The sequence below is a fragment of the Festucalex cinctus genome, chromosome 11, assembly GCF_051991245.1.
Source record: "Festucalex cinctus isolate MCC-2025b chromosome 11, RoL_Fcin_1.0, whole genome shotgun sequence".
Taxonomy (NCBI): Eukaryota; Metazoa; Chordata; class Actinopteri; order Syngnathiformes; family Syngnathidae; genus Festucalex; species Festucalex cinctus.
This window is the reverse complement of record NC_135421.1, coordinates 21166506-21238245: the sequence shown is the minus strand read 5'-3', so window position 1 is coordinate 21238245 and position 71740 is coordinate 21166506. Positions and strand designations below refer to the sequence as shown.

General features: G+C 38.8%; 6 protein-coding genes across 14 annotated transcripts in view; 3 read left to right on the top strand and 3 right to left on the bottom strand.

The window, feature by feature from the left end:
* LOC144030366 (frizzled-7-A-like) overlaps positions 1–603 on the bottom strand; it is a 3254-nt gene extending 2651 nt beyond the window's left edge. The window contains exon 1 of the mRNA XM_077536598.1: positions 1–603. This exon is cut by the window's left edge and continues 2651 nt beyond it. Within this exon, the coding sequence (XP_077392724.1) occupies positions 1–115 (115 nt within the window). The 5' untranslated portion in view covers positions 116–603.
* Positions 604–1515: 912 nt separating this feature from the next.
* Positions 1516–3125, bottom strand: LOC144030367 (frizzled-7-like). Its single transcript, XM_077536599.1, has one exon. The coding sequence runs from the start codon at positions 3040–3042 to the stop codon at positions 2605–2607; it is 438 nt and encodes a 145-aa protein (XP_077392725.1). The 5' UTR covers positions 3043–3125; the 3' UTR covers positions 1516–2604.
* A 14128-nt stretch (positions 3126–17253) lies between these two features.
* Positions 17254–42047, top strand: LOC144030843 (alsin-like). 6 transcript variants are annotated; one of them, XM_077537476.1, is made up of 41 exons: positions 17255–17498; positions 17919–18067; positions 18699–18859; positions 19142–19366; positions 19497–19687; positions 20306–20338; positions 20427–20600; positions 20683–20795; positions 20872–21107; positions 21221–21293; positions 21637–21794; positions 23517–23655; positions 23773–23869; positions 24050–24127; positions 25072–25299; positions 25593–25764; positions 26564–26759; positions 26835–26900; positions 27204–27363; positions 27549–27680; positions 28705–28833; positions 30218–30241; positions 30858–30928; positions 31120–31186; positions 31554–31732; positions 32486–32551; positions 32660–32758; positions 34092–34256; positions 34528–34639; positions 34716–34793; positions 34901–35037; positions 35800–35955; positions 36032–36146; positions 36224–36381; positions 36496–36594; positions 37724–37906; positions 39190–39235; positions 39390–39451; positions 39538–39687; positions 39800–39896; positions 40128–42047. In XM_077537476.1, the coding sequence occupies exons 2-41, from the start codon at positions 18033–18035 to the stop codon at positions 40164–40166; spliced, it is 4899 nt and encodes a 1632-aa protein (XP_077393602.1). In that variant the 5' UTR covers positions 17255–17498; positions 17919–18032; the 3' UTR covers positions 40167–42047. The 6 variants fall into 6 exon arrangements, with proteins under 6 accessions (XP_077393599.1, XP_077393602.1, XP_077393597.1 ...); XM_077537475.1 differs by having other exon boundaries at positions 17257–17498; positions 35797–35955; XM_077537473.1 differs by having other exon boundaries at positions 17254–17498; positions 39800–42047.
* Positions 42048–42139: 92 nt separating this feature from the next.
* On the bottom strand, positions 42140–56946 carry mrasa (muscle RAS oncogene homolog a). The gene is made up of 6 exons (XM_077537479.1): positions 56798–56946; positions 49122–49366; positions 48176–48329; positions 47606–47705; positions 47441–47520; positions 42140–47118 (listed from the first exon to the last, which is right to left on the bottom strand). Exons 2-6 carry the CDS (start codon positions 49312–49314, stop codon positions 47019–47021), a joined length of 627 nt encoding a protein of 208 aa, XP_077393605.1. The 5' UTR covers positions 49315–49366; positions 56798–56946; the 3' UTR covers positions 42140–47018.
* A 3010-nt stretch (positions 56947–59956) lies between these two features.
* On the top strand, positions 59957–63624 carry tmem177 (transmembrane protein 177). Of its 4 annotated transcripts, none has more exons than XM_077536662.1 (3): positions 59957–60090; positions 60670–60908; positions 61808–63624. In XM_077536662.1, the coding sequence occupies exons 2-3, from the start codon at positions 60708–60710 to the stop codon at positions 62540–62542; spliced, it is 936 nt and encodes a 311-aa protein (XP_077392788.1). In that variant the 5' UTR covers positions 59957–60090; positions 60670–60707; the 3' UTR covers positions 62543–63624. The 4 variants fall into 4 exon arrangements, with proteins under 4 accessions (XP_077392788.1, XP_077392786.1, XP_077392787.1 ...); XM_077536660.1 differs by having other exon boundaries at positions 60070–60150; XM_077536661.1 differs by lacking the exon at positions 59957–60090 and adding an exon at positions 60105–60244.
* Positions 63625–64890: 1266 nt separating this feature from the next.
* The window catches only part of ptpn4a (protein tyrosine phosphatase non-receptor type 4a), a 52430-nt gene continuing 45580 nt past the window's right edge, over positions 64891–71740 (top strand). The window contains exon 1 of the mRNA XM_077536367.1: positions 64891–65459. The gene's annotated coding sequence lies outside the window, so the exon portion shown is untranslated. The remainder of the gene's footprint in view (positions 65460–71740) is intronic.

Sequence of the window (71740 nt, the reverse complement as noted above, 5' to 3'; positions counted from 1 at the left end):
AGATTCCGCTCTCGCTGTTGTAATGTTGAGCAGAAGCGGGTGAGAAGGACGCTCCGCACAGCAGCCACATGATCCGCACAAGCACGGAGCCAGTGGTGGACCTGGCCGCCGCCATAGTTGAGGAGGAGGAGGGGGAGGGGGAGGGAAGGAAGGAAAAACTTTGATCCAAGTAGGGCGACTCAAAAAGGGTCCCAAAAAGCGTCGCAAATCTACATTTAACGTCCCCGCGAGTCGCTGCTAGTCCGTGGAACTCGAGCGGGTCCACCCACGATCGATTTCGGGTTTATTTCAAACAGTTTGATCCAAATAAATCCTCCGTCGTGTCATGACTTCTTGATGGTCTTTGTAAGTGACTCCAAGCAGCCCACTCTCACTTCTCCGGTGTGAGGAGGGGGCATACACGTCCAGCTCTTTTCAGGGGGGGTGGAAAAAGAACACGACGGGAATCTGTGATCGCCAGGTGTGCTCGGTGCTTCGGTGGAAAAACGCGGAAAAAAAAATCTTCCTAAATTACCATCTTTTGTGGCTCGACTAGTCCGAGTGTCGGCTTCTCCAGGCGGTTGGAAGTCCGCAGGCTCGCTCGTTCTCGTCACCGCGGTCGGTTTCAAGGCACCCCTCCATTCACAAGACCCCCCCTCCCCCTCTTCAGCAAGCCGCGGGGCGCCTGGAAACCGACTGCGGCGTCTCAGCCAATCGCGGCACTTGTTTTCCTACAGGACTCGTCGCTGATTGGCCGTTTACTCCCCGTTGGAGGAAAATATGCTACAGTAATTAAATTACACCAGAGATTTTTACTGAAATAATCACAATTACGACTCATACCAAGTTCTCAACAAAGTGACACAGAGTAGAGGCCAAAGTTTAGTTTTCTACTGAAACCAATGGGTTATCTATCTATCTATCTATCTATCTATCTATCTATCTATCTATCTATCTATCTATCTATCTATTTCGTTTTTAAGTCCCAGGCAACTGTGGTAAAGTGTCTCAAATATCTAAAGTTCTAAGCAAGCGGCCATTATCCCAACAGGCCGCTGCAAGACCTTCAGCAACAACCAATGTGGGAAAAAACACTAGATTGAATTTACAACACAATCGATTCGCGCACACACAGGCCACAAAGTGAGGGGTGGTGTAGGCGGTTCTTGTTGGCCTCTCCGCATTTGGTTTCTTGCCTGAGTGGGATGAAAGGATGTGGGGGTAGGTCGGCGTCGGGGGGAGGGGGACAGGAAAGGAAGAAGAGAAGAGGTCGGGGAGGCAGGGGGAGAAAAGAGTGGGAGATCTAGTTGGGGTGACGCTGAACCCCCCCAAAAAAGTCAGTGAAGTTCCCTGCTCTCAGTGAGCCTCCAAACAAGTCAATGTATGGAAATGCACTAAAAGGGTCCAGGGATTGGTAACCCGCAAAAGCAGTTTGTCAGAATCTGAAAGAGATTTATTCTGTGTATAAACAAGAAAACTTAGGTTGACTTGTGTTTTTCACTCTTCACTTGTAGTCAAGCCTCACGATTGGATTGGTTAAAGGGTCCAATTTTGGTGCTCAGTGCAAGTCTTGCAGGAGATCAGCGCAAAGTACATTAAAAAAACAAAAACAAAAAAAAAACTGCAAGAAGATCTCCACTTGCGGATGATGTAAACTCAGCAATTGTGGAATGGGCACTTGGGGACCACCTTCAACCCCGATTGTATGTCCATGTATCACATATGGCATACAAGTTTTTCCACAAATAGTTTTAGATTTTGTATGTACTACAAACGTGCTACTGCTAACCGCTACACAAACTTACAACACGGCCACATTTTGCAAAAAACATTGTTTTGGTCTTCAAAAGAAAATATTTTTAACATAAATGGGAGTGTGTGTGTGTGTGTCACAGCTAAAATTGGTGTGGAGCAAATAAAATGATAAAACACATGTCAAAGTGATTAACGTGACTCTTGCATAATAAGATAACAGGCAGTAAAAATAGTATCTCTAATAATAGAAACATCACATAACCAAAAGCTAAGAATGTCTCCAAAAAGCAAATCAAGAGGCTGTTTTCAACAGAAAAGGGCTCAAAACTGGGGCATTCATTTACATGATAATTTGTAAGCATATACATGTAACAATTAATACAAATGTGCTTTGCAGCATATGCACCCCCCCAAAAAAATGTTTTCTTAAAGCTGCTGAACGCAAAAAATTTAAATTCGAATCGCTATTGCCACCTGTGGCCAACAAATGAAACACACCTTCCTGCACGTACCCAATGCGCACATAACGTCACATCCACAAACATAGGGCGGGAAATCCCGAATCCAGCCTATTGGCCAGAGGCTTTCAGGAGTACTCATTGTGAACAGAAAAGGTGTTAATCGATTAATTAGAAGATCTTTCAGTCATAAATGGTCAAATAAAAAGGCTATTGTAGAGACATCTTTGGGCAATATTTTTCTACAAAGGGAAGACAGACTATGAGATTGAAGGAGTAATCTTACATGAAAATAAAGTCCAACATTATGAGATTAAAGTAATATTATGAGAGTAAAGTTGTATATTTTTGTTCATAAAAAGTTATTTGGACAAAGAAGCTGAAGCTGAAATAATAGAGTCCCCGGCGTATGTCAGACTGGGCCAACGTTGCCCACGCACAATCCGCCCACCGGGAACTTCTCGCAGCGAATCTTCTCCGGCCACTCGAAGCCTATCGCGGTGATATTGGCTTCGCATCCGCGGCGTGCATGCTCACACAGGGGCTGACAAGGGGGGATGGGTTCCTCCAGAACGGTGCACACTGGAACGTACACGCTGCACAGGAAGAACTTGAGATCCGCCGAGCACCCGGCCTGCAACAGGGGCTCGAAGCGGCGCATCGCCGCAGCCGCGTCTGCTTGGGCGGTGTGGCCCAGGAGGTTCGGCATGATGGTCTTGTTGTAGGGAATATCGGCGCACAGCGGGACGGAGATGGGCTGGCAAAAGTCGAGCTTTAGGTCGGCGTGTGAGGACAGCCCGCACAGCAACAGCACAAGCACGCAGCCTGCGGTCAGCCACGGCGCTCCCATCGTTGTTGACAGAAGATGAGGGGGGGGGATTGTCAAAATAACACCAAAGTTCTGCCGTTACACACAGCCAAAGTCAAAACTGGGTCGTGATATTTCCAAATTCTACAAAAATGTCCTCATTCCTCAAGCAGCCCGTCTCTACTGAGAGGGTGGAGATAAAAACACCCACTCTTTCACAACAATTGAATTTAGCCAAACTTTTTGTAGCTTCGGTTGGTGAAAGTACTCTCACCCTGTACTTATATAAAAGTATAGATATGTATTGTTTATAAATATATAGTGACAGTACATGGCTACATCATGCACCTATTCAGACTGTGTTTCTAATTCTTAAAATGTACAATGACTAGGATTGGGTTTAAAAAAAGAATAATCAGATCGATTTTCCTTTTCGAGCCCATTATTAATTCATAAAATCATGAATTGATTGTTTTAAAAGCTCTTTTTCCAATAAATTTATAAGAAAATAGAATTTTACCATTTTTACCGTATTTTACCGTTTCCCTGAAATTTACTGTTTACATGAAATTAAAAGCATTTTCTTACATTTATGAAAGACCAGATTTATTTGCACTTTAAGACAATTTAGAATCATTTTAATTCAGATTTACAATTGTTGAATTTGAATTATGAAAATATTTTCATCTCATTCTTGCTGAGTGGTTACACAAAACACGTTACTTTGATTAATAAACAAAATCATTTACCCAGATACTACCGCCGTAAAATGTTATTCAGAATTTAATGTTTTGTGGCATTTTTATCATGTCGATATTTAATAATTGGTGTTCCATAATTAATTAATATCAGATTGAATTGAAGTGAATCGAATCGTAAAAAATTGAAATCGAATCGAACACTTTTGAATCAAAATCAAATTGATTGAGGAAATAGAATGGATACCAGCCCTAGTCGTGACACAGTGTCATCACATTGACAGAAAAACAGATTGCATTGAAGAAAAGAAGACGCTTATTTATGCCTGTGAAACAATGAAATTGTCTCATGGTTAGCAAACAAGGCTTCTGCCATCCATCTGCCTCAAACTACATCGATGCGTGTAACAGATTAATTCAGCATGCAGACCATTTGTTGTCATTACTCGGGTCAAATGTCTGCAAACAGAGCTGTGTCATAATTAAAGACACAGGCCACTTAAGTTATTGATTAGGAATGTTAGCGCACTGTGATTTCCCTTGTGGGTCTTCGGACCGCTTCTGCTCAATAAACAAGTGAATGAAATGCAAGTATTAATGGCAGGATGTTTAATTTTGTCCAAATAGTCCATCAATTCTGTATGTAGCCTATACCAATTGACCACTTGTCCTTATTAGGGCTCCTTTTGTCCCGAGCAGATATGCCGCCTGCCCAGCAGAAAGCTCCATTGAAAAAGTCTGCTACGACCACAGATTCAGAAAAGTTCTTCATGAGTGTCACTTGAACACATAAGACACTAGCCTCCTTCACAGGAACTTTCGACCCTCAATAACTAGTGAATATTATTTGATCTAAAACAATCTATTTGCTATCTATCGTGTTAGGAAAACTGTTCATCTGTTAAATTGGGTCACAACCTTCCACTCATACAATGCAACCTATTCATTTTAAATGTTGGAGTCAGTCCAATCAGATTGCGAGATTAAACGTAGGTACGAATAGTGGAAAGGTATTCTATTGTTTAGTTCTTAAGTCACGGCGTAACATAAAACTTAAGCACCTGCGCATTCAAAACAGGTTGACATGGCTGTAAAAAAAATTCATGGAGTGCTTTAAGAAAAGTGAATATCAACATACAGTATCCTGTACAATATGATCATTTAACATTCTTTTCCTGTATCAAGGACAATATTTTAGACTTAAGTACTTGTGTCAAAAATTGTGAGTCATGTAGGGTGACCAATCGTCCTCTTTTGGGAGGACAGACCATTTTCTTTACGGGCGTCCGGGGTTTTTATAAATTCGTGAAAATGTCCGGTTGGCATTGTGTGACCAATAGGAGGCGACGTACACTGTGTATCTGCGATTGGTACCACAATTTCAAGGCCGGGGCAAATATCCTCTCTTTTTTTTCCTTTTTTTTTAATGGGAATATGTTCACCCTAGGGTCACGCAAATCTTCGAGTTTCATTGACGGTGCTGCAGGATGTCACAAGAGTGCTCAGTTCATTGTCTGTGCTGTGTGAAACCCCGCACTGCTGAAAAATGGAATGTTCCGCCATTTGTCCAGCAATTTTCTTATTCCTTCACCAAAAAGAAAGGCGCTAGCCAGCAGCTAGTTCACATGCTTAACAGAGTATGAACTCCCCTCGACCTGAAGACCGGTGGCGGCGAATTTAAATAACAAAACCAAGTTGTTCTGTGAAGTGTGACATCCAGAGAAGATGCATTTTCGGGGTGTAGGCAGAGCTAGCTAGCTCGCTAGCTAACTGTGCGTTGTGGCAGTATAAATGGGCCAAGTAATGATAGACTGAGTTACTGTTGACCGGCCAGAACCCTAAAAAGCACAAGTGCTGTAGACAATTTATGGATGGGTGGAGATCTTTGAAAAGTCATACATCATGATATAATCAGGAAAATCACATAAACGTACTCCTATAAAAATAGAATTCCCAAGTAAATGACTCAAGAATGATTTCAATGAAGTGTGACGACACACAGGACGCATTTCCAAGTAAGGCAAACAACATTGTGCCTCCCTGCCCGAGTGAATATCGTGCCGTGTAGTAGCCATGTCGGGTCAACTGGATACGCTCCGAGTTGTGTAACTACTGCTGTTTGCTTGTGTACGTCTGTGGCTCCGGGGTGGCATGTGCAGCAGCCACTGCAGATGGAGGTAGTCCAACAGGTTTCCAGACAGCTTGCTGGTGTTTGGACTGCTGCCTGTTGCAGCTGGAGATTTACTGGAGACCAATGTGAAATAAATAAAAGACGGAAGAGTCCGGTTTAGCTAGCGGTGGCACGGTATAATAATAGTCAGACATATGCGCGCCATGCCAAGTATTTGAGCGTCCAAGTGAAAAGCAGCCACATTAGTAATCTATACAGTCTAATATAGACTTGAGGTGAAAAGACACAAGGTTTCTACTTTTGTAAAGGAGGTCATTTAATTTTAACTCAATTTAACTTTGACCAACATGCTTGAGAGTTCTGTCTATGGTAATCTTTCACCCATGTCTTTGCGTGTGTCATGTTATTAAAAGTCAAATATAAATTCTGTTTAGAGACTACAGTCCGGATCAGGTGTAGTAACTTGTACTTTATTTGCATAATTACAGGGTAACACAGTGACGTTAGCAAACGCTGCTGTAGCTAACGCTAATCTGTTCAGCCAACATTGGTGCACACCATAATGCCTCTGTATGATGATCCACGTAGTGTTGTTGAGTCACTTGATTGTTTAATGTCACACTTAAATAATATACAAATAGTAATAATAATAATAATATTTTATTTTATTTTATTACATTTACTTTTTTAAAACTATTTTCCGCAATATTCCCCTAACGTCGCAGTGCAATGAGGCTGACTCCATCCATCCATTTGGCAGGAGGCAGTGATTTCACCCTAATGGCAATCATTCTGGCTACGTGAAACGAGTAACAACTACAACAAATGCACATAACACATTAGCGAATACTAAAGTACACTGAACAACCTGCTGCCTGACTACATCACAATGGAGTAATGGCTAAAGTCAAATGCACATGATGACCTGTGCTTGTTTATGCACTTTTTTTTTTTATCACAAGAGATCAATAGTCTTATTTTATCTTATTAGAAGCAGCATTTGGTATTTACATAACATGTTTTTAGGAGCTGATCCAGATGGGGGTGGCAAACGTTGGAGATAAAGGGCCACTTTTGGTTTTGAAAATGGACATTTTTAAAATGTAAATGTAAAACATGAAACAGTTCATTTAGATAAGACACAATAAATTCTTGGTTTGTGTTATTTGCAGTATATTAGTTGATTTATTGTTAATTAACCAATTGCGTATACATATAAATAAATACATGTACATGTTTTTTTGATTTAAAAAAAAATATATATATTTAATGTAGTTTATGTATCAGTCACCTCGTAATAAGTGAATAATCTTTTGCTTTAGTGTGCGATAAGAAAGCAGACCGTGTTCCCCCCTCTCTGATATTGTATTATCACTTTGCTGTGAGACAAAGCAAGACGTCTGTGGTTGGGGAAGGCGCCACTTGCATGAGACAGATGATAAATGCCTGTTCACATGTGTATATATGACCTTACCCAAGGAGAACTAGGCACACTTCTTAGACCTGCAGCCATCAGGTTGTATTTGGGCTGTAAAATCATGTTTCCCAACCCTGTTATAGATCTTTCCTGTACTGATTGATTGTAACTATCATAGTACTAATGGTATAGCGTGTTGTACAGTTACTTGAACAAGGGTAAGGAAAATTGAGCAAGGAATCAGGAGAGAGAAAGAGAGTGAGGAATGCAGGCAGCTGGTTAATGTCTGTCAGTGCAACACAGAGAGCCCACAGTACTGGACTACTCAACCCCCCTTTCTCTCATACACACAAACACATGCACAGCAGTACTGAAAGAAGTATTTATTTGGGCCAGCAGAGTGTGTGTTCCGCAGCGAGAGGCTCATTAGCCTCTTAAAAAGAATGGCTAATACTGTACTAGTACCCATCTCTCTTTCTGATCTGTCTATCAACTGCATCCATCCATTATTTCTCAGTGCTTATCAAGAACTGGGTCATGGTTGCACTAAACCGAGAATGGAAAAAAGAGGGAGTGTTCTCACGAATTCACTGCAGAACCACCCTAACACATAATTCTACTAGCGTTCTTTTTTTTTTCTTCTTTTTTTTTTTACACTCCACACAAGAACATCCAGGAGGTGTAATCAGATGCTTGGACAAACCTCAGCTAATCTCCCCAAGGAATTGCAACCCTTACTCCGTGCAGGATCTGCATATCCCAGTGAGGAGCAATGTGCGGAATGATAGTAATTGGTTGGGCCTCCCAAGAAAAAGATGGTCTTAAGCGCGCGTCTGCTTGAGAGAGATTAATGTAGCCTAAGGATTGGTCATTTGAGAGCGCAGGAGCCTTGCATGCTTCAGAGGCGAGCTCACAAGAGAGGGCTGGCACTACAGTATTAGTATGTTTTGGCCATTTGTATACGTGACAAGACTTTTGCAGGATGAAAACGGGTTTTGAATGCAAACATTGAAAATGGACATCTGCTTTGCTCCCAAAAACGTATAGAAACGTTTTATTTTAAATGTTGCCAGGGTACCAAAAAATTAGTTATTTATTTATTTTATTATTATTATTATTATTTTTATAGCATACAGAAGGCTTTAATGTGGCATCTGACCTGAAGAGGTCGCTTAAAGCAATGGTAGTTATTACAAAAAAATAGCAGGTGGCAGCAGAATATAAGATGTCATCCAGTCCCATGTTGCAACAAGCTTTTTTTCCAAGTGTTTTCAACAGGTTTGTGAATAATGATGAAAATTAGCTATATCCTAATACTAATTGCTGCAAAATGGAAACAGAGACAAATGTACTTTTATCCCAGATGAAAGAAGAGACTATAATATTTATTTTGGTAGGTTCCATGTTTTTATAGCAATAGACACAAATATTCTGTGGGCCTTGCAAAATCAGTCAAAATCCAGTGAAACAGCCAGGACCGAAGGGTGTTGCTTCAGTGGAAAATGGCTGAGAGTGAATGAGTTAAGTGTTCAGCATAGGAATGCACAAGTATGTCTCTACCAAACCCACAAGGGTGGACCACAGTACTTTTGTTGCAAAAGATCATGAAAATATATGATACGCGTAATTAAAAACAAATGACTTCTAGTGACATGGAATGACGCCTCTGTTATGGCTACTGCAGGAAATGGAAGTTTGCTTTAAATCAATATCGCAGAACAGTGGCGTAAAAGATGGGGGTAACAGGGCAACAGCCCCAGGCATCCACCTGAGGGTGGGTGGTGTGGGGGGTGGGGGGGATTCACAGTCAGCGCCACCCACAATGTGGGTAAATGAAAAATTCTGTGAGACATCCTTATTAAAAATGGGTCATACAGCATAACAGACGACAACTACCGTATCTATATTTTTTTTTCCCAGTGTTTCTTCAGTGGGAGCATTCTGCGGCGAGACCTGCGGTTGACTGTAGCCATGTTCCTGTCCCATGGGGTCCCGGATTGCTATGTGTGTAGGCTCTCTCTCCGATGGTCCTGTCCTGGCGCAGACGGCTCGTTTATTAAGTGGTACCGTCACTTGGATGCTTTATCTTTTTTTTTAGGACATTTTTGTATTATTTTTAGCCTGTGTGTGTGCGTCTGTATCCTTGTGGTCTAATAGTGGGAGATAGGGGGCCTTTGGGTAGCATTTTTTTTTTAACTCATATGAAGCTCTTGTTTTGTTAGCCATGGATTTAGCCACAACATGTAGCCACAACATGCTAGCTAGCCAAAGCGTTCTCATCAATCATCAACAATGATCAAACATGCTAGCTAGCCAAAGTGTTAACATCAACAATGACAAAAAAAAAAGGACAAATAAAACTAGCAAAAGCTGTAATTGTAAAATGATGCCAAATGATGTGATGACTGTGCATCCGTTAGCCATGTTAGCATGTTGCCCTGACTGGTTGATGTAGGCCAAATTAATGGTTTGGAACACGTGAGGTGAACTAATACGTAAAGTCCCAGGGCTGTTGTACTGTGTAATATATCACTGTTGTGCAATCAAATTGCTTGGAACTAACTGTTGTAATATCAGAATTGAGCAATTTGACCGGCAGTATAAATCCAGCCTACTGTTGCAATCGCTTCAGAACTGTGGCCATGTGTTTTAGAGGAGCAACTAATCACCACCTGTCAGTTGACCAAAGACCTGACAACAGTTCTTCAGTGTCTTTTGAGCCTTTTAAAACTGCCATGAAAAAAATTTGATAGTCTACTCCTGTGCCCATTGCATACTAGTTTCTTTGCAACTTGCTGAACATTTTTTCAGTTGCACCAGAACAGAAGGAGAGTGTTCCTCTATAAGATCATAATGCAGCCAACATTTCAGTGTGAGCTGAAGAGGTCATTAGCCCCAACTTAGGAATCTGACACTTTTGCCACTCATTAGATCTGTATGTGTGCAAGTGTGTGTGTGTGTGTGTGTGTGTTTATATAATGGGGGTTGTTCGTCTGACTGATGCTTCCACTGTGTGAGGTTGTCAGACACCAACTGTTTAGCACTTCCTGCACATAAGGGTTGTTTTGTCTCTACATGTGTTTTGACTTTGTAGTTACAAGAGGAGTAGGCGAGGTTTACAAACCAAGCACATCATCAGTCAAAATCGAAGACAAGACAGCACGGTCCAGTCCGAGTTGGGAGGGCAGTGAGAACGGTTAGGAGTTGCCAATTGCAGTCACTTGAGGTCAGTAAATCAGGACGTTAAAGCCCCAGCTGTAGACGAAGGTGACAAATCCCAGCGCCATGTCATCAGCAGTACCAGAGAGCAGACCGGGTTGCTAGTTTAACCTTTAAACATGGATTGCATGTTTGGTTTCATGTAGTCTGTAAAATCGTCCAGGAGACAATGGAACTTCAAAGGAGCCATTTACACAAAGATACAAAACTAGTTTTGGTTGCTCTGTTATAAAACAACAGCAATTAAGAGCCTCAAAGTGTAGCTTTTGAAACTACCCATAGTGACATTGTTTCAATGTTTTAATGAGGTAAGGTTTGAAAACAGTTCAGTCTGGGCATGTGCAACAATGTCACATTAACGCAGCTATTCCAAATTAGTGTGTCGTGACAGATCATCAGGAAATGAAAGGTAATCAAATTGCACTTAATTTCCCTAAAAATGATTGTTTGTCATTTTTCCACCAGTTTTCTGTGAACACATATTTCAATGGACTGGCATACAGATGATTAAATTGTGTTATCGTCTGGCGAAAGCATGAGATGTACAAGTCGAAAGATGTCTGTAAATTGGCCGATCGGGGAAGATGGGATGTCCAAACAGGTTTTTTTTTTTTTTTTGTTTTTTTCTTTTCTTTTTTTCTTTTTTTTTTGGGGGGGGGGGATGGGATGTCCAAACAGGTTACTATTGACTGGTCGACTTAAATTTTTAAACGCCGATGCAGAATCATAAAATTCGCACATTAACTAGTTGACTATCAGCTTAACCACTAATCTCTATTAAACTGACCTTTGTACGGAGGGGAAAGTGCCGCAAACAATTATTTGCTACTGTAACTACTCGCTAATATTACTTAAGAATGGAAATATTGTTACTATTTTAGTGACAAGGGTTTGTTTGAAAACGAGGAAGTGAGAAATGAGAATGTATTTGCTTTTTGTTCCCTCTCTTCTCTTACCTTGCCATTGAATGTAGAAAGGAAGTAGTACAATGCAAAGCAAATTGGGAATTTTAGCATGGGCCTCGGGCTGCTGAAAAAAAAAAATGGATGGTGGGTTGCAAATGGCTCATTGGACACCTTTGGTCTACCATCGTTTGAGCTCTGTTGTTGTTCACAGTTCTCTCCACCTTTTCCCAGGCTGACCCAGACGACAGATATGCGAAAAATGCAAGAAAACATCCATTTTCAAGATTACATCAATGCTGATTCTGGCCTTGACTCAATGATGACTCCACTCAAAAGATAATAGTATGATCATTCCTTGTTATTTAGTTAATACATCAGAGGTCCATGTGTTTAATATTATCTCAAATTCATTATTAATTCTTGTGTTTTTGATGGAGGATTTTGAAATAAAGACGCGTGGGGGAAGGGAACACTGAAGAATAGGAGCAGAGGGCCAAGGAGAAGGGACTGTGGAAAAGGAAGAGGATTAGGCGGGGCTGTGTTGGGAGAGGCCTCCTGCGGTTTTGAGGTCACACGCACAGCTGTGGTCATCACCTTTCACTGCAAGGGACTCACACACAGACACACACACATACACTCTCGGTGGGAGGTTGACCTGAGCCAGATGGCCGTCGCTCTCTTTTTATGACGCTGTTTTTTTTTTGTTTGTTTTTTTGTCCGCACCTAGCTTTTCAAGAATCCTCAACACGTTTCAAAACAGTGGTGTTACATTGTGGTGTGAATGAGCCAATCAATCAATAAATTTAAATGAATGATATATTAGTAAGATACACGTATAAAGATGACACTTTGGTGTCAACCTATAACCACAGCCTCTTAAGTACACAATGCCATCGCAGTTTTTTTTGTGTTAATACAGAATTGAATAGCATTTTTTACTATCTATCTATCTATCTATCTATCTATCTATCTATCTATCTATCTATCTATCTATCTATCTATCTATCTATCTATCTAGCTATCTAGCTGTTTCTAAGCTAGCTGTTTCTAACAAGCTAGCTTAGAAACAGTTGTCAGCTGTGCTAACAACTAGTGCAATGCACTGCTCACTTCTAACATTATGTGACAAAATAAAGATACTAAAAACTTCTAAATTGACACGTGCACACGTATAACAGGGTTTTTGTTAGTATCCAATTAAAAAAAACAGCTTTATCATCATATTTGTATCTTGTAGCCTCACAATTTCAGATGACTGAATTGGAATATTACGACTAGAAGTTTACATTTACTGGTGCACATTTTGTGCTATTTGCTATTTTCAATTTTATGACATTGCTACCACATTTCCATCATTAAAATATAGGGACTTGAGTTCACTTTACCAGGTTTGTACCTTGTGGACTGGCAGCCTTCCTGGCAGCCCGCTATTCTGAACCTTGCTCAGCTCAAGTCATAATTACAATTTACTTGACTTGGACTTGGTTCATAGGGTTCAAAAACAAAATTGTAAAAATTCAATGGTGACTGTTAAAATGAAAATAGTTTTTACTACAGCTGACCAGTGCGTTTTCACTATTCAATCACTGAAGCATCCATCCAAGTATTAATTTTCGACACCGGTCAAATTGCAGGGCACATAAAAATATTGACAATTATTCACACTCACATTAACCGTCATGGAACTGAACCCACGCTACCTACAGCATCAGTGACATTACTGTCGTAGTTAGTACTTAGGTAGGACAATTTCCTGCATCCATGTATCCATCATACACAATTCTAGCAGTGCCCGTATTCCACCCCACCCACCCAATTTCTCATGGCATGTGTTTTCAATATTCTTAAAAGGCATGCCTGCACACATGTGCTCAGCCTCCATTGCCAGAATGAAACTCTACTCCACCCCTACTGTCTCAAAAACAGTCTCATTTTCCATTTTTGGAGATCAAGCAAACGATAAGATGAGAAGAATAAATGAAAAAGATGTGTTCGTGGTTTTAAATAATTTATTATTTTAATGTTTTACTGGCTGCCAGCCAATCACAGGCCACATATTGACAAATAAACATTCACACTCAAATTCACACCTATGGAAAATTCAATTAACCCAAGAAAGCCCAAAATGCAAACGCTACAAAGGAGAGCCTAGCGGATGTTAGCATGATCTAGTTAATTTGTGATTCCCCTCATTAATAGCTGATTTTCATTTGTGTGCTGTGGACTCTTTAATTTGCAAATATTAAAACGTGCTTATTGTGGGTCTAAATGCTGTTCTAAAGGCATAGAGTATTGTATTAGGCGTACATCTGGAGTGTGTTTTTCTTTTGCCTTCTCCTCACGCTATAATGGTTGATCAAACCACACTCTTAGATCTGCTGTGTTCTGTGGCCTGGCTTTATGTCAGCATGGTTTTCCCCTCAACACACGCACACACTGGGTAGAACACAGTCTCCAAGTGCGCACTGTGATCTCCCTGGCCCGTACGTCATCCTTCTGGTCTGTTTGCAGTTCCTTATGAACTTTACTCAACACGCTTCGACCTCCTGCATGGACTCAAGTAAATAAGTTCCTCCTTGTCAAGGACTGTGCTTATTCTGGCGGCGGATCTAGTCAGCTGTGTTCACGCCCACAACGGTACAAACACATTTTTAAACTGCACCAAAACTGCGTTTTTTGCAAAAATACCAAAACAAAGCCTGTGCAGATTCACATCGCACTTCCAGCCAAACTCGCGCTGAACAAAAAAATAAATAAAGCCCTGAAGACTGTGTTTACTCCTACAAGGACGCAGAAAAAACATTTTTCTAAGTGTGTCTATAAAAATAACACGAGAAAGAAAGCTCCACTCGTGAGCACCATGCTTTTCACTAGGCTCAGTGTTTATGTTACAGTAATGGAAGTTTCCTATTCTGTGGTGTTCAACTCAAGCTGAAGCTTGTTTTGAGCTTTGCTGCTTGGATCAATTTTCACCCGCACGCCACAGCTCAAAGTACAGTATTGACTATTACGTGTTAGTCATAAACATTGGATTTTGTATATAAAAGTACCATGCGGGTTTGGGCTTTAACTTCAACTGTGTGCTGTTAAAAAGAAGAAGAAGAAAAAAAGATACACACAAAGGGAAACGTGGAGGAAAAAGTGAATCCAGGAAGAGAGAGTCTGGCCAGTATATTTGACTTTTGGGGTCTGAGCATAACTCATGAATCATGGCTGCTGCTAACTTCTGTGGTGCAAATTGTTCTCATTTGTTTTTCTCGAGAAGCAAGCCAATATTGTAGCTCTGGCCTGATTTTTCAGTATGTTTATTATAGTGGTTATAGTTACAGGAATGACACCTCGTTACATTGCGAGCTTTTAGTTACGAGACGTGTATATGCAGTGGAAATGAGAACACTGCTCATAAACATACAGTATTTTTAAATTAACACCTCTCACAATTGAGCTTTATTATATATATTGGATCGAATTAGATCATGCAGTAGTGAACGCCAAGAGAAGAGTAAAAACACATAAACACAATGAACACCATCACACAAGAGCTGCTCATAAACCAACTCACCCACATAACAGGCCACCTCACCAGGCCCCGCCTCTTAAAGGCACATGCATGTACAATTTATAACATTAATTATTATTAAAGGCTGTGTTTTAATATGTTTAGATCTCTTTACCATAAATATTTATTTATTTATTGTATATGGTCTTTATTTAGCACAGACTTTTGCCTGTTGTGGGTAGGCCTGGACTTTATTCTGTTCAATGTACTGTACTGTAAACCTAACAAATCACTGTCGTTTAACTACCAGCTAGAGCAATTGCTTTGTTATAGATCAGCAAAGAGGATTTATTCATTCAACTTTGAACAATTATGTTTGACACGCCACACTACGTATGCAGACAGCAAACAATACAAGCATCAATCCTACATGGCGCCTGTGTGTTCTGGTACAAAATAAAAACAAAGGATGAGTGAACAGGTGACGGGAAAGAGCAACACCTGAGACGAGGGAGTGGATGCAAACCTGCTCTTCCAGACTGTTGGCTCTGAGCGAACTGCCACTTCTTGATGGTGTCAACAGTTCTTTAGTTGACAGTGCGCTTCGGGTTATTGCAACTGCAGTTCTCATGCACGTACAATAACCAACCGCTGAGTCATATCTGTTGAGTGAGACACCTCAATTGGATGAGCTGTACCAAAGTAATCTGTTATGAGTTATAATTAACGTTTAAAGAATTCATGTAATGTATTGTTTTCACACTTTAAAATGGGCTTTGAGATTCTTCCTCAAACTACAAAAAAGATAAACACCAGAAGCACAGTGAACATTCTGTCTGGTTCCAATTGGTTCCAATGTACAACCATGTTATATACTATTTTTCGAAGGCTGAACTTTACCAGCTACAGGATGTGTTATTCCAATGTTGCCGAGTGTTCACTAGCATACTGCTAAAGTTGTTATCTTGAGTTGTTCATAAAAAACTTCAGACTTACTGTTCAATGTTGCTCCGCCCTCACTTCACCAGAACTATCAGTGAGGGCGTTGCAACAAAGCAAGCGGCTACTCATTTTGGCCAATTTAGAAATTATGTTACTATATTAAGCAACTATTACATTTTGTCAATTCATGTAGTGGCTCTGTACACACACATGACATTAAAACAGGTCCATTTAACCCATTGTTGAGCACCTACAGCCTGCTCTCTTCTTAAATCGTACAAGTACAAAAAACATTTATGATTCATTGACTTTTTCCATTCCAAAGAGATGCCGTTGTTTTCACGGAAAGAGGTGAGATGTCTGTTCACCGTGTCCATGACAATGCCCCTGCTCACATTACCTTGAGCACCTGACAGTTCCTGGCTGAGAAGAACATTGCCACGCTTGAGCAACCTCCCAATCTGGTTGTTAGGTAGTTATCAAGGAGACAGAAGAATCCTTTCAGGACTAGTCCATGAAGGGGTGGCAGAGAAGGCGGGGAAAAGAATGCCAGGGAGGTTTTTTCGAAAGGAAAAACTTGTTTGGATTTGAAATAGGCCTACTGTATACATTTTGTGACACCTGCTTCGGATTTTTCTGACACGTCTCATAATATTACATTCATTTAGTAGAGTAAAAGTATTTTTTCTCTTGCTTCCAGGTTGTGATTGTAAATGAGGAAATGTTCTCAACTGACAAGTCCGAACACTGTCACGCATTTCTGATTTTCCGCAATGCAAATGTTTCCTTTACACGATGAAAACAAACAGCGTATCGTATTGCTTTTGCCTGTGACTAGCGTGCAAACCACTACCAGGCTGATTGTCATAGTAGTCAAATGACATTTCATCACATTTTGAAACCAAAATAATAATCACAAATCAAATTACAATGATCCAAAGTCCAATGATTTTCAATGAGCAGAGAATAATATTTAAAAAAAACAACAAAAAAAACATCTTAATGAATAACTGATTAGTTTATTGAGTTTAAAACAGAAATAAAACTGAAATACAAAACATGAAATATATATATATATATATATATATATATATATATATATATATATATATATATATATATATATATATACACACATATATATATATATATATATACACACATATATATATATATATATATATATATATATATATATATATATATATATATATACACACACACACACACACACACACACACATATCTATATATAAATATAGATGAATTATTTTTATTTGGATGTCAACAACTTTATATATTTTTAAACACATTTACCTTTTAATTTTAAGATTTCAAATTCATTTACAAACGACCTGGTTCATCTGTTTGTTTTATAAAATCCCACATGTCCCTCCAGCAAACGTTGTTTACCTTTAAAGTAACCTAATTTATAAGTGGCGACAGTAAAGTTTGACCCTAGCGGGTCGCCGTAGTAGCCTGTTGCTCCCAACAACAACATTGCTGAACTCAGCTGTCACAACTTCTGCCTTCGACTTCGCTGCACTGATTGACATTTGAACAACTAACTCTCCTCACCGGTTTTACAACCGCAGACACACACGCAACTACGCGGAGTTTATTTGTTTGTTTGTTTTTTTCTCATTACAAACCGCTGCAACCTTGTACCGAGTTCACTTGACAGTTGGTAAGTTTTCACCGTAGTTAGCTTAGCCTTGGTAGCATTGTGCTAGTCAAGTGTCGATATAATACTGAGCGAAACAAGGCTTGGTCTATAATGCAAAAGAACACTTAAGTAGACCAGTTAGCCTCACTTGGAAGATGTCCGTGTATATTTCAGCAAACATTTTTGAGAGTGTTTTTTTTTTTCTTTTTTCTTTTAGTCTTGCGTGTCAAAAGTGAGCAATGCACAGCATTTGCACCAAACATGCAGCAACTTGATGCATATTGGTGATAGTCCTGACATGTCAGTAATGGTAGTAGTATCCGTCTTATATAAAACCCCATGTTATCACACATCTTGTTTCGTAATGTGTTGTTTTCTGGCCATTTAAATCATTTTCTGTATGACATTATCTTTAAAAGCTGTACTGTGTCATTCCCATAGGCAATATACAGCTTCACACTGGCTGGCCATGATGCTGTTAAGACATGAAAGAGGATTTCCAACTTAAAACCAAAGACACTGCATGAAAGATGTCTTCCCTGTCCTTTGGAGTGGATGAATACTGAAGTGATGGAGAACAAACAACAGAGGTATGTGTACACCAAATGTATTATTTACTTGCCAAAGTTTATAAAATAAATAATAATCAATAACATAGATGGATGCCAATGATATTGCAATTATGTGCAAGAGCTGTGTTTACTCTGTATATTTTTGGGTTGAGAATTTGAGTTATGGGAGGAATGCATCTCTGAGTCAATGTACGCACAGCTGGAGACCTTTTATCAGGCAACAGCCCTGTGTTCAAAGATTCATGAATGAATTTGCACATTCTTTCAGTATTTACACAGGAAAGATAATGCTGGCGTTTTTATAAGTTTGCATTTTTCCCTCCAAACAATACACTTTTAGTCAGCTTCAACAGCCCCTAACTGCTTTTCTTACATAACTTCTAGTGGTTCTTGTCTTCTACTCCTAACACCACTTGACCTAACGCTTCCGTGTTACATAAAAGCACATGGCCAGAGTTAATCCTTTGAACTAAGGTATGCTGAGTTTGGAAATCTTGCGTCGCTGTTGTGCATTATGTTATCCAGTTCTTGTTGTTGAGTCATTTGCAGGTGTTGGCCTAATCCAATTACAATTGGATCAAAACAATTTTGTTCCCAAGGCTACTACGGTTTGTCAGGCATAATATATTAATACTAATTACATTTGTAGCCTTGCAGAAGAGTGTGCCGGCGCCCCTCCAAAGCGAGGACTGCTCCACATTTGGCAGTCAGGGGGACCGAGTGAGCCGCTTAGCCCAGAAAGGGTGCTTCTGTCGCAGTGTGTTTTGCAGGTGGCCCTGGGAGAACATCATGGACTCTTGCTGGCACAGGGTAAGATTATGTTCCGATGAGCTAAATTAAAATATCATGGAAAACATTATTTCATCTATCATATAACTTATACAACGATATGCATTAATCACGTAGGAAAACACTTTGCAGAAGACCAATTCCTACACGATTTCTATGTTCAAAAAGCAATTTTATTGTTTATTTTGTAAAGGAAAACTGTAAATTGACTTCTGTTGATTGTGGATCTCTTTATTACAAATCACTCATTTAAACACACAAAAATACTTTTTTAGATAAACTCACTTCTTCTTCTCCTCCAAGGTGGTCTCGTGTATTCTTTTGGAGAGCTGCTGTGGAGGGGGCTCAGCGTCCCGCCATCAGCTCCATTGTTGGAGGTCTCCCTGCGAGGGACGGCCGTGATCCATGTGGCCTGTGGTGGTTTTCATTGCGGAGCATTGAGTGAGCAGGGAGCCGTGTACATGTGGGGGGAGAACACTGCAGGACAATGTGGGCCAACTGAAGGGGATTCGGACTCAAACGTGACTGGTTAGACATCACCTAATTTAACAATTTTTTATTTTATATATATATTTTTTTGGAAGCATCAATCCTCTTCGCTCAAACTGTCTCAAATAGCATATTTGAGGCTCTGCGTTTGACTCCCATTTTGTTTTAGTTTCAGAACCATACCCGCTGGCTGTGGTGGACAGCGAGGTGGTTCCTCCCGTGACAGTTCGGATCGTGGATCTGGCCTGCGGACGGGAACACAGTCTGGCGTTGTCAGCCCAGAACGAGTTGTGGGCCTGGGGCAGTGGGTGCCAACTCGGTCTTGTCACAAGCAACTTCCCCGTGTGGAAACCACAAAAGGTCACTTGATGCAACACTACATTACAGATAGAAGAAGGATTTAAGCTTTTAAAGTTTTCACGTGACATGTATTTTCAAATAGTGTCCTTTTATATACTTAAATTATAAATGATACTTTATATTAAAAAAAGATACAATAAGGACATAAGTAGTGTTAAAAAGGCCACCTGGGGGCTGTGTCAAGGCCAGGCAGCAGCTAATCATATTGCAGTGGGAGTGTCCTGCCTAGAACTCATGTGGGATTGATGTAGTCATTATTTGCTCTTTGCAGACGATAAAGAATATTGTACAGTATGTGACTGTCGACAGTACGTGTTCCTGCATCGCTTATGTTCATATATTGGTTGGTACACAGCCACATAGATGCTAATCATTGCCTATGTTAGCATTAGCCTTAAGCTAGTGGACTAAATGCCAGCTATGTGGTTGTTTTAAATATATTGTTTATATTATAATTGTATTTCAAGCACACAATAGGCCGAACAACAGCTTGTGTCATATTTAAAGGCAGAAAACCTGCGCTAGCACAGGGAGAACAAGCAAATGGCATATAGGAAGTAAATAATAAATGATTAATAATGACATCATTGATGAAGTACATTTGTGCCTTTGGTCCAGGTGGAACACTTGTCAGGCCGGCATGTGATTCAGGTACATTCTCTCTTCCCTATAGCGTCATCTAAACTTTCAAAAGGAATCTTCAGGATGTTTCCAGTATTCTGGTTGTTATGTCTACCAGGTGGCTTGTGGGGCCTACCACAGCTTGGCTCTGGTCCGTTGTTTACATCTACAAAACACCAATACTCCGAAAGCACGAGAGAGGCGGCCATCGAAGTGGGACGAGACTTTTGCTGTTGAAGATGTGCACTACTGTCCACTTGGGGTGGAGCTAACCGAAAGCATGAGAGCAGAGGTTGAAACTGATCAAACACTTTATCCAAAAACCAGACACATGCAGAAGCATTCTGTGTTTTTTTTATTTTTTTTATTCTTAGACTTCAGCCAGAAGACACTCCAGACTACAACAAAGATTCCGGCCAGCTGGCATTGGACATGAATCTCAAGCTGATCTATGTCCATACTCCTACAGCATATCTGACAATAAAGAGTAAAGTATTTCAAAATGTTGCATTCCTGCTTCTTTCTCTCACCTATTTTTTTTCCACTTTTATTCCGCACCTTAGGAATGTTCCTCTGACGTTTACGGAGACTGAGCCTGATGAACACGCTGACCCGCTAACCCAGACGGACAGCTGCACTACATCATACCCGCTGCCAGCCTTGACAGATAAAAAGAAACCTGCTTTGCCTAATGAGCAGGAGTTTCACAACCTCCTCCAGAAACTCTCCGGTCACTCATTAGAGATGCAACGTAGCAGAAGGCTCGGAGATGCCGACTCACTGAGCAGTCACACCTCCGGTGGGTGGATCATAAAATATCAAATATCATATGAGTGATCTTTTTGTTGTTTGTTCTTTCTGGTTTGCTAACCTTCCTTCCATGCTATCTTTTTTTTCTTTTTTTTAATCCAGATGATAGTAATGTTTCCTCAACTCCTTCCAATGATCTGCTACACACAAGTTGCGAAAATGATTTGACATTTAGGTAAGATGTGAACAAATATGTTGTCATTTCAAAATCCAATAACAGCAAATTCAAACACAAATTTTCTCCAAGATTAACAAGATTTTAATACGTTTTGTTGTAAAATTTAAAACTATTCAAGTGTCTTAATGGAATTTCTTTGACATGTTTTTGTTGAGCTTTGTACAATTGGTTGTAAAATCTCTGTGTGTGAATATGTTGTTTTTAATTTTTCAACATGAAGCCTGTTTAGTTTTCCCAAGACATGTAGTGACTCAGATAGGTAACATTTCGAATGATGTGAAATATTTTTTGGATTGTATTTGTATTGCACAACATTCTTAACCTTCTCCCACTCCAACAGTGAAGTGGTCCGGTCCTCCTCTCTTGTGGCCTTGGAAGAGGGCCCCCTGTGGAAGAAAAAAGTCATGCTGGAGCACAAGAGCTCCAGTCTAACAGACATTAACCAGAAAGGCCAAACAGGAAGCAGGAGATTCTCCCTACCTGGAACACCCACCCATGGTAGGTAATCGTAAGAGCAACGTGATTAACAATTGAAAATAGCCATAGTTGTTGTTTGTAAATATTGTTCTTATTGTGGTGAAGATAAAGAAATTGTCAAAAGTTTTGTATGTTTTATGTGGATAAAACATGCCAACCAACATTCTGTCACATTGAGACAGTTCTCATTTTGTGGATACCCACAATAGTTTTTCAGTTCCTTGGTCTTTATTTATTTCTATCTTCTCTAGCTGTGGCCCCGAATAGATTTTAGGACAGTTCGCAGCTGTTGTAGAGAAGCAATGTCCCCTCGTGCCTCTGCCTGCAAATTGACCGATCAGTAGCCCCTGCAGGGTCGTGTGATTTAGCTTAGATATGAAGGTGAAGAGTTCAAATATCTTTAGTGAGTCCAATGTAGAGCTGCTGACCTGGGGTGGACCGAGAACACGCTGCACGGATTATGTCACTGAGCCGTCATGGGAAGACTTTGGTCGAATTTTGACTCCCTATTACTTCTGTTATGTTGTCGCTGTCCTCACATTCTTCACTGTAGGATCTGCGACATTGAGTGTGTGTGGCTTTTAAAGACAGATTAAAGGCTTATACAACAAAATAAGAGTTACTAATAATGTACAAGACTGGAGCAGCTGCATTGGAATTAGCAGGATTATCATCATAAGGGACATAGTAACTGCATAGCGACTACAAAATAAGAGTGACTCCACCAGGGGGCTGCAACCTGCAGCTCTGGAGCCACACGTGGCTCTTTGGTCACTCTCCTGTGCCCCACTGTTGAGCTCTTTAAAAAAAAAAAAGTAGAAATTATTGTTGTTGTTGTTATTATTATTATTATTATTATTATTATTATTAATATTTATTTTACTTTTGTAAAAACAATATTCTTTAAATGAAATGAATTAATGATTTATATAAACAGCAAATAATTAAAAAAATTCCAAATTTTTAAGTTGTCAGAAAGAGAGACGAAAGGTATAAATATATATATATATTTTTTAATTACCATAAAATGTCCATGAAATTCACAAAAATTATAATTAAATAAAAAAGGAGAAAAAAAAGTGTTTAAAGTCACCATAAAATGTCAAAAAACAAAAGGCAAAAATTACCATGAAATATCTTTTGAATTGCAAAAAAGTCAGAAATTTTATTTTAAAAAAAATAGGTAGGAAAAAAAACATTCAAAAAATAACAATAAAATGTCCACAAACAAAAGAAATCCCACGAATTGCCATAAAATGTCCACAAAATTGCATGAGAGTGCAAAGAATGTCAGAAATGTGACAGAAAGGCAGAAAAGTCTAAACATATATGAAAAATGAAGTCTGAAAAATAACAGCACCCTCCCAAAATAAATTTAGAAATAAATGAAAATAAATAAATAAAAATTAAAAAATCTGAAGACCAAAGTTAGAAGAATGAATGCTGCTGTCATATTTTTGTTATGGTGCAGCTCGTTTTACACACTGTTTCCTTCATTACAGTCTTCAAATGTTTTGTGCTGCCAGACACATTTTTGCTTATTTATTTGGCCTAAATGGCTCTTTCGATAGGAAAGGTTGCTGACCCTTGGACTAGACAAACTAAGCTTTGAGATTTTGCTTCGGCTTTTTTTTTTTTTTTTTTTTGTAATAGAAATATTCAAGTTATTCAATTAATCATTTCGGCCATAATAGCTTCTATTCTCCATTGGCTCACATGCTTTTTTTCCGCCCCTCCCTCTAGCAACCACAAGGCGACAACAACATTGTGGAAGCAAGCCATCTTCTTTGTCGGAGGATGGGTTTCCGTCCTTGGAGACGGAGGTGTGGAGCTGGGGCAGAGGGTCGGAGGGCCAACTGGGCCATGGAGATCAGCTGGCCAGGTCTGAGTAGTTGCACAGGGATCCGATTCAGAGCTGTGTCGAACACATTTCCTTTCAAAAAATAGCGATTCTGTCTAAGATGTATTCATTTAGCATTGTGTGTGTGTTCGTTCCCAGACTCCAGCCTCTTTGTATTAAGTGTCTGACAGGCGAGGAAGTGATCAAAGTCGCCGCAGGATCACACCATTCACTGGCTCTCACCGCTCGGTGCCAGGTAAGTGTCACACTCGGAAGCTTAACTAATGCTTTCTCGTCACCCGAAACCTTAACCTTAGCTGTCACAACTTCTTCTTCTTTTCCCCCTCTCTCACTTACACACAAAAATAAATGTTAAAACTAAAACATTCTTACACATTCTGTACAACATTGCATACCAAGCAAACTTGTATTGCAGGTCTACTCATGGGGCAGCAACATGTGTGGACAACTCGGTCACGTCAACAGTCCTGTTACTGTCCCGCAGCAGACTAAGGTATAATCAATATTTTTGATTTATTAGTCATGTTTGACGTCGTTTTTATATGCTGTTCTATTGCTATACATTTTTATTCATATGTGTTAAATGCATTTTATGTCTTCATTAATTTGTTTGTCTGCCTTGTTTATGAATTAATATTATATAATAATTACTATTAAATTATGCTTATTGGTGCAGTTTGTTAAGGGGAAGTTGAACCAAAAATTTTCTTTACAATATGTTCTATGCAACCCAATAGTCTAAACACGGTATTCTGATTAATATTGGGTTTGTGGAATATGACTTAAGTAGCAAAGTCCACCCATTTTTATCCATCTCAGGGAGCGGCCATTTTGTCACTTCCTGTTGATTGTAAAAGACATCATCATTGCTCAGAGAATGGCCAGTCACATCTCAACTTGGTCATGTGACATTCATTCCTAATCGCAAGTTGAGCTGTGATTGGTTGTTACCTGAGCCCTGAGCAACTGTGATGCCATTTTCAGTCGACAGCAAGTGGCAAAATGGCCGCCCACTGAGATGCCGTGTTTACGCTTGTGGGGGTGCTTAATGTATATTATTGTAAAGATCATTTTTGTGTTGACTTCACCTTTAATTAAATTAATTAGAGGACAAGTTCTTACATTTCTTCAAAGACATAAAAACAAAATCTTAATCTAAAGAGAAAGGAATGTATTTTTATTTTTTTGCAGGTGTTTGAAAGTCTTTGTCTTGTGATGTTAATGTATAAAAAAGGGTGGAAAAATGCTGCTTTTAAAAGAGCTAACAGCCGATTTATTGGTTGGTGCCTTATCTAGAGCTATTAAATAGTTGCACTATGATAATGCGTGTCCTTTGTCACAAGGGTAAACAGCAAATGTCCAAAATATGGATTAAACATGGAAGATACTAAATATGCATTTTTCTGTACTTCTTTGCCCCCGGGGTGGCCTCCGTAGCTGCCCGACGGTCTTCGTGCATGGGATGTGTCGGCGGGCCAGAGCCACTCCCTCCTCTTGGCTGACGGCGACGATGTCCAGCCCGTGCTGTTGTACTGCGGGCAACGGCAAGAGCCGAGGTCGAAGCAGAGTGAGACAAGCAGCCGGAGGACCCGGTCATGCCAGCGGTCACCCAACAGGGCTGAAAGTTACACAGTCCGACCCACGTTGATGCCTTTTTGCATGGAGGTGTGTGTGGGCCGATGGAAATGTGTTGGCCTGGAATGTGTGGTTGTTGGCAGGAATGGGGACTTTCTTGGCAGTGTTGTGGATTTTGAATTAGTGTTTTTTGTTTTTGTTTTTGTTTTTTTAAAGAAAAGCTTTTTGAAAGCACAGAACACTTTAATGCAAGTGTATGTGCATGTAACATCCATGTTATTTTCTTATTACAAGTGCAAATGCGCATAAAAGTACACATAAAACAAATTCTCTACACCAATTACCTTCCAGTTTGTTAATTAAGTTGATGTCTGTGTGCATAGATTGGTTACATCAGCAGCGTGTGCAGTGGTGGTCACAAATGTGCGCTGCTGGCCAACCACAACATCTCGGGTCTTATCTTGGCCGTCCACGAGCTGGCTTCCGTTGAGAGGAAGTTTTACTGCTGGTTGAGCAGCGTCAGGGAACTGCTTCTTATGCCCGTTTTCAACAAAGGTGAGTGAGTATTTATCAAATAAATTTGACTCAATTAAAGTGCGATATCCTTGACAAGAGCAGGAATGTTATTGAGACATCTGGGAACTGTTACATATGGGGGACCAAAACTGCTAAAATTAAAAATAAACAATGACTTAATAAATAAAAGTGGAAATAAAAACAGATATGAAAAATATAATTCAAAAATACAATTAAATACAAAAAATAAATATGAATTGAAATAAAAACTATGCCAAGAATACATGATGAAATAAATGCGAAATTAAATATATAAATAAATTAAATATCAATCAATAAATATGATATGCTTAGGTGCACCCCCTCATTTGAATAACATTTTGACCTGCAGCATGAAATAAATCATTGTGAGAGCAGAACGTTTTTATTTTTATTTTTATTGATTGATATTTAATGGTATTTATACATTTTGTATTTATTTTGGCATTTATTTTACATTTATTTTTATTTTTAGAATCTCATTTTTTTGTTTTTGTATGTATTTTTACTTTTATTTATTTAGGTATGTATGTGTGTATATATATATATATATATATATATATATATATATATATATATATAATTCCATTTATATTTATTTTGTTGGATTTATTTTTTTAATTAGATTTTTTATATCCGTATTTATTTTCACCTTTATTTTTTCTATTTATTGAATAATTCTTTATTTTTTAATTTTTGCCAGCAGTTCTGGTCCTCCATAGTTACAAGCCTAATGATGCTAACATATATCTTTGAATGCTGATGCTGTTATCTAAAACGTGTTCATGTTTCCCTGCAGAAAATGCACGTCCATCCCTCAGTGAGCCTTGCACTCGTCTCTTCCTCACCCTCTACAAAACTTTTGTTCGTCTGAGCATCCTCATTGGTCAACACTCGACGTCGCTCACCCATTTCTTGCACAACGTGCTACGTCGAGATGTCGCTGCCCTTCACCTGCTCACGCACACTCAGCACTTCCTTGACATTTATACCGAGTAAGGTCCACTTCTAGATGCTTATTGCATTGTGGAGTTTTATTGACTATGCTAATTTTGTCTGTTTCCATGTAGGTATTGCAGCACTGTAGGGGACTTCCAGGTCATGGGTGGATTTCAGTTGCTTCATAAACTCTCACTGTAATTTTCTTTATTTGATTATGATTGGGGTGTCATATTTGTTAATATGTAGGGATGGTTGGTTGCATTTAATTTGGTGTATACATCTTAACGTCAAATTGCGACCCACGTGAGGATGGGCAGTTCAGATGATGGATGAATTTGAAATGTCCTAGAAGAGAATTTGGTGGGTTCAGTTAGACTGGATTTGATTTAAAAAAAAATCTTGATTTTTTGACACCTCTTGATTCTTTGTAATTATTAACAAATACACACATATTTGCCATAACACACTTTGTGTGTCTCTGTGTGTATGTTGTCCAGTGAGTGTTTAGGTTCTAAGCAGACCAAACTTGCCCAACTTTCTGAACTGGACCCATCAGTAAGTGGCGATGCCGATCTGGGTTCCTTGTTGTACTGGCCTACGCAGCAGCTCCTGCAGTACAGTCGAGTCCTGCTCACACTGGAATCCTGCTATGACGTGGTGAGGCCAACATTTTGCTGTCACACATCGATATCAAGTCAAATGTGTTGATGCCGGTTTGCTTGATAAACATGATCTTTCCTGTCTGATCAAGAATAACACGATTAACATCAGACTCACTTTTTCTATGGTACACATTTTGACATGTAAGCAACTATCAACTGTCTTTTTTTATTGCCCCCTAGCTTACAGCAGAGTATCAGTCCCTCCATCAGAGCGGTATGCAGTACGAGCAGCTCTCTGCGACACTACTGAGGAGGAAGAAGGAGGCTGAAGCCACTTTCCTCTTTTGGAAGACTCACTCTGGGAAAAACATGGTGAGTGCAACCTGTCATTGTTGTGACCTGTTGCAATTTGTCATTTTGAAATAATTGGTAGTGCGAGAAAACTTGATAATTTCATATACTTAGTGGTCGCTTGCATAAGATAATGCTCAGTTTTGACTGACAGCCAAAGATTAACTAGTTAATTACTATTGGAGAAGGGTGTTAATTTTATGGTGTCAGTTGCATCCTCCTTTAACTAGCAGTGTCTTAAAAGGGTGTGACTGTCAACCAGTTTTATTGCACTGGTGTCACATGTCTGAAGTGAAATGAACATTATTAACCTTTTCAAATCATTATTTTCACAAATGACACTAGAAAATGCAATTTCTGGAGAAATTGCATGTGAAAGCTGTATGGCTGATTGAAAACCTGTGGAACGATTAGGAATAATATTGAATGATATTGAATGACCTGGAATGCTATAAAATGACCTAGAATGATCTGAACATGCTACATTTGGAATGGTTTGAATTCATACAGAAATCTAGAAGCAGTTGAAGAAAGAAAAATAGCAAAAAAATAAATTAGAAAGAAAGAAACAAGTAAACAAGGAAGAAATCAAGTAAACAATGGAGGAAGGAGCAAGTAAGCAATAAAGTAAGGAGCGTAGAATCGAGTAGCAATGGCGTAAGGAATGACAAATTGAATAAGCAAGAGTATTAAAGCTTGAGGAATCGAGTAAGCATTGGAGTAAGGGTCACTCTGTTGAAAGCAAGTCACTTCCTGTTGAAATTTGGTCACTTCCTGTTGAAATTAGGTCACTTCGGGCTCACTTCCTGTTGATACGGGTCACTTTCTGTTGAAATCGGGTCATTCCTGTTGATTTTAGGTTACTTCCGGGTCACTTCCTGTTGAAATCAGGGCACTTCCTGTTGATTTTAGGCCACTTCCGGGTCACTTCCTGTTGAAAACAGGTCACTTCCTGTTGATATTAGATCACTTCTGTGATTGATGCTTAACGATGGCAGAGAAGTCAAGCTTTCAACAGTGAACATGAACACACATGTGATTTCAGGAGGTTCTGCGTCTCCCGCAGCGTCGCGTGTTATGTGAAAGCAGCAACCGAACTCTGACCCTGCAGGGCGCCGGGCGCTTCTCCAACCACTGGTTCATACTGTTCAACGATGCGCTGGTTCACATACAGGTATACATGCAAGCAAAAGTACGTGACATACCTGAGTAAGTCTTTGGCATACAGCCTAAACACCCTGCAGACTGAAATGTATCCTGAGAAAAACAGCCCTGTTCCAATTTCACAAAGGTGGGTGGCATTCCAAACATTCGCAAAAGTTAGAACCTGGCACGCAAGGGAAAGTGCACAGTGATTCTCACGGTGTATAGTGAAACAGTCACTGCCCAAATGTAATTTATTTGTTTCTAAGTTAAATTCAATACATTTGGATTTAATCTGTAGAAGTTGTTTTTTTTAAACGTTTTGTTTTAGATATCATTTTTCTTCACTTAAAGAACACTCGGGTCTATACAGTAGGTTTTACTTGGTGTCAAAAGTTTTTGTTTTGTTGGAAGGTTGCAATAGAACACATTGTCTTTAATAAAGTTATTCATATGAGGTATGCAGTACAATATAAAACACGATGCATTATGTCAAATATGTTAATAATTGAATTAGGTGTTGTTTTAAGTCTCGGAGTATCTGCATCATCTTCTGATGCTTAGCAGGGCTGTATGAAATTAAGAAATGAATTGAGATTGACTTCGAAATTCCAATTCAATTCTTGAATTGGAATTGAGGTGGCAAAGAGTAAGCAGAATTTCAAGGACATTGAATTGAAATTCTCCGAAATTTAAAGAAATTCATGATGCACAATTTTAAGTGAATTTAACAATTAAACTTTACAGTATTTTTACAACAAATTTCATAGACTTATAATACTTAAATATAGTAAATGGTCAAGTGTAGTAATTGATTTGTGTTAATAACATATTAATACCTACTCAGATAAAACAGATCATTAGAATTGTAAAAACTTTGACATTGTTTGGTATGATTCTAGAACAGCACTTCATTTCCCACAGTACCTTGCTTTAGCAAAGTCTTTAAAATGGCTGCCAGAACATTTTGTTTAGAGCACACTAGTGAAATACACTGTCATATTTTCGGATATGTGATGAGAATGAGTTTCTCAATTCAATTGCATTGAATTCAATCCAAATACAATTCAACATCCTGTCGGGTGGAGTTACTTCAAATTGGGAATATAGGGGGAACGTTACCATATTTCATTGAGTCTAACTTCTATACTACATTATGATAGAGACTCACCAAAAAAAATCACCATTGCAAGTCATTTGAATCTTACAGAAGTAATTAAGCTCAATATTTAGTGTATATTTGTATTCAGTATTTATTGAGACACACCTGTCGATTATTGAATGATGCCCTTTAGGCGCATAGTACAGTTAGTTGTAGTGTTATTTGAAGTGGATTTTGAAATTACCTTGTGCCTCAACCACACGTGTTAATGCAATCCAATGTCATCCGTTCCAATTTCTTTTCACCCACTCAGCGCGCCGCTCCTCCTAAGATCCTCGTAAGTATTACAGTATGCGCTAGCAGTTCATCAAGCTCTGTGCTACAGCAGCATGGGTGGGCTGGTCTGTGCGCAGTATTCACACAGGATGTGGGTCAGGTATCTTAAAACAGGACTGTATATAATGTTCAATGGAGTGTTCAGTACAAATTTAAATAAAAAATGTCTTTGAATGTTGTTTAGCATAACATTATATTTACTACACAATATAAAAAGATCCAAAATTAGAGTTATACAAAATTACTAAAAACTAAAAAAGGTGAATTTTGTATTTATGATGATGAAAATATTTTGGATTTGGTTGGTAATGCAACAAACTGAATTCACATTTTACATTTCATACGTCCTGGATTGAGATTAGTTTTGTGCATGAAACCCAGGTGACAAGCCTGGAGTGTTTGCATTAGAGGTGCCTATACGTACGTTTTTGGATACTGTAACACAAAGTCTGTCAGAGCTCTTAAACTCACCGCTGCAGTGTGGCTGGCAAACTTCAAGTGCAATTTATTTTTTTCTCAATCCTGGAGTAGACTTCCTTGTCTTGTGGATTTCTCCCAAATGAGGAAATACAATGTACAAATTCATCATGAAAACTAACCCATATGTCTCTATCCAGTTCTCCACTCATCGCGTCTATCCTGTCAACCTTTTGTGGGTAAAGCCACTTCCTGAAAACAACAGTGGGTGGTAAGGTTAATAATTTAATTTATATGTTGTTATATGGATGTTAACTTTGTAGACGAAAACCTTTATAGACAGTTGATTGATGTCACCCATTAGTGAGCAGTATGGATTAATTTCAGTATAGTATACACAGTAGGTTCAGACAGCACCTTCAAAATAATTATGGAAAATGTTCTATCATGATTTGATTTCAGCTATGCCATCAAAATGTCATGCCCAGAAGAGACCTTCATTCTGGCGGCCGCAACACCACAAGAGAAGGTATGTATATATTTTTTTTCCATGTCTCACATAATGGAATGCAGGCTTTGATAAATGAGCCTTATTACTAATTGCCAGTAAACATCACATGACATACACAGTTGTACATACAAATATGACCAATATGAGCTTGTTGTTGCATGAAAACTAGCGCACAATTGCCTTGTTTATGTCGGAATGTTATATTGTCTTAAACGTATAGTTGTTTCCGATATATACATTTGAATCACGTCAATCAGTTAATGCTCAGGCTCATTCGAGAAAAGGCTCATTCACTCCCAAGCAAGGTTAAAAAAAATAAACCTTTGTCTCATATCACTCAACATGTGTTTTTTTTTTTTGGATTGTTTTTGGACGCACCGTGTAGAACAAGTGGCTGCATTTTCTTAATCAAGAGGTGGACCGGGTGCTGAGTGGCGGAGGTCAGGGTTCATCGCCAGGAATAACAGCAATGTCCCGCACGGCCTCCTATACATTCACGGGAGAGGGACGATTCAAGGACGCACAGTATACTGGGAGCTGGCTGGCTGGACGAGTTCATGGCAGGTCAGAGATTCGTATTTGTGGTGTGTATTTTTAATTTTTTATACAATTTATTTATTTATTTATTTTTCTTGAGAGCTCAGTATTATTCATTCGCTGGGGTTAGGTTTTAAAGCTTTAAAACACCTCACCACACAATTGATACACTTCTCATTGAGGCATTTACATTCTCTCACATTTCTCTCTTGCTTAAACATTCTCAATGTTCAAACATTCATAAATTTTATAAAATAAGTACAATACTGTAAAAAAAAAAAATGCATGCAAAATTGCACTAAATAAAATCCACGATACCACGAGGCCGTGAAAACTTAACCGCGTTATAGTGAGGGAACACTGTACTTCAGAATTTTGTCACATTGGTGAAGTTCAGAATGCCAGGAGACCAGAGGAAAGATCAAAGGAAAGAGAGATGAAGCAAAGTGAAATCCAGCACCAACCAGACACCACCTGCCATCCATCGGGTTACAAAATCATAATCTTTCACCAACCCCAGAAACCTCTACATTCCAACAGATTAGAGAGCTCTCAAGAGACCAGAGAAAAAACTGAAGGAAGGAAGGGAGGAGGGAAGTAGGGTATTTGAGACATTCAGCTAAGGAGAGGTTTGGTCACTAAAATTTAATTTACTTACATTGTTTAAGTGACACAATTTCATCTGGATGCATTAGAAGCATCTACCTGGAAATCGCAGCTGAGATGGCCTGAAGTCAAGGGGAAAAAAGCTTTTTAAAAATATATATTGTGTATTTACAGAGGAACAATGAGATGGCAGGATGGACGTACCTACACTGGGAACTTCAAAAATGGACTGGAGGATGGGCAAGTACATTATTAGCGTTGAAGTAATGTGAAATGGCCCTGTAGGCTTCTCTCATAGTCCATCATAGTCCATAGTCATAGTCCATAGTCCGCCATTTGTCCCTCCAGCTATGGCGAGTGCATGATTCCTGACAAGCTGCTGAATAAAGCAGGCTGCTATCAGGGACACTGGCGGGATGGCAAGATACACGGCTTTGGCATCTACAGGTCAGTTTCTTGTTGATTGATTGATTGATTGATTGGGTTTAATGAACATCACAAGTATCAAATACAAGTCGTAAAAGAAAAATAAATTGTCAATAGTATCATAATTTACATGTTCAAAAGGAGTAGGAAGAAGTACAAAAACGTATCTAGTCCTATACTAAAGTTGTTCTTACTAACATAAAAGTTAAACAATAGAAAATAAACAAAACATGATAATGTTCAACTATTGGATGGCAGTGCACATTTTTGATAACTACACTGTGTTCCAACTATGTTTTGCATTTGCATTATTAGGGTTGGAACACCCATGGAACTAGGGGCGTGGAAACCAAATAAAAAGAGAGGGTGAAGAGGGGATTTTTTTTCTGCAGACTGCAGTAGTGAATTGTATCAGTCAGTTCCTCTCCTCTCTCCTCACGAGCTTTGAACTGTCTTCTCTGCTTTTTTGTCATGTTTAATAAATGTCAAACAGGTCTGGCAGGGCTGACTGGTCAAATTCAGATAAAAGCATAAAATTCTATGTCAAACTTATTGCATGTATATTGTGCAGCCCTAATAAACACACAAAATTATTTACTTTTATACCTGATTTACATATTTTTCTATTATCTTTTTCAACCTCTAACAGTAATTGATTCACATTTTTTTCAGTTCAATTTCATAACTATTCCACAAATTAACCCCTTTAACAGAAACACACATTTGCTTTGTTTGTTCTTATCCTTGTTTATTTATTTTATTTTTTTTAAAGTCACTTGTGCACTGTAACTCATAGCAACAGTCCTCTTTGATTTCGAATAACTTCTGAATACTGTGGCAAAGTTGGTTATTGTTATACTTTGTACTTTATTTGAGATGTTTTAAATTCGACAAGGTGATAGAATTTGAGACTATTTAATGAATGAATAACGTATTTGTTGGTTCTATATAATGTGAGCGATTAATTGTTCATATGGCTCTTTTTTTTTTGTCATTTAAAGACAGATTGTGCGTTAGTTCTGTATATATTTCCCCATATTTAGACACAATAAATCAGGTATGGCAAAAATAATGTACAATATGATGTATATAATGATTTCTTATTCAGAATATCTTTGGTTTCATACAAGATACTTAGGGTTGTATATAAAGTTGTGTCGTCAGCAAATAGGACTTTTTTCATATTTTTGGATATACAGCACTGTTTACTGTTGTAAAGCCATGGAGGTGATCCCCATTTAGCACTCTTTGTATTGCTTTTTGCCAGTCCAATTTAAAAAATGAAATAAAGCACTATGATGCATAGTTGTATCTTTGTTTGGATTATTGTTGGATTTTTTATTTTTTTTTAAAGGTATGCAACTGGTGAGGTATACGAGGGCTGCTTCAATGACGGCCAGCGTCACGGCTACGGCATGTTGCGCTCAGGCAAGATGGACAAGACTTCTTCGGGCGTGTTTATTGGCCAGTGGGTGTGCGACAAGAGGACTGGATACGGCGTCTACGACGACATCACCAGGTCTGATGTGCAGCTCCATGTCTAGATGTTTGCATACCGGATTTTGACACGTCACAAATAATTTGGAGTTAGTGGCAATCTTGTATGAAACGTAATAGCGTAATAGGCATGTTTAAAAAAAACAGGGCCCGGTGCAAGTAAAATTGATATCATGGTATGAATTGAATCCCTTTTCCTCAATAGTTTATCTTCCAATATAAAGTGTCAAAATAATTGCAATTATATTGATGTCAACATATGACCCCTTGCTTTTTTCCTTCATTTCTTGTAGAGGTGAGAAGTACATGGGAATGTGGCTGGACGACGAGAGGCACGGGAGCGCCGTGGTCGTAACTCAGCATGGCGTTTACTATGAAGGGAGCTTCAGGGAAAACAAGATGAGTGTAAGTGTCCAATTCGGACTGAGTTTTACTCTGACCAATGCGTCGTTTTGATGACACGGCGCGGGCGTCCGCTCAGGGTCCCGGTTTGCTGGTATCGGACGACGACACGGCTTTCCATGGGGAGTTCTCCGAGGACTGGACTGCCAACGGGAAGGTTAGAAGACATCACTTTACTTTTGTCAAATGCTTGCACTACTTGGGTCTGACTTTTGACAGGTGCTTGTCAGTTTTTCATTCAGTTATTCATTCTTTTGCTCTCAGGGTGTTTTGTCGCTTGCAAATGGTGACACTTTAGAGGGCCATTTCAGTGGGGAGTGGAGCGCAGGCCTGAAAGTGGATGGAGTTTATACAAAACTTGCCGCTGATGAGATTGAAGACAAGGACAGAAAGAACTTGATGTGAGTGTTTTGTTGCAATTTTATTAGATTTAATGTACGACATGTCAGCCAGTCTAATTTCAAATCATCTTTCACCATTGACATGAGTGTAAAGGCTGTTGACCATGATTGGTCGTTACCTACTTCCTTAGCACAAATTATGTCATCATCAGTCAACAGCAAGTAGAAAATTTAGTTTTTAAAGGTATTAATTGTACATGAAAAAATAGACATTAGCAAATTCATTCTGGACAAAATATTTACTTTTCACTGCTAAAAATTATTTTATGACTCAAGTATCCATTTAACTACAAATGTCGCGATACTTACGTAGGAGTATCCATAATCTGTTGGGAGACAAAGTATCACGATATATCGTTACACTCCTACCACATACACACACATACAAAACCTCAAAATCTCAGGGACACTTTGTCCGATTTTCAAAATAATTGCTGCGTTGTACAGATTTTTATTTTGATTTTTTAAAACCAAGTTGCGAAAGACTCATAAGTCACCTCACTCATATCTCAAGGCACCAATGTAGTTCTATTGCGCATTACTTACAAGTAAAAACATAAACCAACCAGGAGATTTTGATGTTTACATGCAAACATACTAGTCATGTTTTGTAATGCTAGGTCTTATTTGAACTGGAGAGCAAATAGGAGCATTGTGACTTCAGGCCACTTGGTGGCAGTACTGCACTCCCAAGTGGCTCTTTTACTAGCCAGCATCAATATAAAAAAAATTAATAATTTCTGTTGCATCCACACGTAGCAGGTTGGGCCAGTACGTCGTGGCCGCAGATGTGCGTTGGGTGTGCGTTTTCGACGAATGCTGGAGGCGACTGGGCTCCGACGTTGCCGGCAGAGGAGAGAGGACAACAGCCTGGGAGAACATTGCCGTTTACATTTCAAGTGCACGTCGACGACACAGGTGGAGACACAATACAAACGCAGATTAATATTTTATATTGAAGTTTTTTGTTGTATTTCTTTGTTGCTTTGTGAAGCCCGGACCTCAGCAGGTCTCAGAGTAAAGTGCTGGAGTGTTTGGAGTGTATCCCTCACCACGCGGACTCTGTCACCACCACGAGTTACGACAACATACGAAAATACCTCACTAAGGTTGTTTTAATTATGTGCAAGGCATACGCGTGTAACGTGTGAGCTTCTTTTTTAGTGCTTTTTTGTGTGCGCTCCAGGCATGTGAGACGCCGTTCCACCCTCTGGGCTGGCTGGTGGAGACGCTGGTGACCGTCTACAGGATGACCTACCTGGGCGTGGAGTCAAACCATCGGCTGCTCAGGGAGGCCGTGAAGGAGGTGCAGGCCTACATCAAACACTTGTACGACATCGTCAGGTAGCCTCATCATCCTGTTTTATAAAATGTTTTTGAGCTTCACATAACAGATGATGTTTCACTGCACGTCGATAGTGCAATACTTGTAATCGTCACGTTGCTTTTGTATTTCAGGTTCCTGTTTCCTGGGTTACCAGATGATGGCAGTGTCCTACCAGATACTCCCATTTCTCCATGTAGGATCAGATACAGCTCATTTTCGGAAGAGCCAAGGTGGGTCATGCAGGGCCGTTTCTAGCTTCATGGGGGCCCTATGGCGTCCTTGGAAGTTCAGATGATCTTCCTGGCTCATTATCTGGAGCTCCAAAATATTTTAGAAGTGCTCCTAGAAGACAAACCTCCTTAGGTTATCAAGTAAATAGATCATGAGTGAATATTCCTTTTTTTTTTTTTTTTTTTTCTTTTATTTTAATTACAGTAATATTGCAGTAATACATCCACCCATCCATTGTCTTAACCGCTTGAAGTAATACAGAATATTAATTAAAATTAATCTGTTTTTATATTAAATATGGTGATGTACATTGTTTGTACTCAATTACAAATTTGTCACTTTTAAGCATTTTCTCCAATAATTTACATATTATACTAGTTGGACTAGGGGCTGGCCAAGAGAAAGTTAACATCTATAAATAAATGCCCGACGCTAGTGAGTTGGCTAACAAGACAAATAAACTTGCTAAAAATAAAAAATGGAGTTTCACCTCCAACTATCCATCACCAACAAGTCCCTTACCTTTCTCCTTTGACTGTTTATCATCTTCAGTTTTCTTTTTCTTCCGTTTTTCTGCGCCACTGAGATAGCTTCTTTTTGATTCATCTATTTTTTTTTTGTGTCCGTTTTATTTAGTAGTACTCTCGCTAACGGTAAGGGTCGATGGGTAGCTGTCAATCATTCTCACACAGTGACGTAGTGTCACAAACTGACACAAAAACACCAACATCACAGTTTATTTTATTTATGTCCCATGTTTGTTTTTGAATCAGAAATAGGATGTAATAAACAAATATTAGACACAGAATAACGACAGGACATTTTAATCATCCTCAGATAAGACTACACATAGAGCTTGGGGGCCCCCTGGTGGCTTGGGGGCCCTAGGCAGCCGCCTACTTCGCCTATAGCCAAAAACGGCTATGGGTGGGTGTAACCATGATGACCACACATGCATGCGCGTATGACAGCCGGCAATATTTGGCTCCAAATGTTTTTTATTTACAGGCCCGGTTTATTTATAAATTTGCATCTAAACAAGAGTAGCCTTGTTATGTTGCGGCATGTGCTCCAAAATTGTTAACATGTGTCCATGTGAAGCCCTGACTCCTGGTTCTCCTCCATCAGCTTTGTCTCTGTCGTGAGCTGCTCCACTCTGCTCCTCCCACTGCTGCTCCCTCAACTCTATCAACCTCTCTTCGTGTTGTACTGCCTTCACGACGAGCAACAGGAGGCGCAGTACTGGGAGCACATCATCAGGCTCAACAAGCAGCCCGATCAGTCCCTGCTCAGCTTCCTGGGCGTTCAGCAGTGAGTGTTCAGCAACGTATATTGGTTGTAACCGATGATTGAACTTGTGGGTTGCGACTTTTTTTAGTGTCATTTTGCATACATGTACATTTTCACCGACCCGCTCGCTCTTAAGAATTTGAATGACATTTCATGATGCATTTCATGCTGACAGCACCTGCAGCATGAAATAAATATAAGCACAGTCTTTTTATTTATTGATTGACATTTGTTTCTATTTATATATTTATTTTTTAATTTATTTTTATACTTCATCCATCCATCCATTTTCTTAACTGCTTACTCCTCACAAGGGTCGCGGGGGTGCTGGAGTCTATTCCATCTGGCTTCAGGCAGTAGGAATACTGGTACACCCTGAACTGGTTGCCATCCAATTGCAGTATTGTTATACTTATTTGTGTTTTATTGAATCTTGTTTTTTATTTTTGTATTTATTTTTACTTTATTTATTTATGTACAGTACAGGTATATTTGTTTTTGTTACCATTTATATTTATTTTTAGTATTTAATTTATGAAATATATTTTTTTATATATCCGTTTTTATTTTCACTTTTATATAATTATTTATTTATTTTATATTTTGGCATTTTTGGTCCACATATGTATTATTAAATGCCAATTAGCCTGTGCTAAATTTTTAGCAATCACGATTAGATTACAACTTCAGGTAAACAAACACTAGCTACCATTTAGTTCACACATCCATCATTATATCTACAATAAACACGTAACAGTGCCTTAAAAGTCATTAACAGACGATGCTTCAACATTATTCCATGAGTAAACAAGAGTAGAGCTAGCGCCAGCAGTTGGGCTACACGAGGTCAATAACTTCCTGTTCCTCTCTTCTTCTGGGCATGTTTAGTACATGACTGCCATCTACTGGTTAAGTGATTAACACCTAAAACCGAGTGGCATGTTATATTTTTGGAATAATTACAGTACAGCCCAAGTGCTTTTTAGGACGTTCAGGACTCACTTTCCTGTGTTTTGGGGAAGCTCAATGTGCTGTATTGTCTTTCATAAAAAGCCATTTATGAATAAGTCAGTGAATGTTTTTAAGCAAAAAAATAACATCTGGCATTCGGCCACTAGATGGTGCACTAATAGAAGAAATAAAGGTAAGATGCAGACGCAACGGGAACGTAAAAGTGCCATGATAATACACAAATGGTAAAATTAATTAAATTTAAGTTAAAATTCTTTGATTGGATCTCATTAGCAGTGCATGTGTACTGTACATATATGGTGTATTATTGTCTTTTTCTTGATAACTTACAGAAAGTTCTGGCCAAAGTGGATGTCTGTTCTTGGGGAGAAAAAACAGGTCAGTTGTTCGTTATGACATGACCAAATCCTTTTCCTAAGTTGGATAATTTATACTTTATAACAGCTGACTGTCCATGCACATGTCTGTAAATTATTTTAGAAAATGCACATCTTCAGAATCAAAAGATTGTGGGTTTCATTTCACCTTCCAGATTGTATCCAGCAGCAAAGACGTCAGCTTTGGCGGCGCTGTCGAGACACTCCAGCAAATCAGGTCGCTTTTATTTGCCTCTTAAATTGGGCACATGTTCACCAAAATTTGATGCTAACTGGCAATTTATGTCTCTGACATGCTCGCAGCACCACTTTCACTCCCTCGGATAAACTCCTGGTCATCCAGAACACTTTTGAGGAGTTGACCCAGGAAATCAAACCCATGCAGGACGGCGACTTCCTGTGGTGCATGGACGACCTGCTCCCTCTCTTCCTTTACATCGTGCTCAGGGCCAGGTACACACAAGAAATTGCTGTGTTGTCTTAACACATTTATGTGCTCCTGTCAATAGTTTTTATTTAATTTTTTTGCTTTTATATCAGTCATCGTGTATATTCTGTTCATTAGAATCCGAAACCTGGGAGCTGAAGTGAGTCTGATAGAAGACTTGATGGATCCCAACGTTCAGCATGGAGAGCTGGGACTGATGTTTACCACTTTGAAGGTGAGCAACAACTTCGTTATGTTCTACAGGTCTGGAGGCAACACGACGCCATCTTGGTGGAGACAGATGAGTCAGAGGAGGAGTTTAAAGTAGTGCGATGGCGCTGCTCCTTTTGAATAATGGGAGATTACAGTACCATGATGAGTGGCCAGGCAAATCATTGAAAATAAATTATTTCATAATAATAAATGACATAATTAGAATGTAATGTGACATTTGTGCATGTGGCAGGCCTGCTACATGCAGATCCAGCTGGAGTCAACAATCTAGCGGTAAACAAGACCGGTTCAAGCTACCATCCAGTACTACTAGCAAGTATGTTTCTACACTTATCACGGGACTTTCTCCACTTTCATAATTCATTTTTTAAAACAAAGGGATCTTATTGTAGCTCTTGCTTGAACACAGATACATATACGCGCACAAACGTCTCAGGGATTTCACGTGCAGATGTTACATTCTTTGTTTTTTTTTTTGTTTTTTTTTATGAATGGGAGAAAGACAAAAATACCATTACTACTGATGATTTCATTTTTGTGCATGTTGTAGCAGTCAACATATATAATTTTTTAAGAATTTCACTGGTTGCAAACTAGATGGAAACTATCGCCACTGTTGGAATTCTGGAATTCTCGCATATCCAAAAAATCACTCATTTTTGAGGAGTTAAAAAAATAATAATAAAATGAAAAATAAACACTACCTTGATATACTTTAACAATCAACACCAGCAAAAAGCCTCGAATACTTCACAAAAGTGGTTGCATCCTCCATTTATAACAAATGTATATAACCAAACGATTTTCATTCGATATTCTAAAAAAATAAAAAAAATAAAAATCCAGAGTTTCAATCTTGAGGAGACAGAAGGACGCTTGGCTCCCGCAGGGTGAAGGAAGAGGCGTAGTTTTATAACACTTCCCAGAGTTTGAGAAGTAATGGATCATGTTCTTAAGCTATTTCCAACACTATAAATTGGTTAATTTGTAAATAAACAAATAAATGAGAACTTGGGGACAGACCAATAATATTAAAAAAAAATATGTAATGACCATATTTGGACATACGAGCTTTCCATACGACAGCGACGACGTACAGGTGCATCTCAATAAATTGTATCGTAGAAAAGTGCATTTATTTCAGTTGATCAATTTAAAAAGTTACTTCTTTTTTTTTATCAATTCATTAAACACAAAAATGGAAAATCCTTTTCAGAATGCTATTTTCTACATAAAAAAAATAGTTGTTCTTATATTGTAATTCCTCACAAGTTGGTGAATTTAACTTTTTGGATTGAACAACTGCCATAAATTGCGTTTTCCACAATATTCCAAATTATTGGGGAATAAGCAGAGCATAAAGCTATAAATGCTGACAAAGGGAAATAAATCTCTCATTCGCTATAATCCTCTTTCAGGTTTTAATTAGTGATGATTCTATGAACTGTCGGTTGAACGCATTTCATGCATTTTTTTTGTGTGTCGCTATCTTTTCATGAACTACTACTTGCGCTTATGCTAATGAACAAAATCAGCACTTTTTCCACTGCATTAACGTGCAATTATCTTTTGTTGCACAACTTATGAGGTGCATCAAAACCAGTATTTACCAAGTATGTATCACATTTCACTGTTGAATGTATAATATTTTAATACTGTACATGCAAATAATCTCCTGTATACGTAGAATGTCTTTTTGCTCTTGTACATTGTATGTTTTGATTTGTGCACTTACTCAGTTTTGCAAACACAAAAAAAATACATTCCAGGGATCTTCTGTACTTGAATGCACTGTCATATATCACACCTATCACCCTCACATTCACAATTTAAAAAGTTCACACATTCATTTCAAATGTGCTACTGTACAGTATTCATCGGATTATTTTTTAGCATATTGTCATAGAAAATGTAAAGACAACAATCGATTGTCACTAGAGAAATAAAGAATAATCTTGTATTTGTCAAAAAATGTCCTAAATGAACAATGAATAGGATTTATACTATATTTGAGATGATTATTTTTTGTAAAAGCAGATTTAACAATGTATGGTATTTGTAATGTTGCTAAAGCACACTAACACTTTTGACATATCAAATGTGAGGCTTGTGATTGACAACATTAATTAAATGATTCATGTGATTTTTGCAATTATGTCTACATTGTTTTTTTCCCCCCTTTATATTATAATATCCAAAAGACAACAGCTGATACATGTTAAAACAAAATAATTGAGTCAAGTGTTGAGTCATACTTTTATTGTGATGGCCCCCTGAGGCTAGATTAAGAAGGCACAGTTTGCGCCTCGACTAGCTCCTCAGTCCGAAGACAAAAGTTAAACAAACAAAAAAACATTTACAACCACAGAGTGCCACAACTCCCAAATGTAAAACATTACGATGAGCCTTTCCAAAACAAAGCCGTTTTCATAGACAAAAAAACAAACAAACAAAACCACCCACATCACCTCATATTTGTCAAAATTATTTATCACGTTTTAAAATATGTGACAACAAAAAGTGCTAGATTTAGCTCATATAACATTCATGGTTTTACAACACTTTATCCACCTTCAGCGTTTTGTATTTGGTGTGGCCAAACATTCATTTTACAAAAATTCTTTTTGTACCAGTGACTGGTCCAAAAAGTGTTTCAAAAATTAAATAAAAATAAAATTCCCAGTTTGTTACAGTGGATCTAGAAAGTATACAGCATTTTCACACATTTTGTTCCAGCTTTATTCCAAAGTGGATTTTTTTTTAAATTATTTTTAATAAATGGTAAAAAAAAAAAAAAAAAGAAAAAAAAAAGTTGTCATTATAGGGTGTCGTGTGTTGGATTTTGAGTATGCAATTTAGGCTATATGCCTGTAACAAAACATGGAACAAAAAAAAAAACTGAATACTTTTCAGATGCACCATATTGTCTTCTCAAAGGAATCCTCAGACAAAATGGATGAAGATATTTGTCTGCAGTGTGCAGCTAAGAAAGTTGAGCTCAGCCTAAGTGTGGGAGGTTAGTAGGTTGGCATAACCTTCAGCTGAGAAAATGCTTCATAATATTGCATTAGCACAAGAATGGTAAGTTTAGTTGAGCAAAACAGTTGCTTAGCATAGCAATAACTAGAAAATAGTTGCTTAGCATAGCATTTGGACAACAAAAGTTCTCTTTTTCATAGTAGATGGGTTACAAACTGTACCACAGCTCATCAAAAGGTCTAGAAACAGTTTCTTAATACCGAGTAAGAAACTGCTGTTTAGCTTAGCAACATACAAATAACTGTTGCTAATAGCAAGCAATGATTTACGGAAGTATTTTCTATGATAAGCATAGCAAAGGGCAGAAAATACTTTAACAAGAAAAGATGTATTTATCTTGAGTGTGACAGATTTTTTTTTTTTTTTAAACATAGTACAATGGCTAGAAAGAATTGCTTCATTAGCATAGGGGCCAGAAACAGTTGCTTAGCATAGCATTGGGGGGGACAACAACATTAGCTTGTATTAGCAAGGGTATAAAAATAGTTCCTCAACATAGTATAAAAGCAAGAAACAGTTGTTTAACGTAACATTAGGGTAGCAGTAGTGTTAAAACAAACAAACAGAAACATAGCGCATTGGCTATAAGGATTAGCTTCACTTAACATGGGCCAGAAACAGTTGCTTAGCATAGCATTTTGGACGACGTTTGCTTATATTAGCAAGGGCATAAAATGGTTCCTTAACATAGTAGAAAAGCAAGAAACAGTTTAGCCTAACATTAGGGTAACAGCAAAGCTTAAAAAAAAAAAAAGTAGCTTAGCAATGGCTATACTATAAGGATTAGCTTCACTCAACATAGGGGACAGAAACAGGTGCTTAGCACATTGGTTTTCATAATAGAACAAGGACTAGAAAAGTTAATTTGCTTATAAAAGGTCCAGATATGGTTTCTTAGCATAGCATTTGTGGACAAAACAGCTGCTGAGCATGAAACAGTTTAAATGTGCATACAAGGGCCAGACGTGATTAGCTTAGCATAAGGGCAGTAAAAAAAAAATAGATCCTTAACGAGCAAGAAGCAGTTGTTTAGCATAGCATTAGGGCGAGAAACCCTAACATAACCTGGCATAGCCAGGCATTATCAGTTACGTTTCATTTATTTATTTTTATCATAATACACATACTTTGGTGGCTACACATACTTTTTTTTTTTTTTTTTTGTGTGCACCAGTAGTCATGGACGTTTCTAGCTTTGCTGCAAGGCTAAGCTAACCATTTGCTAGTTCAGACAAATATTGTAAGCAGTGTGATCTTCATCCAAATTGCATTTACCCCTTGATTGGATGTCCTTGTGAAAAATATATTGACAAGTAAAACATTTTCACATGGCTATTGAGCTCAAAGGCAAAGAAACCACTTTGAAGTCCCATAAAACCAGACAAAAAAAAAAACTAAACAGTTGGATGATTTTTCTCCCCACTTTGTCCAGTTCTGGGACACGCTGAGGTAACGTACATCAATAAATTATTGTTTTAAAAAAAACAACAACAAAAACACACAACATTTTCATATCCATAATACAAAATGGTATCAAACTTTCACGATGCAACGTTGCCACAAGACGCAACAATTCTTTTGAGAGTGACTTGCTTCCTTTTTCAATCCTTGTCAAGTCCCTTTTAATGTCCAATGTTGATCAAGAGCCTTCTTTTATTCCGAGGTGACTGTGTGCCATTCACTTGATTTTTGTTTCCCTTTGAATACCTCGAGTACACATTTGGTCTCTTTTCCAGTCCTTATGAACACAACAAGCATACCCAGACACACAGGGCAACAATACTAATGCTTGTTTTTTCTTCTTCTGGAATTCACATTCCAAACTGCTTGGACCATTTCATTTGCCTTTAGGAAAGTCCGACATCGCGTTAAAAGTGCAAAAATGTATTCCTTTGACAGACAAAATTAATTCAGACAACAAGTTGCCTAATTTTTTTTTCTGGTGCGGTAACAGTACAAGCCATTTCATTGATTATTAAATTGTACATTCCCATTCAAACTTCCCTTGAATGTGTCGCTGCTAAGCCAAAAATTGTCGTATTTTGACGTCATATTGCCCTCAAGGAGGTTTTGGCTTTTCAAACTCCCATCGTACTCCTGCCAGCACTCATTTTAACGCGTGTCCTTTTGCTGAGCGTGATTGGTATTACAACGTGAACCTGAATACATTGGTTTGCTAAGCTCCCACGTAACAGAAAAAAAGTCCGATCACATTCTTTGGCATTTCAAGCACCCATTACCAATGTTGAGATCATAACTTGCTTTCACACTCATTTTTATAAAACGCCAGAAAAGTAGATTGTGAATTTTCTATTAAAAATGTACATGGGGGGAGAAAAAAAGCCAAAATTTGACAAAAATAAGGTATTATTTGGGGGGAGAGGGGCGCATAATTGTTACTAGAAAAAAACCTTGGAATTTTAGGATGACATTTAAAAAGAATGATGATGGAAACTTATTTTAAACAAAAAGTTTAAAAAGGCAACAAAAAAATTCAAAAGTTGTAATTTTACACAAAAAATGACGCACAGTCATATTAGAAAATAGCATAATTTTTTGAGTGAAAAAATTATTCAAAAAGGAAAGTCGTAATATTACATGCGGTTACAGGAAAAAGCAGACATTGTCTGTGACCAAACTAATAATAATAATAAGGGAAAAAAAAGTCAATTTTACAAAATTATAATCTCATTATGCAGTCACCAAACAATAACAAAAAAAAAACAATTTTAAGAAAGGTTTAATATGGTGAAAAGTTGTCACTATTGGGAAAGAATCATACAAATGGGCGGGGAAAAAAAAATCATTTGTCATGCATGATATTACTGATTAAAGTGATGTTAAAAGAACAATGTCAATTTTAAGGAAAACAAATTAAGGGCAAAATAGCTTAATTTTACTAGGAGAAAAACGATCATGGCAAAAAGTCACAATTTTACAAAGATGAATTTGTAATATGACGGGGGAAAAAATAGAAATTTATTGAGAATAAAGTTGTATATGGGAAATATAAAGATGAAAGATCGTAATATGGGGAAAAGCTATTTTACAAAAAGTCATACACAGACAAATGTTTTGAGAGTAAATTGACAATTAAATTATGTATTACAATATTATGAGGACCAAATTACAACTTGAAAAATTTCATAAAGATCATTATTGTTTTGATTGGTACTTTATCGGAGAAAAGTCAAAATTCCATGACATTGAATTTTCTGAATATAAACTCGTACTACTAAGAGTTATAATGTGAGGAAAAATGTATTTTAAAAAAACAAAAAACCGTATGGGCAAATGAATATCTTAAACTATTGATGCTTTTGGCACAAAATTGTTTGGTCATTCTTGTAACAACTTTTTCCTTATTTTACTACTTGATTTCATTACTGACATTTTGCCCCTCCTCATAACTGAACACTTTTTTTTCTCTCTCTTTTCTCTCTCTGCTTGGCCCGGCCGGATACATTGTAAAAGCTTTGCACTGATATCCTGTCGCTTTTCCTTCTGAGAAAATATTTCCTTTTGACTTGTTTGGCGTCCACACATGGACTTGAGCAACCTTGCGTTTACAATAACAATATTTAAATGTTATCGGACACGTTACAAGTTCAACTGGTCAAACACTACATGGATTTTCTCTGCTCATCCCAACACGTCCTTCCGCCAGCCCTCAGCCACGTCCCAGAACAACCATTTTTTTAATGATTCATTCACAATTGTCCATGGTGTCCCCAGAATCGTACTGGATGGCCTGTCAAAGTAGTCCTTAAAACCCAAATGCAAAACTTCCCTTTTATGGTCAAGTGATTGTAGGCCGTCTTCGTTTTCCTTGTGCCACATTGAAGAACAGTCAAGATGACACCAAAATAAAAACATCAGTATTTCCGCTTCAGTATTGATGGCGCGACATCAAAATCCTTCATGGAAAAATGGAGGCCAAAGACCCCCTTCCCAATTGTCTCCTTTTTTTTTTTTTTTTTTTTTTTTTGTGCACCAGTAGCCATGGACTGCTGGGGAGTTAGTTCCCTGACAAGCAAAGGTATTTGTGTGCGTGTTGTGTGGAAATGATTGTGGAGGAAAGAGGTCACAATATGACGCAGCGGAACCTGTGAGAGCCCGTCGATCGTTCCGCCCTCCATTTCATCTTCTTCTTCTTCTTCAGGTTTCGCTCGGGGACTTGTTGTCTGAAAGGAAAGCAACGTTGAACGTAAGATTAAAAAAACAGGTGACATTGCGTCAGAAACCGACAAATTCCTCGATCGACTTCAACCTCACATCCTGCACAAAAAACGCGGATTCGTCCGAATGCGATAATTCTGACCTGACGTATTCGTATCTGCTTCTCATATAAAGACACGTGTGACGAGATTCTTGCAAATCAGGTAAGACGAGTTTTGACATACTGCTGCTGACAAAAACAACCACCGACACAGGCCTTGTGCTTGGTGGAGGTAATTCTTGAAAACAGTGACAAGCGTGTTAAGATAAGAAAAAGAAAACTTTTACCTTATAACACGGACCAGCTCGTGGAAGGCCTTGTCCACATTCATTGGAGGATCCTTGGCACTGGTTTCAATGTATGTTATCTAAACAAGAATGTGTGCATGATTCTTATGGGTGTGATGCTAATTTAAACAAATAATCTAACGTACTGTTGTTGTATGGACTTACGTTATGTTTTGCAGCCATCTCTTGTCCCTGCTCAGTGGTGATCTTCCTCAAATGGACCAAGTCCACCTTATTTGCCACCAGCACCATTGGAAAAGCCTCCCTGTGAGGACGTAACAGCATAACCCAAAGTTCCTTGAATAATATTCTTAAATAAATGTTAGCATAGCCAGCATTAAGCTAGGATTAATATGGGCTTTTATGGACACTTTAAAAATAGGACAGAGTTGAAAGAAACCCAAATTAAAATTATTCCGATTTTAATGGATCTTAATGGCAACTTTTTTTTTTAAAATTCAACTTGATCAAAGTTGGACATTTTTAACAGACTGTGCAGTTTCATGAAAACATACGTAAGGCGGTTGGCTTCACTTCCTCTTTCCTACCATGTCAAAGTCTGTTTTAGAGGTGAGTGTTGGTCACCGTTACTGACTTTAGTACATTTGGGTCCAATGGCAGTGCAGTTTTAAATAAAAAGGAAGAAGTCCTCTGATAACTCCACACACCCACGTTTGTGTTGAGCATGTCAAAAGCGGTTAGCATAAAAAAAAAAAAAAGTGGTCGTTGTCGAACCTGTCTTTGACCCGTAGTATCAGCTGATGAAAGCGGTCAACATGTTCAAAGCTGGCCTTGTCCGTCACCGAGAAGACGATGAGGAAGCCGTCTCCTGTCCTCATGTACTGCTCCCTCATGGCACTGAACTCCTCTTGACCGGCTGTGTCCAGCACTGGTGGGTGTACAAAAAAAAAAAGAGTGAGACTTTTTCCTCATTCATTTTAAGGCTTAATAACCCTTACGTTAGGTTGGTTTCTCTGAGATCAATATGACCCAAGTTAAATGAATAATCAACCGATGATAATCAATGCAAATATCCAAAATTTTCCATTTTAAAATTGTCTGATGGAGAGAATTGCATTAAAAAAAAAAAAAAACAACTACTAATTTTTAGTTCCTAATCTTTAAAATAGGTTACTTTGAACCAGGCAATTCTTACTGTTCTAAAACCATTCCAATAAACATTAACTTTTTAAGTCGTAAAATGGGCCAATTTGACCCAGGCCATGCTCCATTTTCCAAAAACACTCTCACAAACATTGTCACATCTCATTATTAACTTGAGTTTACTTTGCAAATACTGTACCAGGACATTGAAATGAACCATTTCTTATTGTCTGTTCGTGCCAAGTTTCATCGCGAAAAGCTATTTTTTGTTCAACTTTAAAGTGGGTCATTTTGACCCACAAAGTAACAGGAGGGTTAAAACTATAACACATTTGAGGATTTTTTGGTCTTAATAGAAGCTCCTCTCCTTATTTTAACATAGTTTATTGACACCAAAGCACACCTTTTACAGATAGAGCTTTGGCCTGAGCACAAAAACAACAAATAGCTGTTTTTTGTTTGTTTGTTTTTTTAAAGAATTCATACATGTAGCAGGGCAGCAGGGCTCAGGTCTTACCATGTACTTTGCATGTTCTCCCCACTTTGTTTTCAAGGTATCCCCCCAACTCCCACTCACCATCCAGTATGGCCCACTGCCCGTCGATTTCGGTGTGCTTAAGGTAGGAGTCCTCTATGGTGGGATCATAGTCCGGCACAAAGATCTTCTGGAAAAACTGGATGGTGAGTGCGCTCTTGCCGACGCCGCCGTCTCCCACCACCACCAGCTTGTACGTTGGCAGGTTGTCGCTTGGCACCGCGCTGGTCGCCATGGCTACCACTCAACGATAAGAGGTGGGAAGGCGGCTCGTGTGTGGCACCGGTCTGTATTGGAAGACACATGACTTTACTGGGAAGGCTCGTTGAGATTTTTTTTTTTTTGCGGTTTTGTGACCACAACAACAGAGATGACATCTTAAAAGTGTGAAGTGACAAGCAGCGATATTGCCTGAGCTAGCAAAGAGTGCTTTCTGTGGTTGTTGCTTTTTAACCTCAGCAGAACTCCCACTGGCAACCCACAAAAAGCCTTTACTGTAAATGCAACCCCCCACCCCACCCTTCGTAACATAGTGGCTGCATAACTGCCATTGTGATGAAAGCTGGCCTACACAGAGTAAACATTTTCCCATTGTTTGAGAGCCAAAACGTGAATCTAAGTGCAGTCTTCTAAATATACAAAAGCTGCAACAAAACCCACTTGGATCTCCCATGAATTCAAGGGAGCACCAGTAGGGTGTGATGAAGTAACTTGCTCCCTTTTCCCACGACTTTGTCTTAGTCCTTGATTGAATTTCAACACAAGGCATGCTCAGGTACTAAACTTAATGTTTTCCTTCTTCTTTTCTTTTCTTTTCTTTTTTTTTTTTAAATTATTATGGCCTAGAACTGTTTTTATACAAATGTTGACTGCAATTATGACATCACTAATACATGGCCTTTCTCAACAAAAATTATGTTTCTCGGTACAAAATACAAAGCGAGATCCAGCCCAGCTGCAGCCAAGCGTACAAATACACTTTTAAACCTGAATATTTCCCACCCAGTGCATACGATTGAATTAACTCATTTTGTGCTCTATAGAGGACATTCGGAGCTTTCCAATGATACCAAATGTGTAAGGGTGGGGCTTTACCACCTTTGATTGCATCATAAAAGAAATTGTCACTTTTTCGGGAAGAGGAAAAGTAAGTGTATAACACATTTTATTGAACAAATTTAGGCTTTAAATGTTGGTAGCATGTGTTCTATAAGACTCTAAAGAACACATTAAAGTATTGTTTGAATTATTTTAACTGTATTTGAGCCTAGCATTTAAGTTTTAAAAATGTCCTCTGTAGTGGACACATCATAGCTTAAAAATATAGATTTTTTCAAAAATTTCTTTTGCAGTATTCCAGTATCCAGTTACTTCACAAAGATTGGGGAAAATCAAAATAAACACGATTGGACAATATTTTTTTCCCTGATAGATTGAATTAATCTGTGACCGCACATATAACTCAAAATACTCATATCTTAATTCATCTTTCTTCATCGAAATGAATAGAAATGCCCTAATGTGTTTCAGCCTTACAAAACCCAACAAAATATTTTTCTAGTTGGCCTCAGGCCAACACAATGAATGTCATTGGAACCATGTAAATTCGCCCTAATACGCAAATATTTTTTTCTCTAACTTGGAGTTTGTGCATTTGCAACAGTTTGACTTTGGACGAGTTAATTTTCCTTTTTTAGTCAAATTTCACATCTGACAAACTTGCGACAGAGCATTGATGGAACGGACTGTGGTGGACCTTACGGGTACCACAAATATTTACTATAAACATGACTTTACTTCTGCATTCTTGTAGGTTAGACGACACGTTGAGACTTACAACTTCAGGCTACATTGTAGGAACAAAACTTCATCACAAACCGAAGAACTCCTTGTACTGTAAAATGACACTGTTGACAAATCTTGCGCCTTACTTGTGTTAGTCCATCTTTTTCTAACTCCCAAAATAGCCCTTTTCTTGGAAGCGGGAAGATCCTCACCAAAATTTTATCCACTTAAAGCTGGAAGATGTAGTGAGTCTGTCTCCGGGCCTGTCCCCGCAATAAAAACAGGCCATTCAAGATCAGCTTGTCTATTTATAAGACTAAACTAAACAAAACTGGGCAGAATGTGAGAGCAGGGAAAAAGCTGAGTGGCTGTCATAGAAGAGGCGGGGCTTGACGAGGTGAAACAAAACAACTCAGAACTTTCATGTTCGCAGAGATGTAGCCAAAAGCGGTTACAGTGTTCTGTTCACACCTCCGACATTTGAAGCCCAACACGCAGAGTCAACACGCACATGCAAAGTTGCAAACAAACGCAGCTTGTACCGCAAGTCCGCAACCTTGGTTACTGCTGTTCTGGTTAAAAGGAATACTTGACTCTGTGAGCCATTTTCAGCAGTGAAGTTAATATTTTATCCAGAATTAATTTAATAACTTCATTATTTTTCCAAATACAATTAATAGCTTTAAATTGGGGGTGTTAAAAAAAAAATCGATTCGGCAATATATCGCGATATTACACCTCGCAATTCTCGAATCGATTCAATAGGCAGCCGAATCGATTTTTAAACATCCATTTTTGATGGAAAAATATTCAACAAAACGTCTTAGGGTTAGGATTCACACCTTAAGCATGGAAGAATGTTATAGAAATGGAACATTAAACCTTAATATTTTATTTCAATGCTGTTCAAACATGATGAAACAGACTAAAACAGATAAATAAATAAATAATACATTGATGACAGATAAATACATTTTCATACAAATCTTACAGTGTATATGTACAAGTTTACTGAATAGTGTTTTCTAAATTGGAGTAAAAAAAAAAAAAAATCACAACAATCGACTTATAAATTCGTATCGGGATTAATTGGTATCGAATCGAATCGTGACCTATGAATCGTGATACGAATCGAATCGTCAGACACTAGGCAATTCACACCCCCACTTTAAATACAATTGTTTTTTCACTTTCTGTCGACTAATGATGACATCATCTGTGCTGAGGAAGTAGGCAACGACCAATCATGGCTCACCTGTTTTCTGGGTTTGGTCAGCAAACTGAGCCATGATTGGTCGTTACCCACTTCCTCAGCACGGGTGATGTCTTCTTCAGTCGACAACAAGTAGGAAAATTTGTATTTTAAGGTATTAATTGTACATGAAAAATAATGAAGTTATCAAATTGATGAAAATATTAACTTTTTGCTGCTGCAAATGCCTCAATAAGTCAAGTATCCGTTTAATGCCAACCTTTTTTTCATTTCCCCCCCCAACTCATTCGTTGTGCCTTTCCTCATTTTGCATTTCAAAAGTATTCACCCTCTCCGCATCGTAGTTGTTGTTTTGACCTTATTGTGTGCAACTGAATACACTCGTGTACAGAGTATAACACTTGCCCGCGTCAACACTTGTCGTCTGCCCAAATGGTCGCATATGTGCAGTCCGGAGGGCCCATATGGTCGCAATCAATCTGCCACAATGACAGAGAAGCTTCATTATGTGTCATTCAATCGTGCCATTATGGCAGAACGCTCACGCAACAGCGGGCCGCGATGTGGGAGCGAGAGCGCCAAAAAGAATGAGACGTGGGAGGCGAGCCAAGGGACAAGATGAGGGTGTGAAGAAATGTGAGGCAATGGCACACAAGGACTTAATGCTGCTGGACTAATACGCCTTTGTGCTTATCACAAGTGACACGATTCAGATTGTTGGCTCTTACGTGGCACTATTTGATTATGTGTTAGCGTAAATGCATGAAATCAAATCTTCAGATCAGAATCGGGCCTCTTCAAAGTTCTGTAACGTGTTTCGCATGAGACTACCAAAAGACCTTTAGTAAGATGCTAAAATACTAAATTGTCAAAAAATGTTTGGTTTACCAATCTGTAAATAATTGATTTCTAATTTGGCATTTCAAAAGGCATGCGCCCACAACGATTCATATGCATGTGAGCAAGCTTACGGGTAACCGGCAAGCAGCTGTTAGCTGGCAACCGGCCATCTTATCCAAGCCTGCACAATGGAGGGAAGGAAGATGTTTCCTTCCTTTCCAAAGCCTTCCACTTCAGTATGAGCAATAGGTGGAGAATTTCGGAGCCAAAGCCCCCTGCTCAAACTCTCTCTCCTGTCACATAGAAAAATAATTTGTAGTATACAGTAATAATGTTTTATAAAATACTGCTGGGGATCATTTTCGTACACAATATGGAGGGGGAAAAAAAACAGATCACAAAGCCTTTCTTGCTAACAACCAGTTCTGCTTTCAGACCAAAGCGATGGCCATCGATTCATTTGACCTTTCAACCAATAATAAATAAATATGCAGATAAAATGGAACGCTGGAGCTACCTCTTCGGTTATGCAGTTTGTTGGGATATATATCTTGAAAAACACAAGCTGGATCAACAGTTGATTGAGATGAAGACAATATGGCAGTGGTGTCAAACTCACAGCCTGGGGGCCATTTACGGCCCACAGGATGATATTTTGCGGCCCCCTACGTGACATCCAATTTCAATGTTAGTGCTGCTTGCACATTTTTTTTAATTTTATTTATTTATTTTTTAAATGTGCCGTGAAGAAAGACGCTTACTCCAGGAGCCCCCACATAACTTGCGTTTGAGAACCCTGCACAATGATTTCTGGTGTTATTTACTTTTTGGCATGTGGATGCTGGCCATGATGGTAAGGAGAACAGCAGTACCAGGTATCAATAGTATTATTACTAGTAGGGGTGTGAATTGCCTCGTACCTGACGATTCGATTCGTATCACGATTCACAGGTCACGATTCGATTCGATACCGATTAATCCCGATACGAATTTCTAAGTCGATTGTTGCGATTTTTTTTCATTCAAATTTAGAAAATACTAATCAGTAAGCTTGTAGAGTGTAAGATTTATATGAAAATGTATTATTTATTTATCTGAAATTTCAGTCTTATAGAGGTTGTAATCTGTTTCATGTTTGAACAGCATTAAAATAAAATATTAAGGCTTAATGTTCCGTTCATATAACATTCTTCCATGCTTAAGGTGTGAATCCTAAAAAAAAATAAAAAAATAAAAATCGATTTTGCCTATTATTGAATCGATTCGAGAATTGCGCGATGTAGTATCGCGATATATCGCCGAATCGATTTTTTTTTTTAACACCCCTAATTACTAGGGGTGTGAATTGCCTAGTACCTGACGATTCGATTCGTATCACGATTCACAGGTCACGATTCGATTCGATACCGATTAATCCCGATACGAATTTATAAGTCGAATTTAGAAAATACTAATCAGTAAGCTTGTAGAGTGTAAGATTTATATGAAAATGTATTATTTATTTATCTGAAATTTCAGTCTTATAGAGGTTGTAATCTGTTTCATGTTTGAACAGCATTAAAATAAAATATTAAGGCTTAATGTTCCGTTCATATAACATTCTTCCATGCTCAAGGTGCGAATCCTAACCCGAAGTCAGACGTTTTGTTGAATATTTTTCCATTAAAAATGGAAGATTAAAAATCGATTCACACACACACACAAAAAAAAAAAAAAAAAAAGGCAATGATGATAAGACGCTGAATCAGTAAGACTACCGAATGAACAATTCTGAGCTCTTAAAAAAAAAAAAAAAAAAAAAAAATTTTTTTATTGAATCGATTCGAGAATCGCGCGATGTAGTATCGCGATATATCGCCGAATCGATTTTTTTTAACACCCCTAATTATTACTATTATTATTATCATCATCAACTGATGATAATCATTCAGACTTAGATTAGATAACCTTTAGTTTATTAATCACACAATGATGAAATTTACATCACTTCAGGAGTGATTCCAGGAATAGTAATTCAGGGGGGAAAAAAAACAGAAATCGCACAAATCTCAAATCTACCCGTTTAAATATATATAGTAGGGGTGTGCCAAAAAATCGATTCATAAAAGAATCGAGATTCTCATTTATTAATCGAATCGATATTTAATATCCAAAAATCGATTTTATTTAAATTAGAAATGAAGAAGGGGAAAAGGCAGTTGTAGCCCACATGCTGGTTTTGTGGAAAAAGGCACTTACAATACAAAAATAAATTATATATAACATAAAAAAATAAATATAAAATGTTATAATATAAATTATAATTATAATAATTATATAATTAGAATATAAATGATTATAATATAAAAATAATATAAAAATAAATGTTTAACAAAACAAAAAAAAGACTAATGTCTCTGTCATTTTGTCTTGCAAAGCAGACTGGAGTAGATAATGACAATGTTGTGCATATCTGTAAATTGAAGCAGAAATCATTTGTCAATCAAATAATTTTGAATCGAAAATCGTTTGAATCAAGAATCGAAAATCCACTCTGAATCGAATCGTAGACCAAAAAATCGTCACCGAATCGAATCGTGAGGCAGTCAAAGATTCCCAGCCCCAATATATACTTAACCAGTACCTTCATATAATGCTTTTCAGACTAATTAGCAGGTTAATTAGCATTGGACTTTCTGCTGTTGGCTGGATTTGTTTTATTGAACATAAACACATTACAAGTATAAAATAATATTGTCATAATATACATGTTCAAAAGGAGTAGGAAGAAGTTCAAGTAATATCTAGTTCTTACTCCGTTACTTCTCTCATGTTAATTGGATTGTGAGGCTACTAACCACTAACATGTGCTGCCTAATGAAATTGAGTTTCTAAAATTGTTAATTTCAGGAAGAACCATTGATTTTAGAGAGGTTTCAAAATGTGACAAAAATATTCTAGTTAAGATTGATCATAACATAATTCTGTACTATATATCACATGCCTGTACATCCATTCACACCTTTTAGTGTCCTCAACGAACCTAACATGCATGTTTTGGCAATGTGGGAAGAAGTACGTTACACAGAGAAACCTCATGCATGCACAGGTAGAACATGCAAAGTCCGCATAGGAAGGCTTGACCTGAGTTTCGAACCCAGAAACTCTTGACTGTGAGACAGCTGTGGCAAAATTAATGCTACAGAGTGAATGAACCTTAATCTTGACCATCATTAGGATCGTCATCATCATCCTGAGCTGTGTCTGTGTGCGCGTGCGCGTGCTGACTGTTGCTTCTGTATGATCTCATCCTATGATTAAACACAACAAGAATCTCTGTGTTCCCTCAGCACAGAGGTTCGCCAGCCTGTGTGCCTATTCAGCGGCTCAACACCGTTGATGTGTGAGGGGGCGGGTGAGAGGATTCCTTAAAATGTAGGATGGGCAAAATAAGCAATAATAATCATTTTCTCCGCTTATGTCAATAATGACATAACGTTATACACACAGAATCGATACCCCGTGCTGTGCGGGTCTTTATTCAACCGTGTAGAAAAGCCCAACGGCAGCCGCCCAAGAATATTATATTTAAGTGGTTTCGTCGTTCTCAAGTTTGCAGCAAAAATGCGATTTCCGCAAATGGCACACGGTGCTGATTCGAAACGAGGAGCGAAACGCAAACGTGCCATAACTATCAACAGCACTGTTATTAGTATTTATTAGTTATTAGTAGGATTAGTACATCATTGGTACTAACCCAAGACACTTAAGAGGTAGTTTACACACCAAATAGTACAGGAATTGGACGCAACAAACACCAACCAGTAGGTGTTGCCAGAACCATCAGCGAAAACAGACGTCTACCTCCCCTGTCTTTTCCCCCCATAACACAGCCACTTACCGGTTGGTGTTCCACTGATGAACAATAATTAAAATCAAAGCCCTCAAGGCGACATGATGGTAATTTTTTAGCCCGTCTTGGCTCCACACGGCCGCCGCCGCCCTCGCGCCGCAGTTGGGCTTCCCACATCTGCGGAACAATACGTCGAGTAGCTCATTTTTGTATTGCAACAGCTGATGCTATTAATAGAGTAGCCCGAAAGGGGTGAACGGTTTTTGCAAACACTCAAAACTGTTTTAACAAATCGTTTTACAATTCTGTATTGTACATTTGTAAACAATAAACGGTTCAAACAGCAGCTTATTTACTTTCTGCTAATGCCGTTTCTTATGTCTAACGTGTAGAAATCTTACCAAGTTGTGATACAACCCCTCTTTTGATGAAATGGACTGATCCTCAAATCTTTATAGTACGGTCGAAGGAAGAGACGAAAGAATGTGGTGGTTTTGAGAGGGGATTTTTTTTCTTCGTTTTTACTCACTGTCACAGGATGGAAAGCTACAAGTTTCAAAAATCACTACTCTTTATGTTTACCTCTAGGGCTATTCCACCGAATCGTGGGCCAAATGATTTTTGTGACACTCTAAGAAGAAACTTATTGCCAGCCCCAAATGTCTTATATTACACAAACTTGACTACTCAAAATGAGTATTGGCTCATTTCAGGCAAATACTTTATGCCATCGTTTTGTTTTACTAGAAATTCTCATTTCAGCAACAGGCCTCAAAGTAAGAGGGGCTAATTAGCATGGCATTTATGCTAATAGAATGCTGACACTAAGCACATTACAATGATTCAACTCAAGAAAGTATTTTTAAATATAATAACATAACATAAAATGATAAGAATAATTTAGATAACAGGATTTAGCTGTTACACCAATCTTATTCCCTAAAATAGTGACTACCTTAAAATGATTTATCGCCGATACAAAAGAACTCCAATTTTAAAGTGTTGTACATTTTCTTTAATTATTATTTGTGTTTTGGATAAAAACAATAAAGCACAAAATTTGGAAATACGGGATTTTTTTTGGACAGCATAAAAAATAAAAAAAAATTGATGTGTTGATATCTGCTGAGTGATTGGCAGAGTATTGGCAGAGTGTTGCCCCTGTTTTAGAATGGCAATGAATGACATGCACAGTTTTCTGTCTTTTAATTCTAAACCTAGTTTACAGTATGGCCTAAATATGTGACCTCCCATATTTATACTTTTACACACCAGTGTATTAGGTAAAACAATAAAAAAAAAAAAAAAAAACTTTGAGTGTTTGTTATGTGGAGCATTTTAAAAACACAAAACAAATACAAAAGTGTACATTTGAACATTCGTTTCATGATGGCTGTTGATGTCATGTGTGCACTCGTGGTGCATTGATTGCAGAGTGCATATTTAAGTGCAGGCAGTGGCAGCCATATAGAAAGCTATTCTTCCAATACACATGCATGTCCAGAATGTAGGTTCATTACCTGTCAATTAACCTCTCACTGCTGTTAGCTGCTCTCTGAAACCTCGTGAGTACTCAGAGCATGAACACATACAACAAAATCTGATGTTCATGTTCATTTTTTTTTTTTTTTTAGTCTTGGTTTATAATATAAAGGGGATATTATTGATGATGCGTGCCTAATAGATGGTATGCTAAAACATAACTTAGGCTACCACACAAATTTAATCTCTCTCAGCCGGTCGCGCTTTCTTTCACGCACACACCTACCTATACCTCCTCTTGCCTGTTTCCATGGAGACAGCATGTGAGCAGGATTTTTCCACTAGGATCAGCATATCTGATCACAATATGTGCCAACAACACACATGTATGCGCCCATGGCCTGTTAGACGTATGATACAAGTGTTCAGATACACACAATTATCCTTAGCTAGCTCCTCTCTATTACATCTGCACGTCTTTCCTTTTTTTGCTAACGGATACTACCAGGGTAAAATTTGTAATACAGTACTACAATGCACCTTTTAGAATTGTGGACAAAAAGTTCAACTTTGGGTTCATCAAACAAAACTTTTTTTTTTTTTGTCGGTGTATAAGTACGAAAGCGTAGTATGGAAGCACCCTAAAAAAAATAATAAACAAAAAATAAACCTATTTTGGTGATTCATGCAAGTTGCCTGTTCATTCCCATACCGCCACCAAGGGTTGTCATGGTAACAAAATCTGTACTCGCCATTGACTCAGCGGTATGTAGGAGGGTAATGGTCACGTAGCAGTATGAAAATCCACACAGGCTGATCTCAGCAAGACAAAATTAGAGTGTAATACTACTGTAATTCTCGATACGTGGTGTATTTTTGTATTGAATCGTTTCACATTGTGAAAAAAAAATACTTCTTTATTGATAATCTACAATGTGCAGTGCAGTGTAACACTGACGTTAGTCTGATTATCTTACTGCGTAATAACATAGCAGAAAGTTTTATAAAAATGTGTAAGATTTTTAAATGATGACAGGTCTCTTGTTTGTAAACCTGGTCAAGACGCGATCGGTGACCCCTGCACGATCGGTGACACGCATGCGCAGAATATCGGCCATCTTGGATCGCTAACTACGGCAAACACAGAGGTCCAAACACGTTAACACACGCAAAATTAAACAGAAAATGCGAAAGGTACAGGACAGGTGCACGTTTGTTGTCGTTTAGTTTTTATTTCTTAATGAAAGCAGTTATGTACCTAAGCATGTCTTGTATGAAAGATTACTTTAGATTTAGAGTCGACATATGTGTAAGCGGTCAAGAAAATGGATGGATGGATATACTGTGTTGGAGCCCTATTACAGTGTTCTTTGTTTTTCGTTCTCTTCATGTGATTTCTGAGTTTGCCCGCATGGTGGCGCATGTACCCCAGGATTAAATGAAGCTCATGGTAATGAGTATAGGTGTGGACATAGCTAGGAGGCAAACAGTTTTTTTCTTTTTCGTTGTCGGTATGCGAAAAGGATCGTGTTGTCCTTTGGACATTAATGGAAAAGGTTGGATTTCGTACAAGAGATGGTTGGGTACAAAACTGCTTTTATTTAAATGTAAAAATAAACATAAACAAACGTGCACTCTTCTTTACTTTTTCTGTTTTATTTTGTGTGTGTGAACGTTTTTGGACCTCTGTGATTGCCGTAATTGGCGAGCCAAGATGGCCGATCTTCTGCGCATGCGCGTCACCGATCGTGCAGGGGTCACCAATCGCGTCTTGACAAACCTTACTCCACTTGTTGTACCACTGTCGTAAAACTGTAACTTCGCAGCAGCAGTACAGCAGCGAGTCGATTTACGGCCAGGTTGGTTTTGTGTCATTGTGGTTGTCCTGTAACTTCGTGTCCTGCTGTCCTTGAAATGATGTGAGCATTGTATAGTTTAGTTTTAAGGCGTCTCTAAATTCGAAATGTAGTCGTTTTTGCCGCGTGGTGTTTAACTTCTCCGAAGCGATATCATGTAAGTCCATGTAAGCAAGCCCAAGCAGCGGTGTACTCAGTCTTCATTGTGTACGTCAGACGTTTTTGTGTAAAGGTGGACAATATCAGGAAATAGATATGCGGTGTGTATTTAAAGTCAGGGTGAAGGCGTTCAAGATTAGCGACCAAAATTAGCACAATAAAGTTGAGGGAGTGTTTATTTTGCCGTGACCGTCAACTTTCCAACAAGCATTATTTTGCCGTAAACGGCTTTTCTCAATTGCCGCAGCGATATATTATTGGCCTGGCATGAATCTACTATTTTACCGTTATTATAGTATGTTGGCCGTGAATAGGTTATGTGATGTTTATGTGTAGACGAGCAAAGACAAAAATACTTAGAATAGATGATCTGCACTGTGCACAGTATGATTTCTATCCTACATGTCATCGATCCTCACACAGATTGTTCCCCGAAAGCGGACGGCCAAGAAAATAAACCCATGGCATCTCGCTTCCTCAAGTATGCGGTGCTTCTCCAGAAGTACAGAACCCCGCTGCTCGTTGTGAGCTGCGGTGGCGTCTTTGCGGCCAACATGTTCTACCATGTCTTCCCTGACGTGACATACCGCCAGCTCTACCAGGCCTGGCACAAAGGACGGCCGGACACACTGTCTGACAGGCTAGAGGACCTTTTCCAGCAGGTGCTTATTTCAACTTTTTGCATTTCGGTGCTCTTTCCAAGTTAAGTTAGTTTTCATACCTGCAGAAGGGCCAAATTTGGTTTATGTATGCTGTGGTTCAGTTATTAGTCAGAACGTTGTGTATTCAACTCAAGACAACTTGTAATGTATCGTGACTGGCACAACAATTAGATGTTCTAGCAGAGGGCAAAATCTGCAATTAAGTGGTGTAACCACTTGTGCAACATTTTTTGGTAGTGTGCAATGAGATTTTTACTGTGAAATAATGTTTACAGGACTGTCTTTGTAATAATAAAAAAAAAAAAAAAAAAAAAAAAAAAAAGTCTATTGTGCCCAAAACAATTCAAATCAAATTACTTGGTACTTTGGTAACGTTTGAGCAACTCTGATACCGGACCACAACAAAATCTCCCAAACAATTTTGGGAAAATGTGTCATGGTCCAATGAAATCAAATCTGAATTAGCCATAATTCCAAAAAGTAAGTTTGGCGTTAGAAAGCAAAAACAAAACTAAACTACTGTACGGCTCTTCCTTTTAACGTGCATCTATAACATATGTAGCTCGCTGTCAGTAAGAATGCTCCACATGTTCTGAATACGATTGAGGTCAGAGGAAGATAGTGGCCAATTGCCACACAATGAAATTTCTTCCCCATAACATGATCTCCATTGCAGCAACAGCTTCAATGGTGTCTTTTGTAGCGTGGGATTGTGTGAGAATTATTTGACTGCAGAAGGCACAGTTCTTCTTTTTATAGCTTGGCAGGAAATGGTCAGCTAGAAACTGCACATATTTCGCAGAGGTCATTTTGATCCCGTCAAGCCATCTCGCTTCCCGTTATTCCATGAAGAGTATAACAGAACAGATCACAATCTGTGTTATCTTTGTCATTTATAGGTGCTAAAGGAATACCGTGTCAGCTCATCCAAGAATTTCTCTGCCTTCGCTTCCTTTGGTTTCCACCCAGTCAGTGCCGGTGTCCCATGGCTCCCTGCAGGGGCCCAAATTGGCATCCCGGCGAACTTTAACAGTTCGGATGATGACCACACTGGCATCACGAGCCGGACTGTTTTCATCAACGGCAAAGCAGTGGAGTGGGACAGTGAGATGGGCACAGCTCTCAAGGACTCCCTGGTGTTCTCCCTCCGGGCACAGAAATTCGCTATAGCCCGAGAGGTGGCGCGTTTGCAGTCGGGCGCGCCCATTGTGAGCGCTGCCGTTGCCCCCGTCTGCCTGGGCGGGGTTTGGGTGTACAGCGTGGTGCTGAAGCAAATTTTCAACCTTCACGCCGGGCCCGCTTTGTTGCGTGGAGCCGTGAACCTTGTGGCGCTGGGGCTCGGCACCGCATCCTACTTCCTCACCTCGGACGCCGTCGCCCAGTGGTCCGATTACAGCTCGGACCGGCGGGCCGCCGGAGTGTCCCGCGACTACGCCGAGGGCGGGGTGGAGTTTTATGACCAAATTCTGTCCAGAAACAAAACCCTGCGTGCACTCATGGGACAGAAAGGAGAGCAGATGTATGCACCCAGTGGGAACTTGTTTCCCGCCAACATCCTTCAGCTGAAGCACACGCCGTACACCTCGAGAAGGGAGGGCATCCTCACTTTAATGAAAAAGGACAATCAGATTTAAGTCTACTTTTGTAGCACAACTAGATCGTTTGACCAACATCAAAGGTTAAAAATGAAACGGGGAAAACGTAAAATAAACTATACACCTAGTTTGTGAAAGAAAGTTATTTTGAGTGCAAAATGATATGCATGCTCATGCGCTCCATGCTTGAGCGCAGGCCCCGCCCTGTGGCCGAGGGTAACAACATGGCGTCTGTGTTTTCAGTTGGCCAGACTCTACATACAGCTCTGGCACAAACTAAGACAGGTCTGCCATCTAGTGGTAAATGGTGATATTACAAAATAAAACTACAGTTGAGCCATGCATTGTCACAATTCTGCACCTGCATATTTACATATTTGTGAATTAGTTTTTTTTTTTTCCCCTCTAGTATTTTTTTTCACATATGTATATATATTATTTTAACCCCATTCTTCTAAGAAAATTGTCCCCATTTCTCCCATTTATTTTTGGAAAATTTATATTGAATGTTTTTCAGTGCGGCACGGTGACTGACTGGTTAGCATGTCCGCCTCCCAGTTCTGAGGACTCGGGTTCGAGTCCAGGCTCCGGCCTTTGGGTGGAGTTTGCATGTTCTCCCTGTGCTGGTGTGGGTCTTCTCCGGGTACTCCGCTCTCCTCCCACATTCTAAAGACATGCATGGCAGGTTAATTGGGCGCTCCGAATTGTCCGTGTGAGTGTGGATGGTTGTTTGTCTCTGTGTGCCCTGCGATTGGCTGGCAACCAGTCCAGGGTGTCCCCCGCCTACTTCCCAGAGCCAGCTGAGATAGGCGCCAGCACCCCCCGCAACCCTTGTGAGGATTAAGCGGTCAGGAAAATGGATGGATGGATGTTTTTCAGTGCTTTTTATTTAATAATATTTTGAGTTTGTAACAAAAATAATAATTTGGCTCATTACTTGTAAGTGCTGCTGTGCACACCACGAATTAAATCCTCTACAAGAAAAATAATGACTATGAGGGAAGGTATTCGTGATTTCATGCAGTCTACTGTATGTTTTTGGGAATGGCATACAAAGAAAGTGCGCCATACCCCCATGGAAAAGAACACTAATGCAATATATTCATAGTGCAAGTCCATTATTTCCCCTGTGGTCTCTTTTTCTTCCTTCCAGCATGTCGCGTTCCCACATATTCTTCTCCCCCCCCTACCTCTCAGCGCAGGAAAACCATGTTAACTGAGAAAAACACGCTTAAGTATGCACACATTTGCATGACTGGCTAATTTGTTGAGCGATAATCATCTTAATATCCAGCTCGGTGGGACCTTGGAACTCATCACGCCACACTCCCCGAGGTCATCCGTCTGAGTATTAACAAGGTTTTGATATGTGTTTTAATTACATTTCTAGTCAGGTACCCCGAGGATTTAACTAAATATAGCAGTTTGTAATGAGTAATATTGTTGGATAGATACATTGGCCTACTGGATAGCACATCTGCCTTACAGTTTGTCGGTTTGCCGTTCGGATCGCGGCCTTCCTGTGAGGAATTTCATTGAAGACTCTAAAATCACAGTGTCCACTGGGTTTTTAGTTGTGTCACTGATATGGACCAATATCAGCTGTCTCTTGGAGCCCCCTACTAGTCACTACCTAGTCAGGGGTCCAATGCATGGGGATTCCCAAGATGTTGTCAATCCGGGTGTCTCAAGTAGTGCCATTGTTTGGTCATTGTTTGATCATGACCAATGTCAGATTCAGGACCCCTTTGGGCTCAGAGGTGGTTGGATCAATTTATAATAGGCCAGATACATTAATCAAGGTTATACAAGTCTGTGTTTCATCTGTGGGTGGAAGCAAATGCATTTTTAAGTATGTAACATAAAAACCTTGCCTCGGCTTTGAATGCATGAACAACAAAAATCAGGCAAGGAAAGGTTGTCACTTCATTATGTGCGAGTTGTTTTGGGATGTTCAACAGTGGGCTTTACTGTCTCCTCTTCATGTTCTTATACTTCATAGTGTGCCATTGAAAGAGGCAGTACAAAGGCCCATTGTCTTGCTGTAATCCACTGACTGCTATTACATTGTGCGCCACATGAGGCCACTCCAGCCCACATCAAGACGTGTACTCCTTTTCACAAGAAATATGAATTACGCGGCGGCTCCGTCTATATATATGAATGAATACACTCAAGGTCAATTATATTCATAAAAAAATATCAAGAATAATATTAAAAACGGTTTATAAAATGGATCCTTAACGGTCACATGTAACGTCGGATTATAATGAACGACAATAGTCCCAACATCCGGGTCTCGTGAGGAGCCCCATACATAAAAGGATTATGCCTATTTACCTGGGTGCGCTCCATAACGGACAGCGGGCCTCCCGTTTATTTTTGCCCCGCCTCCGCGCGCTCCAATTGCGCCATTACGTCGCCGCTGCCGCTGCTGTGTCTTTCGGATGAGCAGCTGCAGTGAGACCGAGCGAGGCTGACGACAACGAGCGAGCGCACGAAGTCAGAAACGCAACATTTTTGGGGTTAAATCGACAAAGTTATTTACTTTTTTATATCACTGGTTTATTAATATTTATATGTTTTTTTTTATGTCGATTTTCATGCGTTACACGTACTCAGCCTGAAATGACGGATACTGGCCGCGTTTAGCCAATGCTTACTGCGGGGGCTCCTGTTTTGTGGATTATTATCCGTGGCTGCCGAGGCAGTGGTGGCTTTGTCGTGGCTGGAGGAGGCCCCTCTCTGCCGGATGGATGTGCGTGAGGGAGCGGCGGACTGCGACCACTCGTGAAGACCGACCGTCCGTTGTAATGATGCCCAGGTCTCGTCGGCATCCGCGGGCGAACTCCTCTTGAATGTTCGGGCTTCGTCCCCCTACCCACAAAGAGCATTTCCTCACACGGCGAACATTTTATTCCTTGAAAACTGGACGCCCCCGGAGCAGTTTATGACGGTAAGAAAAAAAAGAATGGAGCTTTTATAACTATTTTTTTAACCCCCCTTTGCAGACAGCTGACGTTAGCTAGCTTAGCCGGCTAACTCGGCGCTGTCACTTTGCTCCAAGTTGCTTCACGCCGCTAAATAATTCTCATAAACATGACGTGACGGCTTCGTTGAATTGACAAGTGTGCTGTCAAAAGGTTTTTCATGAGAGGTATGTCTTAAATGTGTTTTGGCGTACTAATAGTCATCACCACTGTATAGCTCCCTTGTTTGCTAACTGTCCATTCAATACATCGCACTTATTTCCCATAACCACCAAACACTCTAAAACGATTAATTATCCGCATTGTTGCATCACATATAGTGACATTTATGAAGCATTTTATGCTCCAGCCTTCATTATGTCGACATAAATGTCCCCCTTCGTTAATAGGTCATTCATTGTAACGTTACAAGTGTACAATAAGCCCATTTAATGACAGCTCGGTTGGTGGTGAATAGAGCCAGTTGTATGGCTTTAAATATGGCGCACATTGAATTGAAGAAGAACACGAATTAACAATTAACGAAGAGAGCTTCATGCTTATTTATGCTCGTTTCCGACGGAAGACCGTGCCAATGAAGCTATGCATTTCCATCCCCATTCGTTTGGAGTCATTATGGCTTTCATTTCAGCCATTGTTTTTATATGTGGCTTGCCTATCATTAATTGCACAGAACAGTTGCTAATCAAACACTGGTGCGGTGTTCAGTAATGCCAGTGGAAGCCTGCATGCGATGGAGGCGTCCTCCTTTTTTTTTTTTTTTCTCGATGACGTAATCCTCCACCATCCGTGCCACATCTTTTGGGTCGCAGTCGGCCCCTCTGCTGCCTGCTGCAGCTGATATCATATTCATATCATATCTGCTCTTGCCCGTTTGTGTGCATACAAAGCCCTCTCTTTTTATTACATTTACACAACCTTCAGTTTTTGGTCAGGATTCATCCTTCAATGGAAGGATGGTAGATTTTTGAGCAGCCATATCTGGGATGTGTTTTCCTTCAAAGCATCCACTGTGTGATTGGGGATCAGTGTAAGAAAAAAAAAAAAAAAAAAAGTATCTCTCCACTCTCAGCCCCCCATGCTGCTAAACACTTGATGAAATACATGAAATACTGTACTGTGTAGACTAGAGCATGGGTTCCTAGCTTTTTAGTTTCATGGGTTAATTTCACATTATAGCATATTTTGGCGGACTCGGGCCGCCAGAAAAACAAATATAAACAAATGCTTAGATATGCTATATATCAGGGGTGTAAAACTCATATTAGCTCAGGGGCCGCATGGAGGAAAATATATTACCTAGCTGGCCGGATCGGTGAAATAATGGTATATAACTTTTGACGTCAATTATACGCAGATTTTCGCTATTTGTGGGCTAGCCCTAAATTACGGAGCTCAACTGTAATCATGCTGTTCCAAAAAAATAACATGAATGCAAATGTAATGTGGCAACACTTTGCCTGTATGTGTTCTGGACATGTTAAATCTACCTGTTTTGCATATATATTGTTCCCAGAATGCATTGTGTTGCGCAGTTAACGCATTCACTCGCCGCCATTTTCACTGAAGCAACTGTTTTCCTGGATTTTGACAGATTTTTGCAAGGCCCACAGAATATTGTGTTCTATTGTTATAAAAACATGGAGCCTACCAAAAAAAAGATTAGCAAAGCCTTCTGTATGCTCTTTCATAAAAACAAAAAACAAAAAAAACATATAAATAAGTCTGTGGAACACTGTTAATATTTAAAATAGCACATATTTATACGTTTTTGGGAGCAAATGAGTTAATGTTATAAGGATGTTAATCCTTGTCATATCTATTGTGTTACCAGTAATTAATTTGTGTCATATTTAACATGTTTATGTTGGTCTATGATTTAAAATAATTAAATACATAAACAAACCGTAACTTTAAGTTGTGTGTAAAATAATGACATCTAGGACGATTCCCCGTACAAGTTGCATTGCTCATCTGAGGGACTGCTTGTGAAATTATAAATTTTAATGTTAATAATGCTTTGATTTTGGCCAGCTGACATGGTCCGACATTACAAATATTCTTTACTTTACAAAATCATCTCACGGGCCGGGTTAAACCCCTTTGTGGGCCTGATCTGGCCCACGGGCTGTATGTTTGATAGCCCTGCTGTATATAGTTATTGGAATTAGTCGGAGCTCTGCACACGTCGGCAACTCACCATACCTTTTATTGCGTGACCAAGATGAGTGATGACAGAGGCACAAGCAGATGTTGCTGGTTTTCAAAATAAAGCTTCTTAAATCTTTCGGGCAATTTTGCCGAAAACGCCTAAAAAATGGGCACCCAAAGTGATTATTTTTATTTTTATTTATTTATTTTTTTAAAGATAACTCTTACAATTTTTGCCACCGGTGGGACGTCCGCGTGATAAACGAAACCACTAACATCCATCCGTACATTGAAGAACCCACGTATTCTTAACTATTCTTATATTTTTGGGCTCTTTCTGTGTCGCTGTCAGTTGCCGCTCAAAATGTTAGCGGATGATTACCTAGCGTTAGCCACCATGCTAGCCAGCCGCCTTGATGGCAAACAGCAGCGTGATGAAAGATTCTAGCAGAGGTCTTTCAGGCAGATGAGGGTCCTTGTGGTGTTGATGCCAGAGACGGCAGGGTGGTAAACTTGACAAGATGATTCAGAGAAAGGTTTTGGATCATTATAGGCAGTAGTGGAGGTAAACAGCTGATTAGTAGGTAGTAAATGCAAGCTGCTCAACATAAAGTACAGTGAGTGGCCAAATAAAGATAAAGCGTCCTTTGTGCATGCATGTTAGCGGAATAAAACCCCCCAAAAAATAACAAATCTAACACGAAAGCAGTAATTGGTAGTTTCTAAGGTTGCGAAGCATTGTCACGCCAGCATCCTCTTGCCTCCACTTACTCTCACTTCCATTTTTTAAAAATCTAATCTTCTGTGAGTCATTTATTTTTTAAGGGTAGTGGAAGGAGTTTGAATCCCCTTCAACATGTTTTGGGATCATGATTTAGGGTTCAAACTGTTATGACAATTCTTAACATTTGGGCACATTTTCTATTGATCACGTCTATCGCAATATGTATTGATATTGAATTATCGCCCAACTCTACAACATATTTATTATTTCACTATTACAATTTTAAGCCCTAAAGGGAACTATAACTTCCCAAAGGAAGGGTGTTTGTACAGAGGCATAATGTGTCTGCAGCGCAGTATACATATCTATGAAAATCGTTGTATTAAAAAATGGGGATTTTTTTTTTGTTTCTTTGCGATTTTGAAACATTCGATGATTAGAGTACTTCAGTGTTATTCATAACTTTTGATGTTACGTCCTGCTGCACTGGAGATCCCTCTGTGTCGCGTCAGTGGGTTAACCCAATTTTAAAGCAACTGGCCACTGTCATACATGTCATACAAGTGTGAAGATTTTCTAGATGATTAATGTGAGATAACATACTTGCGTACTCAGAAATTTTGCTGCTGCCTCGCATGTTTCGTCTGACCCAGATGCTTCAGATTAGATTTCTTGTGGTGATGACCCAGCTTTTATTGGGACTGCATACATAACCTTGTCAAGAGAAAGGTACATGCTGTATGTATAAGATCTGGTAAGAAAATGTATAGTTTTTGAACTAGAGGAAGGATAAATAAAAACAATGTTTTTTTTTTTTTTTTTTTTGTAATCTGAGATATTGACTTGATAACCTTATTCAACTGATTAAACAGTTCTTTTCGGCACCTGCTTGGTTTTTTTCAGCCTCTAACTTCCAGTTTTGTGTATCTATTGAACTCTTGATAATAAATGATCAGGTTTTGAATGATTCACTTTTGGCAGCACTTTAACATCAGTGTTTGGTTCACAAGACATGGTCTACTGCTTAGTTAGTTATTTGTTTAAAATGCACAAGTGGACTAAGACTTCAGATGGAGTGGCGTTTACCTTTAAGAACCCTTCATGTATTTGACTGGGACCAGGCTTCCTTTGACCGTTGCCATCCGCTGGTGACAGCCTTGTCAAAGAGCAGCCTGTTCATGTTTAACCAAGTGGACCAGCTGCCTGTCCATCCATCTGTAACCCCCTGGAAAGCTTGCAGTCCATTTTAAAGTTGTTTACAGAGCTATCGATAGACTTATTTCATCAGATTTACGTTTAAGTGGCTGAACACCAAGGGACCTTTTACCAAGTTACTTGAGCTTTTGCTTCAGATTGAACGTAGACTAACTTGTAGGGGTGTTAAAAAAAATCGATTCGGCGATATATCGCGATACTACATTGCGCGATTCTCGAATCGATTCAATAATAGGCAAAATCGATTTTTTATTTTTTATTTTTTTTAGGATTCACACCTTAAGCATGGAAGAATGTTATATGAACGGAACATTAAGCCTTAATATTTTATTTTAATGCTGTTTAAACATGAAACAGATTACAACCTCTATAAGACTGAAATTTCAGATATATAAATAATACATTTTCATATAAATCTTACACTCTACAAGCTTACTGATTAGTATTTTCTAAATTTGAATGAAAAAAAATCGCAACAATCGACTCATAAATTCGTATCGGGATTAATCGGTATCGAATCGAATCGTGCCCTGTGAATCGTGATACGAATCGAATCGTCAAGTACGAGGCAATTCACACCCCTACTAACTTGTAACTGTAAAAACAAGAAATGTGGCCTTATGTGGCAAAACACGGGTAGAGCACTTGGATTACTCTTGTCTTGTAGCTATGTCTTCATTTCAGGCTGGCCCACCAGCGCTGGTCAAATTAAACCAGACTAACAGCCATCACTAACTGTTCAGCCAGATTCTTCAGAGAGTCAGTTGGTCTGTGGTCGGTCTTTCTGTTGGTCTGTTGATGAGGCCAGACAGTTAAAATAGCATTTAAACTGACACAACACAAGCACAATCTAAAACTGGCCTGTCACTTGAATGTTGCTTTGATTTATAACATTTGTTTCCTCAGGGAATGGATCAAATGTGCATATATATAGCTAGACATACTAGTGCTACATAGAGATTGCATCATTTCAGTGAGGTTTACCATATTCTGTTAGATAGATTAGAAAAGCAGTAAATCTTTAAGACTTCATACGAGTTTATAGTTGCTTAGGATCTTTTACAGACAACTTGATATGAATGCCGTTTTCCAGAGATTATATTAGGGCTGTAAACTGCTTCGTACCAGAATCTCTATAAAATTGTAACTACCATGTATAATCGTAAGGAAGTGTTCTTAAATTTCATACACACAATTTTTGACTGACTATATGTACAGTTGACATTGCCGTCAAAAACACGTATAGCACTGTCAATTGGTCTGTTAGTGACTGCGAAGGTGCTTGATGAAAAGAATTGATGACACACTACGGAAGAGGGTATTGAATATGTATAACTGTGTGAGAACCATGTATTTCCCAAATCTATCTTAAAATGTTTTATACATCATACAGCTCTTAGTGTGATATCATGACAGAAAAACAGTCTGATTGTCTGTGCTTGTGTACATTTTATTGTTTTCATATTTTGAATTGTGCATACGTTATAAACCTTAATCACACTCTATGACAAACCAATAGTTATGAGTCGTTCATGTCACTCAGCTTATAATAACGTCTCGCAAAGTAAGTCAACATGCTTTCATCGCATTGCCATCAAAGCAAGCATGTTCTTTCATTACATTGACACATGAGCATAAATAGTAGTTTATGAAGAAATTAGCCACCCAATATAGAACCATAGACATTAATCAATGTTCACTGGAAATCCAAAAATATTACTTTAATAAATCCAGGGTTGTTGGCATTTGGCTAATTAAAACAAGAAAGCAGTGCTGTTTTTTTTTAAATTTTATTTTATTTTTTATATCTTTTAATTTTTTTTTTAAACATCTTCACCGAGTTGTGCCTAAAACCACAATTGTGGAAGAACACATCAGATGTAATTAAAATGTAATTAAAAGGCCAAAATAAATATAAACTGGAGGAACGAGTTTTTAACCAGACAGAGCGGTTTGCATGGCATACAGGATGATATAAATGTACACTCCTTAATAAATAATAACCATTATGAGTCTGGCAGACTCTAGCTTAGATGGTGTTTGTAATCCTTCACATTTGCACAGCTTTCGCACGATATCACGAATCTTCACGGTACGTATTGATATTGATTTATCGCCCAGCTTCAAACAACAATAGACTGTATACAACAAAGACAT

Excerpts from the sequence above, each read along its gene's own strand:
- LOC144030367 (XM_077536599.1), bottom strand. The coding sequence starts at position 3,042 with ATGGGAGCGCCGTGGCTGACCGCAGGCTGCGTGCTTGTGCTGTTGCTG.
- LOC144030843 (XM_077537471.1), top strand. The coding sequence starts at position 18,033 with ATGAATACTGAAGTGATGGAGAACAAACAACAGAG. Across the intron at positions 30,242-30,857 it reads CCGCTCCTCCTAAGATCCTC|TTCTCCACTCATCGCGTCTA; the intron begins GTAAGTATTACA and ends GTCTCTATCCAG. Across the intron at positions 36,147-36,223 it reads TACGAAAATACCTCACTAAG|GCATGTGAGACGCCGTTCCA; the intron begins GTTGTTTTAATT and ends TGTGCGCTCCAG.
- mrasa (XM_077537479.1), bottom strand. The coding sequence starts at position 49,314 with ATGGCGACCAGCGCGGTGCCAAGCGACAACCTGCCAACGTACAAGCTG. Across the intron at positions 48,330-49,121 it reads GCAGTGGGCCATACTGGATG|TGCTGGACACAGCCGGTCAA; the intron begins GTGAGTGGGAGT and ends TACACCCACCAG. Across the intron at positions 47,706-48,175 it reads ATACTACGGGTCAAAGACAG|GGAGGCTTTTCCAATGGTGC; the intron begins GTTCGACAACGA and ends ACGTCCTCACAG.
- tmem177 (XM_077536662.1), top strand. The coding sequence starts at position 60,708 with ATGGCATCTCGCTTCCTCAAGTATGCGGTGCTTCTCCAGAAGTACAGA. Across the intron at positions 60,909-61,807 it reads TAGAGGACCTTTTCCAGCAG|GTGCTAAAGGAATACCGTGT; the intron begins GTGCTTATTTCA and ends TGTCATTTATAG.